The sequence below is a fragment of the Bidens hawaiensis genome, unplaced genomic scaffold, assembly GCF_021521415.1.
Source record: "Bidens hawaiensis isolate Kalapana, Puna unplaced genomic scaffold, B.hawaiensis_p1.1 tig00025597_1, whole genome shotgun sequence".
Lineage (NCBI taxonomy): Eukaryota > Viridiplantae > Streptophyta > Magnoliopsida > Asterales > Asteraceae > Bidens > Bidens hawaiensis.
This window is the reverse complement of record NW_027494096.1, coordinates 1-72,089: the sequence shown is the minus strand read 5'-3', so window position 1 is coordinate 72,089 and position 72,089 is coordinate 1. Positions and strand designations below refer to the sequence as shown.

At 38.0% G+C, this 72,089-nt stretch overlaps 2 protein-coding genes, 2 non-coding genes and 1 pseudogene across 5 annotated transcripts; 2 read left to right on the top strand and 3 right to left on the bottom strand.

The window, feature by feature from the left end:
- Positions 1 to 18,096: 18,096 nt before the first annotated feature.
- LOC143571864 (mitogen-activated protein kinase 9-like) lies at positions 18,097 to 26,446 on the bottom strand (annotated as a pseudogene). Its single transcript, XR_013142170.1, has 10 exons — positions 25,994 to 26,446; positions 24,427 to 24,829; positions 21,322 to 21,449; positions 21,185 to 21,244; positions 20,269 to 20,418; positions 20,024 to 20,179; positions 19,818 to 19,955; positions 19,657 to 19,730; positions 19,402 to 19,509; positions 18,097 to 19,161 (listed from the first exon to the last, which is right to left on the bottom strand). The product of XR_013142170.1 is annotated as a mitogen-activated protein kinase 9-like (transcript).
- Positions 26,447 to 36,018: 9,572 nt separating this feature from the next.
- TRNAL-CAA (transfer RNA leucine (anticodon CAA)) lies at positions 36,019 to 36,102 on the top strand. The gene has a single exon. It is a non-coding gene; the product is annotated as a tRNA-Leu (tRNA).
- An 865-nt stretch (positions 36,103 to 36,967) lies between these two features.
- TRNAL-CAA (transfer RNA leucine (anticodon CAA)) lies at positions 36,968 to 37,051 on the top strand. The gene has a single exon. It is a non-coding gene; the product is annotated as a tRNA-Leu (tRNA).
- Positions 37,052 to 37,746: 695 nt separating this feature from the next.
- On the bottom strand, positions 37,747 to 41,578 carry LOC143571863 (ATP-dependent RNA helicase HAS1-like). The gene is made up of 12 exons (XM_077057178.1): positions 41,120 to 41,578; positions 40,730 to 40,915; positions 40,126 to 40,311; positions 39,976 to 40,059; positions 39,847 to 39,888; positions 39,706 to 39,777; positions 39,330 to 39,629; positions 39,183 to 39,221; positions 38,994 to 39,098; positions 38,370 to 38,438; positions 38,171 to 38,296; positions 37,747 to 38,073 (listed from the first exon to the last, which is right to left on the bottom strand). Exons 1-12 carry the CDS (start codon positions 41,495 to 41,497, stop codon positions 37,900 to 37,902), a joined length of 1,761 nt encoding a protein of 586 aa, XP_076913293.1. The 5' UTR covers positions 41,498 to 41,578; the 3' UTR covers positions 37,747 to 37,899.
- A 1,348-nt stretch (positions 41,579 to 42,926) lies between these two features.
- LOC143571862 (endoglucanase 24-like) lies at positions 42,927 to 64,117 on the bottom strand. The gene is made up of 4 exons (XM_077057177.1): positions 63,607 to 64,117; positions 54,990 to 55,289; positions 54,751 to 54,912; positions 42,927 to 43,540 (listed from the first exon to the last, which is right to left on the bottom strand). Exons 1-4 carry the CDS (start codon positions 64,051 to 64,053, stop codon positions 42,932 to 42,934), a joined length of 1,518 nt encoding a protein of 505 aa, XP_076913292.1. The 5' UTR covers positions 64,054 to 64,117; the 3' UTR covers positions 42,927 to 42,931.
- Between the last annotated feature and the right edge of the window lie 7,972 nt (positions 64,118 to 72,089).

Below are 72,089 nucleotides of genomic sequence, written 5' to 3'. Positions count from 1 at the left end.
TTACCAGAAATATTGTTGAAAGTAGACACATTGGTATTTACACATTAAACTATAAATGTATTATTCAAACAAAGCCAATACTAATTACACAGACACATGGCAATTTCGATAATACATACATGTTGCAGATTTTATCTCTGGGTGGTGTCTATCCATCCAAGAAGGTAACATGGATTGATTGTGAGTAGAGGTTGCAGGTATTCGTGACAGAGACAGGGAAAATCTCAGGTGTGGTGGTGGCATTGGGCGTTGGCGTGAAGGGGAAGAAGCATGTGGACTACCAATATATGTTAGCATTTGCCTCTTATCCGCAACTGTGTCGCCAAACTTCTCAATTGTTCTAATTATATTATGTAAAACAAATTTGCTTGCAAATGGTTTGTTACAGATTAGAGAAGAATATTCGTAAGCAATATATAGAAATTATGATTAGCTTATATAGTTATGTAAGATGGTCAAAGCCACTACATATAGCATTTGGCATACGATGGTATGGTTTCCGCCTAAAATTAAATGAATGCACGTCAGTATACACAACCATGCATGCATAGGGTAGAAGGCTGCTAAAATCTGATAACTTATAAGTGCTAGAAATTTTTTTCACATTTGTTAGTTTTATTTACAATTCAAACAGGCAAGCTAAAAGCAAATAGAAGAAATCATCTATAATCTCAATGTTTAAATTTAGACTCAAAACATCAACCCCCCAAGTTGTCTAGTCCCGTGCGGTTCTTGAACTATTGATCGGCTTTTGAAGAGGCTTCAGCGCGGCTATGATGTCAGCAAATGTAGGCCGCAATTTTGGATCCCTGTACAAGTTAAAAAGCATGATTTTCAAACTCTTTTCATAAGTCCTGATTACCGGCAAACACTTATGTTTCTTTAATTTAAGTTTATATACAACTAATGTGTTACTTATGATTGATAATCGTCTAAACCCTCAAATAAGTTACACGAGACCGAGACGTGTCATCGTCTCGGGACACGTCTCGGTCTCGTGTAACTTTTTCCCAAAGCGGTCAAACTACTACGTCTGAAGAATGCTTAGACTTTGGGCCGCACCAGAACAAATTTGGTGAATTACCGTTAAAGTCTTATAGTTATGGTCATGCAAGATCACCTTCGTGGACCGAAGGCGTTAGTTCACCTGCTGCACGGAAAATGAAAGTCAAAGATGTTTCACAATACATGATTGATGCTGCAAAAGAAAACCCTCATTTAGCACAGAAACTTCATGACGTGTTACTTGAAAGCGGCGTTGTTGCTCCCCCGAATCTGTTTAATGTGGTTTATGATGAACACGAGGATAGGACTAAGGGTCAAGGTCAAAGTCAGTTTGACCGTCCTCCTCGGTTCTTTCCTAATTTACCCTCGTCACAATCAAAGGTTCCAGTGGCGGCTGCAGCAGCAGCCGCGGCGGTTGTGGTGTCGTCAATGGTGGTTGCCGCCGCTACATTGTTTGATAAATGAGCTCAAGCTCGTGTAAGGCTCGCGAGCCTATTATTTATAAAACTTTTGTTTAATATATAAAATAAATATTACATGATATCTATTTTTATATATAAGCTTATGATAAAAGTAACTAATTAATATATATATATATATATATAAATTATAGTTCTATATATATATATATATGGGTAAGGATCCTAAGAGAACCCTTTGCAAATTGAGAACTTTGAAAACCATTTTGGACCACTAAAAACACTTTTAAAAAAATATTTAAATAAATCATAAAACAAAAAATAACAAAAATTTTAAAAAAGTAAAAAAAACCAAAATTCTTATATTTCATTCCGGTTTCATTAAAAAAAATAAAAAAATAAAAAATAAAACCATCGTATTATACACATATGTATAATTTTATTTAATCTTTAGTTACGTAATATACACATATGTACAGTATCATTTATCTTAAACTATACATATGTGTATAAAAAAACATGTAAATGTACATATATGTATATATTATACATATGTGTATATAATTTAGCTAAACCTAGTTTTTTTTATGAAACCGGGATGATAAAATAAGAATTTTGGTTTTTTTACTTTTTTCATAGTTTTGTCTCTTTTTTTATGATTTTTTTTATTTTTGGGTTTTTTGTGGTCCAAAATGGTTCTCATAGTTCTCAATTTCAAAAAAGTTCTCTCATGACCCTGATCCTATATATATAAATAACTACAAATGTATACACATAAATTAATAAATATTAAACGAGCTAAGCCTGAGCCAACTCGAGCATGAAAAAGTACTCACAAGATGACCTTGATCTCGGGCTTTCGCAAATTAAACGAGCCATACTCAAGATTAGACGAGCTCAGGCTTGGCTCGTTTACCCCTAGGCAAAAAGGGTGGTTTGGGTAAGAGGTCTAACATGCCAACTCTTTTGCTTAAAATTTTGAAACGTCTACAAAAATATTATGCTAGATGTGATAAAAGTACTATTTCAACAATAAAATAATTTTATAAATAGACTGGTTTACGACGAAAATAGATGCAGAACCCATTGTGAAAACAGAAACCAAAAGCCGAATTTCCAGCCTTTGGTTTGGTTTGAGCCCAAAACCGACCCATGTACACCCCTAGCTCTATAACATATCAACCTTTGATAAAAACATAATCTTTTCATCCCTTTGGTTGTTTCTGTTAGGGGTGTGCATGAAGCCGATATAAGCGAACCGAAAAACAGAATTCAACCAAACAGATGGTCTGGTTCTATGTTTTTTTCAAAAACCAAATTTCCGGTTCGGTTTCTGTTTTGCATGTAACAAAGGCTAAAAAGAGTTTTTACATATCAGCTTCCGGTTCGGTTTCTGTTTTGCATGAAGCACCGCCTCAAGAGTCACGAACCTGAGGCGTTTCCCCAATCGCCTCGAGTGCCTCAAGACTCAGGAAAGGGCATGTTGTTCACTCATTTAGCAACACAACATACTAAGTGTTTTAATATATTATTATGTAGGTCTTATTAGTACAAACCTACGGACTTAGTTTAGGTTTCTAGGATTTCTTATGATCTCTATATATTGTAAGACAACCTTTACTAATCAATCAATGCAGTATTTTAGCATCTTACAGTAAGCATTAATACTCATAAGTAAACACGGAATCATACAAATTTGCATAATGTTAACAACTATAAGCATTAATACTCAAAAGTACTCACAAGATGACCTTGATCTTGGGTCTAGGTGTAAAAATGATGGCACACACCATGATATATCTCTTTCTTGCTTTTTCATTTCTCCCCCTAATGCTGGGAACATTGTCTCGTTAAAATGGCAATCAGCAAAACGTGATGTAAATACATCACCTGTTAAAGGTTCAAGGTATCTTATGATGGAAGACGTTTCATATCCAACATATATTCCCAAATTTCTTTGGGGACCCATTTTTGTGCGTTGTGGCGGTGCAATAGGAACATACACAGCACACCCAAAAATTCTAAGATGAGAGATATTTGGCTCATTTCCAGAAACAAGTTGTGTGGGAGAGTATTTATGATATGCACTTGGTCTCACACGGATTAATGATCCAGCATGCATAATTGCATGACCCCATATAGAAACAGGGAGATTTGTCCTCATTATTAATGGTCTAGCTATTAGCTGTAGGCATTTGATCAACGACTCGGCTAAGCCATTTTGTGTGTGTACATGAGCAACAGGGTGTTCTACAACAATCCCCACAGACATGCAATAATCATCAAAAGCATGTGATGTAAATTCTCCCGCATTATCAAGCCTTACTCTTTTAATGGTATAATCCGGAAAATGTGCATGTAATTTGATAATTTGAGCAAGAAATTTTGCAAAAGCAACATTACGAGTCGATAATAAAGAGATATTAGACCATTTGCTGGATGCGTCTATTAAGACCATGAAGTATCTAAATGGTCCACATGGTGGATGAATTGGTCCACGTATGTCACCTTGAATTCTTTCAAGAAACATTGGTGTTTCTTTATCGACTTTTAATGGCGAAGGCCTTGTAATTAATTTGCCAAGAGAACAAGATGTACATTGAGACATTTTATCTATTTTGTGGATCTTTTGACCTTTCAGTGGATGACCATGTGTATTTTCAATTATGCTTTTCATCATTGTGGATCCTGGATGACCTAATCTGTCATGCCATAAGTTTATGATGCCAGAGTCGCAACAATTTTCTTTGACTGTCATATGTGCTTGAGGCACATTTATATATGTATAATGCAAACCAGAATGGAGCATTGGCAATTTTTCCAATATTTGATCTTTGCTTATGATATGCAAATATTTTTCATTACTAACAGTCCTTGACTGAGTATCATATCCATTATGATATATGTTTTTGAAACCTAACAAATTTCTTGTTGATTTTGGGGAGAATAAAGCATTTTCTATTTTGAGCTTTGTACCATTTGGTAATGCTAAATTAGCTTTTCCCACTCCTTCTATCAAGTTTGTAGGACCTGATATTGTATTGATGATCCCTTTTGTTGGTTTCAGTTTATAAAAATATTTTTTAGATCTAAGTATAGTATGTGTGGCTCCACTATCCGCTATACATATATCTTCTTCATTTGTTTGATCTTGTGCTCCATGATTTTCGTTTTAAATCTTGAAAAATATTAAGAAAAATAATAAGTGTATAATAAAGACATATGATATTTTAATAAGAACTTTATTTAATTTGAAACACAAGCAGTACATGAAAGAGGAACTACAAAATTAAAGATAATAAGAACACACTTAATAATTGCATCTAATTATAGTCATCAAGCAACTTTGTTTTAGAGTTCCACCTCAAAGTCTTCAAGGCTCAGCTCAGCATTGATATTATTAAAGTTATCAATATGGTTCACTTCTTTCTCTTTTCCTTTTAGGGAGGCTTGGTACAGTTCACACAGATGTGGAGCTGTGCGACAAGCCTTTGCCCAGTGGTTTGTACTTCCACACCTAAAACATGAAGTTCCATTGTTTTCGGACCTACCAGCTTCATTCCATTTATTTTGGCGGTTGGAATTGGTATTGTGTGGGACATGATAATTATTGGCTCTCTTGTTACGACCACGGCCACGACCACGACCGTAAGAATTAGTGTTCCATTTGAATGAATGCTTACGATCATTAAAATGTCTTTTGTCAAAATGACCACGGCCACGTCCACGGCCTCGTCCTCGACTTTGTTTCCATTTATGACTAGAATTTTTATGAGAATTTTTGTGAGCAACATGTGCTTCTGGTATTGCTAATGAACCCGTGGGACGAGATTGATGATTTTTCATCAATAATTCATTATTATTCTCTGCTACAAGGAGTAATGCATTTAAATCAGAGTATCTCCTAAAATTCTGCAAACGATAATGTGTTTGCAAGTTTATATTTGATGCATGAAACGTGGAGAAAGTTTTCTCTAACTTTTCTTCCTCTGTTATGAGATACCCACAAAATTCTAGCTTTGAGCAAATTCGGTATAAAGCAGAGGTGTAATCAATTACCCTCTTAAAATCTTGGAACCTAAGACTGTTCCATTCATCTCTAGAAGTAGGAAGTAAACTTCCCTTAGATGGCCAAATCTGCTTTTCAATTCTTCCCATATCATATATGGGTTATCACAATTAAAATACTCATGCTGTAGTAATTCATCAATATGTTTATGGATGAAAACATCAGCTCTTGCTTTATCCTGGTCAGAGCAATCATTGTCTTCTTGGATTGTATCTAACACATCCATTGATTTCAAATGTCTTTTGACATTTGCTGTCCAAGACATATAGTTTTCTCCAGAAATGTTGAGTGCAGGGAATTCGAGTTTTGAGATATTTGACATTTTGTTACTAAACACAAATAAGATAAATATTAGGATTACGTACTTATTAAAATTGAAAGAAAATACAAAGGTAGAGCTATAAATAGATAAAGGAAAAAGAAAAGATTAAACTCTCTAGGTGGGAGATTACAAATTAAGAACAATAAGATTATCAGCATTATGGTAGTTAACATTAAAACTGGATGAATCATCTTGAAAGCTTTATCTTGGATAATCTTAAGAAGAAGAATGTTTGTTGTAAATGAAATGGAGTTGATAATTGGTTATTTATAGTGAAAATTTATAACCGTTTTACAACGGTTATATTACCGTTTTATAACGGTAACATTACCGTTTGTATGTGTGTGTGTGTATATATATATAATATTAATTATTTTTAAGTAAGATAATAAATAAGATATTAAATAAAGTTTATTTTATAAAATATATAATTAGTATGAACAATAATAAGAATAGAATTGTTAGTGTAAATAAATCTAACTTCTAAATGAGATATTATTGTGCATATATAAATAAAAGTTAGAATAGTTATCAAATTTTAATAACAATGTTTATACACATTATTGATATTACTTAGTATATGTATATGCATAGATATATTTCCAATGTACGTAATTAAATAAGTGTTAATGATGCTTATGTAGATACCTTTGTGTCTATTACCTTTCTTGATTAGGATATAAGCGGCTCGTGCTAATAACTGTAAGAGATAATAATCACTATAGGATCCTTGCATCATTCTCATTCATCATCAAATATATATTTACAACACTGAGTCTATATATGGAAGAAATATAAATTATAACTAATACAATATATGATCAAATGTCTTCTAAACATAGCGTATTCTATTACACCCTCGCAGTAGAAGCAGGAGGTGACCGAATGTTGAGACTGGACCGAAAGTCTTCAAAGAGAGCCCGAGGTAAACCTTTCGTGAAGATGTCCGCGATTTGGTAGCGTGTAGGCATATGAAGAATCCGAACGCAGTCCCGTTGGACCTGCTCGCGAACAAAGTGAATGTCGAGTTCAATATGCCTAGTGCATTGATGTTGAACCGGGTTACCAGAAAGATAGATCACGCTAACATTGTCGCAATAGACAAGAGTAGCACGTGATAGGGGGCGGCGAAGCTCAAGAAGGAGATTACGTAACCAACATGTTTCAGCAACTACGTTGGCCACCCCGCGATACTCGGCCTCAGCACTGGAGCGGGAGACGGTGGGTTGGCGCTTAGAAGACCATGAGAGAAGATTATTACCGAGATAGACACAGTAGCCGGAAGTAGAACGCCGGGTGTCCGGACACCCTGCCCAATCGGCATCCGTATAAGCAACAAGGGAGAGATCCATGTTTTTACTTAAGGTAAGTCCATGGTCGGCGGTGCCTTGAATGTATCTAACAATTTGCTTCAAGGCATCCCAATGATCGGTCCGAGGGTCATGCATGTGCATGCAAATTTGTTGTACCGCGTACGCGATATCGGGTCGAGTGATGGTTAAGTACTGAAGTGCCCCTGCAAGACTTTTATAGAGGGTCAGATCTTCAAATGGTTCCCCAGCTTGAGATCCAAGTTTCGGTTTCGTATCAACCGGTGTATCAACCGGCTTGCAAGCTTGCATACCGGCTCTTTTAATGATATCCAAAGCATACGCTTGTTGAGATAGGAACATGGTGTCCTTTGAGCGAGAGACATGAATACCCAAGAAATAATTAACTGGACCAAGATCTTTCATAGCAAACTCTTTGGCAAGATCGGTCATGAGATACTCCCGAAGGCCATCCGTGGATGTTACAAGAAGAATGTCATCCACATAGAGGAGAAGGTAGGCGGTGTGGTGGTTTTTATGAAGTGTGAACAACGAGTTATCACACTTGCTTTGCGTAAATCCCAAACTGAGAACATAATCTGTGAAGCGTTGATACCAAGCCCGTGGCGCCTGCTTCAATCCATATAAAGACTTCTTTAACCGACAAACGTGATTGGGATAATATTTGTTGCGAAACCCCAAAGGTTGATACATGTAGACTGTCTCATTAAGGTGTCCATGTAAAAATGCATTAGTAACATCCAGCTGATGAACTGGCCAAGATTGCGAAAGAGCCAAAGTTAAGACAGTACGGATCGTTGTCGGTTTAACTACCGGGCTAAAAGTATCCCCACAATCCACACCAACCTGTTGTAACCGACCATCACAAACTAGACGGGCTTTGTAACGTTCCAAGGAACCGTCTGATTTATATTTGTGTTTAAATAACCACATACTACGTATAACATTCATTGTGGGGTGTCTCGGAACTAGTTCCCAAGTCTCATTTTTAATAAGGGCATCAAACTCATTAGTCATGGCATTTGACCATTCCGGTGTGGATAGAGCATGGATTGGGTTTTTTGGAATTGGAACGGGAGAGGTTGCATGGAGGTTAAATAATCTTTTGGGTTTTGATATATCGTCCATTGCACGAGTACGCATAGTACGAGTGGGTTGTGTGGGTGGTGGTATATTTTGTGAGTTGGCAGGTGGGGAGGGGAGGGGGGAGATGTGTATTAGAAGTATTGGGAACGGGAGTTAACTGAGGGAATGTGGGGTTAGATGGAGGTGGGGAGGAGGTAGTGGGTGTGGAAGCTATTGAAGGTGGGGAATGAATATGATGTTGAGAAATGGATTGGGTCAAAGTATGTGGGTTGTGGGGTTGGGGAGGTATATCCGTAAGCTGGGTTTTATTAGGGGAGTGGGAGTGGGCCATTTGTTGGTCAAATGAGGTGGAAGATGTGGGTTGGATTTCGACAGTGGGTTGGGAAGGTGGATTTAAAGGTGTGGGTTGGTCCATTATATTTGGCCAGTAAAGGGGATGAATGTGGTCATTTAAGAAGTCATATTTTGGATGCGATGAAGAAGAACTGGCAAAAGGAAAAATGGTTTCGTCAAAGACGACATGACGGGATATGATAATTTGATTGGTGTGAATATTTAGACATTTATAGCCTCGATGGTTGGACGGGAATCCAAGGAAGACACACGGAGTTGATCGGTTAGCTAATTTGTGGATTGTAGTGGAGGGAAAGAGGAGATAACATAGACATCCGAACACACGAAGGTGGTCGTATGCGGGGACGCGGTTATAAAGGAGACGGGTTGGGGTTTGATATTTGTGTAGTTTACTAGGTAGAATATTAAGGATATAGGTGGCCATGTCAAGGGCATGGTGCCATAGGTTGGGAGGGAGGGAGGCATGAGCGAGAAGGGTGCGAATGAGATTATTTATTGAGCGAATTTTTCGTTCCGCCTTGCCATTTTGGGACGACGTGTGTGGGCAAGAGAGACGGAATACCATTCCATTTTGAGCACAAAATTGTTTAAAATTGTGATTAATGTATTCGGTTCCATTATCACATTGTAGGGTTTTAATTTTGCGTTCAAACTGAGTTTCAATTCGTTTATAAAACATAATAAACGTGTTGAATACTTGGGATTTATGAGCAATCGGGTAGGTCCACAAAAAATTGGTATGATCATCCAAAAACAGTATATAATATCTATGCTCGGCCATGCTAATAACGGGTGAAGTCCATAAATCACTATGAACAATGTCAAAGGGGAAATAAGTACAAGAAGTAGAACCATAAAACGGTAAACGTATACTTTTACCAAAAGCACATGATTGACAAATGTTTTTATTGTTTTTGACATAAGAAATGGAACTAGAGTTTTTCAGTTTATTCAAGAAATCATGTCCTGGATGACCAAGGCGGCGATGCCAAAGGTCTTGTGAAACTACAGCAAAAGCGGATGGATTGGTGAGACTGGAAAGCATGGACAGAAGAAGATGATATAGATCACCGTTGCTGTTGCACCGGAGGATAGGAACCCTGGTCTTGTAATCTTTCACAAGAAAACCAAAAGTATCAAATTCAATGGAGATCCAATTATCAATCGTAAGGCGACGAACTGAAATTAGATTTTGTATTAATTTAGGTGCGTATAGAACATTGTTGAGTTTAAGAGGAGGGAAAGGTTTCGGTAGGGTTTGATTGCCGTATCCGGCAACCGGAATGGTCATGCCATTACCGACAATAATATTTTGAGAAATGCCATTATTAAAAAATGATTGAAATTTACCCGGATTGTTCGTCATATGCTGCGTTGCTCCGGTATCTATGGCCCAACTTTGGTCCGGAGGGTTGAGAGACATAGTGTATGAAGCTTGCTCGATGTTTGTCGGTGCATATGTTGTGTATTGAGCTTGAGTGGGCTGATTTGTATATGTGTATGCTTGTGGCCATTGTGAGCTGTAAGGAGGACGTGGTGCCTATTGTTGACCAAAGTTTGTGGCATGTGAGGTGTAGTTGGATTCCATTGGTTTTAATAGTAAGGGAGATGTGATTGGAGGAGAGGAAGATGGAAGAAAATGAGGCGACAGTAAGATGGTGGTTGCCGACCAGAAGGATTGTATGGTGGGCTAGGGTTATTCTCGTGATACCATGTAAGAGATAATAATCACTATAGGATCCTTGCCTCATTCTCATTCATCATCAAATATATATTTACAATACTGAGTCTATCTATGGAAGAAATATAAATTATAACTAATACAATATATGATCAAATGTCTTCTAAACATAGCGTATTCTATTAATAACGTGTTGTAATTTTGATAACAATGACAGATTAGTAATGATATTAAAAGAAGCTTGGAGATGATGATAATAGATATTGTTTTTTGAGATAATATTACTCGTACATACATGCAATATATATATATATTACATCAAATTCACTATTTGAGGAGACAATCCTCACTTATTGGTTTGAAAATCATCATCCATCACATGGATGTGTTTTCCCACACTTTTCTAACATTTATGTGGAGTGTTCATGTAGTCAAGACTTTTGACAAATAAGGGTGGCATACAACTTGCAATATCGACGGTGGTTTCACAACATGTAGAAATTTTTTTGCTTGTCTCCACCACATTTATTCTCAACATTTTATTTTAAGATATTTTCCGGTTCCATATAACAAATATAACATGTCAAATTTCCAAATTTTGAAATTCATTTTATTTTAATCTTAATGAAAATTTAATCATGTCATGCTTTTCATTTTTGATAACAATATTTATAAATTCTAAATTTCAAATTTCATAATCAAATCTGCATTCAGTTCTAATAATCAATGAATAACAATTAATTATCAAGTAGACACTAATATAATCTGATAAAATTTTAATATGAGTTTTCTAAACAAACTTCTTTTTTACTTACAAGCTTCTATTATAGTTTCCAAATATCATAAGTTCAAAGTTATGTTCGTTAAAATATTTATAATCAAAATGAAGAAATAATAATAACTTTTTATAAGTGATTGAAAAAAAAATGTTTTAATAATTAACATAAAAAAAATTAACTGTCACGTCTAAGTTCATTTTCATAAAAGATATATTTTAACGACTGCATATGTTATAAAAATCACGTTATATTTTATTGAACTCATGTAATACTCGAAATATTAACTATTTTAGTAATATGACCACTTAAATAGGTCAACTTATTACCATGCCTTTTAAAATGCCATTTTTATAAAAATTTATCGACGTATTTAGAATTTTAATCGGTTTTAATAATTATAATTTGCTTTTAATCCAACTTGGTAACTAAAGTTTTTCTATTGGTTATAATTTCTTTTTTTTAATAATGGCTCCTAATATACACTACTATAAAACATGCTATTTTCCGACAGCGTTTTTCGTGAGAAAATTGTCTGAAACAGCCTATAGCGACAAATTTCAGGCAAAACAGTGTTGTCGAAAAAACCCCGTAGGAAAAATCTCTACAGACAGTGTTCCGACAAAACTTCCAACAAATTAGACACAAAAATAAATCGTCGCTACTTTCAGACAAAGTTCCTACAAAAACTATTTTTTGTTTTTCTTTGTGTTAGCTACAATTTTCTCACAAAATTGTTTTCACTATTATTTTATATTTGTTTATAATAATAATAATAACATTGTTAATTCTTTCATTAATCGAAATACAACTAATTAAATTTTATATCTCCGACAACTTTCCTACAACAAAGTTTAGTTCTACCGACGATTTTTCGACAAAAACAAATTTTATGTTTTACCCTTTACGTACAATATTCCGACGAACACTATAATACATTATTATTTTTTTTGAATGTACAAAAATACAGAATATGAAAAAACCCATTTTGACTACCAAAAAAATACATACAAAGCCCATTAAACCTTTCGATTACAAACACGTGTTTGGTTACAAAAGGACCACAATATTTAGCGCATGCCTATCACAAAAAAAAACATATAACACATGCGATGCGGTTCACAAAATAATTCTAGACAACACATGTTCTAGATAATACATGTTTTAATAGATAACATACTAAGATTACTTATCGGCCAACTTTTTCATGATTTCTTCAAATTGTTTTTGTAATTGTTGTTCCCTTTCCTCTCGTTCAACTCGCTCTCTTTCACGATCTTGTTCCATTTGTTCCAAACGGTTTTCCAAGTCTTGTCGGGCGCCGCGTTCTTTTTATAGTTCAGCTCGAACTTCTTGAACCTATACAATTGTTGAAGCATATATTATCAATTACATAATACATGCAAACAAACAAGTGTGCATATGCTCAAAAAAGGTTTAACCAAGACGATATGTGCTTAAAGTAGATACAAGTCAACACGAGTTGTGATCAAAACGAGTCCGTATAAAATATAGCAAAAGCAAATATATGAAATTCTAACAAAAACTTGCTAGTGTCTAAAAAACCTATTAAATCAACTAACAACCTAATATAATAACATATTAAATTACCCGGCCGACCCGATATCGCCCATATCGAAAACATCAAATAGTTCGAAACCTACTTAACATACCCGATCAACACTCCAAATAACACATATATACATGCACACATATGCATACAAACATGTTAACATGATTTCCAAAACCAGTCCTAACTCCACAACAATACCTAACAAACCATTCAATGCAACACTAAAACAATGATTTCCAAAACTGGTTCTCCAAACCTGGTATCAACTAAGCCACATTTTAACAACTAAGCCTACAAATATGATCAAAATAGTATACTATAATTCCTAAACAATAATAACAATACCTCCAGTGACTGTTGCCCACCACTGAATGATCTATGCCCGTAAGCTGCAGATGATGGTGTCCCGGTAACCACGAAATGTGGATCAGAGGATCCTATCCCGAACATCCGGCGACCAGTACTGTTGGGATGCACGCTCTCCCACACAGCAAGATCATCACGATCTTTCAGATTCTGATTCCGGTCCTTCCCATACAACCTCTCAAGTTCCTTAGTGAATGATGCCTACATTTATCAAAACAAAGTGATTGTTACTGTACTTAATTTGAAACATTATATAAATAAATGATAAGGATAACTTGCAAATGACTCTTTTGATCGATCCGTAACAAACTCCAACTTTTCCAAGTCACTGGCATTAACTTCCCCATCTCGTAATCTTTTTTTGCTTTCCTTGGTGGCGTGAGTGTCAATGAAGACTATGTCAAAGCCCACTGGTCCACCATTTCATTTATCCTACATAAAAATGATGTAATGTGATTAATAATATTTTAGATATACAAACAGTTACTAAACTTCATAATATGATCAGCTTACCAACTGGATACGGTGTTCATCAAAACCCATAGACCCGCCTGAAGAAACACTAACCGGACCCCGGGCAGATTACTGGTAACCTGGGGGTTAGATAGATGTTTCCCACGAGGGGTTAGACCCTTGGAAGATGGTTCTTCTGATAACCTGCAAAACAGACACCGTGAGCTCGTCACTGAGAAGGGGGGGGGGGGTTCCTCCTTGTGACCACCCTCCGGCGTGAGAATCAGACTAGATTGCTCTTTAAATATAAAAGTATATTAAGAGATTGCTAGAGCAGATATCAGGTATATATGATAAGATAAGATGTTGTAAGATGATCATACCATTGGGGTATTTATAGCCGAAGGTAGGTTTCCAAGGGGTTTAGCCGGCCCAACACGCTACCAACTGTAACCTATGCACGTGCCCTGCCTGTGAGTGGTGGATAGGTAGCGGCTGACACAGAGCAGGCGTGTCGTGCACTCTTCCTCTTCTGCCAACTACAGGCTAGGCACGTGGTATGGCAGGAGTTGGTGGGTAGGCGGCGGCTATTGGTCACAGTGCTGTGGCGTGCTGCCTGCCATGCTGCTGTCAGTGAGCTGTCGCATTCTTGGTCAGATCTTTTGTCTGTACCTCGTCAGGTATCACACAAAAGATCCTCCATCATACGGACTGGCTCATTTAGGCGGGAGTTTTCCCCCTCCCGCCTTTGCTCATTCCTTCAGGTGACACTGGGGAGAGTTAAGTGCCTTGTGCGTGTAGCCATGCTGCGCGGGTGGCCTTCCCTAATGGCTTGTATCCGAGGCTGCGGGGACAGGCGGAGTCCTTCACCATTGGGAGGCATTTCCTGCGGGACCAGCTTGCGTACTGCGCGTAAGGACGTTACGTCTCTGAGCATGGTTGGTCCTGCGGATCCAGTTGGTCTCTGCGCAGACGTCCCTGTTTAAGGTGAGTCTTGCGGGTCCAACTGGGCTCTGCTGGGACCTACCTCTTCACCGCCTGTATGACGGGATAAATCATTGGAGCGATTGTTTCTCCCTGCTGCGGACCTTTTTAACCATTGCGAGGTATTCCAGTACTGTTATTAATAAAAAGATGTTAGGCCCGGTTCGATTCCGATCTAGTTTTAGCGATTAAGAACCATTGCACACCAATAAAAATATGTAAAGAGAAATCAAATTTTAGAAAAGAACAATAATGTATTTTTTCGAACCTTGCATAAACTTCTCCATCGTTCAGGAGGCACTGCATCAGGCGGAAAATTCTGTGTTATCTCAAAATTTTCTTTATCATCTGCAATATGGTGTCCTGCCTCCCTGGCTTTCTTTTTCGATTCTACTCTAAAACCCTTCATAATATCTCTAAAACGATCTTTGAGGACGTTAATAAATCCTTCATAAATGTCTTGGTCATCTTTTGGATCCCATTTCCACTTAGTCTGTAAAAATAAAGATAAACACACAAATTAAAACAAATAGGGGTGGGCGAAAAAAACAAAAAACTTGTTAACACGTTTGTTTATTGAACTAAATATGAAGCAAAACAGTACGCACACACATATATACACACATATATTGAAGTATTTTTGAAGCAAAAGTAGTTTTATAGGTTTCAAATTAAAACATCAGTAGGTTTTTTACTAAATATATTTGTGGGAAATTTGTCGGGCATGTTATATATTCCGATGATTTTCCGACAATTTTAGAAGAAAAATAAATTTTAATTAATAAGTTGTAATATAAATTATTTGATTTTCATATTAATCAAATTATAAAACCAAAATTTTTATATTTGTGGGAAACTTGTGGGTAGATTGTTGAAAGTTACTTAAAGTTAGTCACAAAATAGCTACAAATAAATTTTCGTCAATACTTCGTTGGAAATTTGAAGGAAAATTTATGGTTTTTTTTGTTCTTGTTTTTGTCGGAAACTTGTGGTTAGCTTGTGGAAAATTTCATTTGCCGGTAAGTTGTCGGAAACTTTTGTGGGAAATATAGATGTTTTCTAGTAGTGATACTCCTATGATCCACATAGATGATCGACCACGAATTTCCTGCCGTTGTGTGTTCAAAATTTGCTCATTATTCCTTGCTTTCGTATAAATTCAAGTCACTGCCACACTTAAATTCAACGTTTAAAAAGAACAGAAAACTAAATATCATATATCGTGGTCGCAACGCAAACAATATAAATAAAAGTATATGAGAGGATAAATGAGGAGTTGAATGTTTAATTTATATAATTACACACAATTCATAAGTCAAAATTCTTTAGAGAACTCAAATTACATAATTTTTTTGTAGTGGAAATACAAATGATAGATCTAAAGAACTCCTTTCGCGATCATATAAATAAATCCTAACAGCTAATAAAAACTAATGATTTACACCATGACTTTTTCTAACAACTCTTACACAAAATAAGTAGACTAAGACATTCACTTATAAAGGGTTTATACATAATATCCCATTTCAATGAAGAGTGAATTCATGTCCTATCGGTAAAGAAGTGTTAGGCAAACGACCTACACATGTGTTTGACAACTCATTAGTTCCAAATGCTCGTTATGAAATAGCGGATTTGCTGGAAATCATGGGAACACACGCAACGTAACGTATTGGTAGAATATTGTTTTAATATGTATTTGCATTACTAATAGTATCTTGTATTTGAAGCTAGTTACACCTTGGGTACTATTTTCGGCTTTGCATCTGCTCTAAAATGAAGTCCTTAGCTAATATGAGTTTACCTATGTGACTTCTAAGCTAATGTTACTATCTAATTATAAAATATGGATAACTTTTAAATTTGTCTTTTTTAAAGAGAGAGAATCTCATTGTCCCTCCTTTTTAAAAGATTCTATTAATATCTTTTATAAACTCGCCGTGATTATTATATTATTAAATTTTACTCATATTTGGTTTTTCTTTTATAACTTTTAAAATGTAAAGTTTTATGAAATTCTGAATATACCATTGAGACGTGCTTATTTTTATCTACGCGCCGACATAAATTTTGTTCAAAACCTAGCCGGGTCAAATTTATCTCGAAATATTTAATAAAATTTGACCTGGCTCGATTTGAAGTAAATTTTATGTCAATACATAGATAAACATAAGCACGTGTCAAAAGTATATTCGGAATTTATAAAACTTTATATTCGGAATTTATAAAACTTTATACATTAAAAGTTATAAAATAAAACCCAATTATGAGTTTGATTATGATAATATAATATATAAAAAACAAACAAAAAACCAAATAGGCCGTGAAAGACGAGTTTGTGGCCTAACTTGTCGTGAAAGACGAGTTTGAGGCCAAAATAGTTGTCAAAGACGAGTTTGAGGCAAAACATGTCGTCAAAGACGAGTTTGAGGCAAAACATGTCTTAATTTCAAAAATGATTTTGTGACGAGTTTCCGTAGGACATTAATAAAATCTTCAAAAAAAGGGACAAAATAGGATTATTTCTCTTTAAGAGAAATATTTTAGGAATTTCCCTTAGAAATAATTATTCTAACCATTAGGGGGCAAAGCTCTTTAGAGCTAGGGTGTCCCCGGCCTCCCTATTTTTGCGCGGTAGTGTTAAGTGACTTTTTTTCAACCAAAAATTTGTATACATGGTGCAAATACCCGTTTTTTTCGAAATTTTAAGCCCACCCCCCTCGTTTAAGATTTTTTTAAATACATTTTGAGTCCGCCGTCAGGCCGAACGAAGCCGTCCAAGCTTCGTTACTGCTAACCATTATCTAGAACTACTTGAAGTACGTGCTTTAAATAGGAAGAGTTTATGGCAACGACATTCAACGTGCAAGACATAAATAACAATTAACAAGTATAATTTTCCTTGTCATCAAAGAGGAACACATGGAATGATGGAAATAAGTCACGAGGTAACAAATGTATTTAAGTATTTAACAAAAATTAAGCCAATTATAATTTACACATTCCTAATCTTTTAATTCTTGAAACATATGTGATAATATTATGTGTGAAAATGACATGCTTGACTTTAGAAACATGGAGCTTGCTTGTTGATTGGTTAAAACTTTAAAAACATATTAATACAAACTTGAGAAAATGACGTTGGCATAAATTGAAATATTGACGCTTAATGATAAACTCATAAAAGTCTTAATTAAACTGAGACACACGCACTATATGTATATTAACTCCCATGATTTGACAATACTAAAATTCTCCCATGATATTGAAATTAGAGAATATAGAAAACTATAAGGTTAAATTTTAGGTGTTAAAAAATTATTTTGTATTGATTTGCATTTTTTGTAACTTTAGGGTACCTTTAGTGTTTTTATATTAGAACTTGAAATGTTGGTTGCATAAATATATTAAGCAACATGTATAAAACTATAAATTAATAGGTTATAAATGTTAATAGAAATTGTGTTAGAAAGAATTGTCTTAAACCAAGCGGTGTACAAATACAAAAAACCCTTTTCAATTCCGTATTTGATGTTGAGTGTTGACGTCTCTTAAAAAAGATAGGTTTTGTCTTTTGTCTAATTGTACTTGTAACTATCTCACTGGTTCATAAATGGGCCCACGGCGCAACAAAATGAAGTGTTGCAACACATGGATTTGTTGCGTCAACACAAAGGAAACTGGCGTAGAAGATCAGTTTCGCTACGCCACTTGTTAAAATCATTTGAGCTGGGAACACTTGTTTAGCTTGGCTGAAAATTTGTAAAGGCCATTATTGTTTTGGTTAAATAAATGATAAAAATCGTTATTCTTGTGATTTTCCCCAGTAACAATGTACAAATCAATATGCAAATAATCAAATATCCCATATAATAACAAAATCATGACGGTCAGAAGAACTAGAGGTATTAACTAATAAGCCATGCAAACCGTAATCAAGTAACATTACAAAACATAAGGGCGTAATCAAGTAACATTATAAAACATAGGGGCTTTCAGCGACGACACGGTGAAATAAGAACAGTGGGAAAACATAGTATGAGTAAAGAATTTACCGAGGGATCACCAACAGTGTTTTTACCCACAGATAAGCAACGATAATTTATTGATGGATCACCAACAACGTAATCAGTTCAAAATAAACGCACAAGTCCAAATAGTGTAGAAAATTGCTTGTATAGTACCCAACCACATTGAACCCCTATAGGGCACGCACCGTATAAATTAACTAACATATCCACACCAACAACTACCGGTTTCAAAACACATAAAGAAACTAACTTCAAAACAAGCCTATAACTACCTTTTCCACATTATCTTCTTCACTCTTTAGGCTTTTAGGACTTCAATCTTTTGTGCTAACTCATCAACCTCTTCTTCCTGCAACAATTAACACTTCAATTTACAACTGCAAAAAATCCCTTCTACTATACTTTTACTGCCATGACCCATGCATAACTAAATGGGTCGAACCAAGTGGATAAAGATAAATAGTAAATAATAAATGAAGATAAAAATTACCTGGGAATTTGTTGTTCCTTGGTTACCTATACATTTGGAGGCACTAATACTGGAACTCTTTAATAAGGTGCGAGCACTCGGGGGGTCCATCTTGGTCAACTTCACTTTCTGACTGGCCCTTTGGGCTATCGTGTGTTGTAGCATCCGAATCCACGGTCTTCTTTTCAGCATCATTTTCTTGAGCTGCAGATGCTTCGGCCTTCGGTGCAGGAACTCTTTCCCTATAGAGACAAAACATTATAGTTATGTATACACACATATATAACTTTCTTGTATGTGCATTGTGCAATATGTCCAAAACAAAATGGCCATCGACTTTTAAGTTTTGAAAACAATTCAATCCAATGAGAACATGCCATGTCTCATTGTACCTTTGCGTTAGATTTTCTTTAATTAAAGAAAGTCAAATTTATTTACAAGAAAGTCAATGAGCATTTTGGTAATTTTATTAGTCAACTTACCTTGGGAGTGAGACATGCAGCCTTTGCAGGGGTGGGGTGCTACTTTTTCCGCTTCTACCAAAATTCTCCTCCAAATGTGCAAATTGTCGCTTAAACCGGTCAACACCACTATTAAACATTATAAAAGAAAACACATCACTAAGTGAGAATATTAAACAAAAAATGTTACACATTAGCAAAAATAAAAGATCATATTTTGAAACTTGGTTACTATTCAATGAAATTGCCCCCAGTAAATACAGAAGTTATTATCACCTTGGGTACAAAAAGCTAGTTTGTTCTCCACCACTTAAGTATTCCTGAAGCATCTGAGGATGATACTCTAGAATCTGATATATAAATAAGACCATTGTTAACAAGTAACAAGTATAAAGTATTGTATACGAGCCTAATCATGTTAACAGTAGCATACATACCTCTCGATATATCAACTCTCTAACATCATCTTTTGCTAGTTTTTTCCTTTCAAATTCAAACTCAAGTTTTGATATTGCGTGAGTTGAAGGTTCTTGCTCTACATTAGCCAACCCTTGAAAGTAAGGATCCGCTAGTGCCTGCAAAAAACATATCATTAACACCAAACACCAATCGGGAATCAACCTTGAAAGAAAAATCAAGATACCTCTTCAGCGGAGAGGCGATCTTTCGGGTCAAACGATAGCAGGCGTTCGAGTAGGCGAAGTGCCAATGGATCAGCATTAGGAAATTTGTGTGTAAAAGGAACAGGTGGTTTCTTACGCATATTATTAAGATATCTTCTAGCTTTTTCATTGCGAATCTGCATTAACACCATTTGTATTATTAGATTAATGATTTGATTTTAAGCTTGTTTTGACCAATAAGAAGTTAAAGGGGTAGTCAACCAACCCGTGAAATAGATTCAGTGGAAGGAGTGCCAAGCAAATCAGTCATGAGATCCAGTTGATGCACCACATTCCTTCCGGGAAATAGCGGTCTTCCTAAAAGCATTTCAGCAAATATGCATCCAATGCTCCATATATCAACGCCAGGTGTATACTGCAATAATAAAGTTTTTTGTTTTCTTAATAAAGATGGCAAAATGGGTGGATCAAAATGGTAGGGGTGTGAATTTCTGAACCGAACAAGAATTCGCGGAGTTGGGTTTGGTTGGTGTAAACGAGTCGTGTTCGTGGGTTGGCCTGTTGAACCCATGACCCAAACTTAACACGGAATTCGTGAGTTTGGGTTTAGTGTAAACAGATTCAGGTCAGTTTCAGGTCGAACCAGTGAACACGTTTAGCTAAACAGGTCATGTTCGTGTCCATCCAACGGGTTCGTGGGTTATTAACCCATTTGACCTATGTGTTCTATCTTTTAACTTTTCAAAATGTGTTTTATATAATAACTTAAACCACTTGGACAACTTTTATGCCAAAATTTAAAACTTTAAAAACAAATTGCCATAGCTTAAATATAATTACTTTAAAAAAAGGGATATTGGATTTTAATAACCCAAACTTTGTCCCATTGGCGGCGCTAAGCCAAATTTAAAAATCCAATATTCTTAACAAAATAAAAATATGTAAAATTAGAATTTTAAAGTATTAATATGTAAAAAGAATAATAATAATAAAAAAACACCCTTTTTACAAGTATAATAAATCTTTTTCACTAAACTGATTTAAAAGGTAGTATTATGCATTAAAAACACACTTCAGCAAACAACTTTTAATCCTTTTGACCTATTTCCTTTTCAACTAAACTTTTTCTATATCACCCATTTGACCTGTTAGAAATAAAAACATAATTTATTATATCATACCTTAGAGAAAAAGGAGCCACAGAGTTCAGGGGCCCGATACCACCTAGTAGCAACATAATCCTGCATCAATCTCAGGTCATTTAAAACGAGCATAAACCATAGGGTTTTAATTTCACGAGACAAGAAATTAAACATACCGTCCAAAATATTGTTGACGGAGCATCATTGAATGACACCCGCGCAAGCCCAAAATCACAAATCTTCAATTTACAGTCGGCATTAGCAAGAATGTTTTTGGGTTTTAAATCTCGGTGAAACACATTTGCTGCAAAATTCAATAATTTAAGTAATAATTGTTAGGATTAAACGCACACACGAAACCAAACACACACACGAAAGCAATAAACGAACACGAGAATTTAACGTGGTTCGGTCTAAACTGACCTACGTCCACGGGTGGCAACTAGGTATATCTTTATTGAGTGACCAATATTACAAGTACATAATGTTGTTTATATAGAGACTGAACTAGGGTTAGTAAATTATTATGCAAGAAATCTAAACCGGGCCGGGCTTGGGCCCGACCGCCCACACCCGTCTCCTCTTTTGACTTCATATAATAAACCGGGCCAACAAGGCCTACGAACCCAACAATCTCCCACTCGGAGGCCTTGAGTACTCTCGTCTGCACTCCTGATTGTACTTCTGTAATCTGAACATTAAACTTCTTCTAGTTGCCACCGCCTTCTCATCAATTAACCTGAAGGCCCGTTGAAGCTCCCCGGAGCTCCAACACGTCAGTCATGGCTGAAACTGCCCCTGACCCGTTCTCTGTCCCTACCGGCTCCCACTGTAACGAACTACCGGATCCTGAGATAACCTGAGAACAAACACTCTCCATATTCAGCAAGTAATTCATTGGAGAGACTTTTACAGCTGGAATACTGGTTTTCTTAATCCACTGTCGACCTGGAACAGTAACTGAAACACGACCTGTGCTCCCACTGTCACGATGTCCCCCAACTGATTTAACCTTCCTAGCTCGTTCATCCTGAATCTTCACTTTGGCTCTGGGTTTGTTACTTGCAAAACGAACCTTCTTCTGCCCACGAGATTCTGTGAACCGGATTTTGTCTTTCACCAAAACTGGATCCACTCCTTTCGATGACATGCCGACCATATACAATGAACCCATTTTCGTGCCACGAGCAACCACAAGATTCCCTTTGACTACTTTCCACTGCCCATTCCCGAACTTAACATCGTGCCCCTGGTCATCTAACTGCCCAACTGAAATCAAACGTTTCTTCAAACTTGGAATAACCCTCACGTCTTTCAAAGTCCAAGAAGTACCGGCTGAAGTTATCAAATCAACGTCTCCCATACCCGTAACCTCTAAAATATCATCATTCGCTAGTCGAACCTTTCCAAAATCCCCAAATTTAAGATTCTTCATCGTTTCACTACAGTGAGTGGCATGAAACGATGCACCAGAATCCATCACCCAAGCATCAACGCTACTCTCAACACTACAAACCAAAGCCTCATCACTACTGACCCCGTCATCTGTGTCGTCTTCTGTAACGTTCACCTCTTTCTTACCATTCGGACACTAATTCCTGAAGTGTCCTTTCTCTTTACAACCCCAACATTCAATATCCTTACGAGTCTTAGACTGACTCCTCTTCCTGCTCCCACTGCCTCGCTGTTTTCCCCTACCTCTACCTTCTGTGACTAGCATATTGCCTGATGATTCACCTGAACTTCTGCGTCTTGAATCTTCTCCCAGAATCAGATCTTGAATCCCATCGAAAGTAATATTTGTAGACGAACTACAAACTGCAGTCACTGTTTGCGACCAACTGTCGGGCAAAGAGGATAATAACAAGAGGCCTTGAACTTCATCATCAAACTTAATGTCAACTGACACTAAGCGGGACAAGATCGAATTAAGATTATTGATATGAGTTGTAACTGACCCACCCTCTTTCATTCTTGTTGTCACTAGCTCTCTGATAAGATAGACCTTATTCGCTGCCGAAGGCTTCTCATACATGTTGGATAGTGCGTCCATCATACCACGGGCTGTGGTTTCTTTCATGACGTTAAACGCCACATCTTCCGACAACGATAATGTAATACAAGCCCTAGCTTTCTTGTCTAACTTCTTCCAATCTGCTTCTGACAACTTTTCTGGTTTTTCATCCTCAAGCACTACATCCAAGTCTTTCTGACAAAGTAGTGCCTCAATCTGCATCTTCCACCAACCAAACTTCTGTCCGTCAAACTTCTGTATCGAAAACTTTCCGTCTTCTGCCATGGCAATGACTAAAACGAAAAACTGGATAAAACAGAGACAGACACAGCAACACGAGCCTGAACTTAACGATTGTTCTACTAAACTCTGTTAAAAAATCAACCTATTTATACGCAGCGGAATATCGAACTGAAAATCAGAAACCGAAACTTTAAACTGAAACGATAAACCTGACAAACGCGGTTGGCACTGGTTCTCCGTTTCTTTAACGCTTCTTCTGACTTGACAACGATTCTTCAATGAAAAATAGAATCCTGATTCAACTTGTTCTTGGTTCGGTTAGGCTGATCAGCGATAACAGGTAATCAGGCCGGCTTCACTGCTCGGCTACCACACTTATACTTCGACCACAAACCCGTAACGGCAGCTGGTTACTCAGTTCTGTCGGCTAGACTGCCCGACACGACTTTTAGCGGTTGATGCTTCTTGAATGACGATCGAACAAATCGGTAATAGGGTGGCGGCGCTACTGCCGGCAAACCCTAATCGAACTGATGACCAACAAGACGAACCCGGTGACCGCTGGGTTAATTTGGCGGCTGCCAAAAAACGAAACCCTAGATCAACCCTATCTTCTGCAATCGTTAAAGAAAGTGTTCTTCGTGTGTAACAAACCTAAGCTCTAGATACCACTTGTTAGGATTAAACGCACACACGAAACCGAACACACACACGAAAGCAATAAACGAACACGAGGATTTAACGTGGTTCGGTCTAAACTGACCTGCGTCCACGGGTGGCAACTAGGTATATCTTTATTGAGTGACCAATATTACAAGTACATAATGTTGTTTATATAGAGACTGAACTAGGGTTAGTAAATTATTATGCAAGAAATCTAAACCGGGCCGGGCTTGGGCCCGACCGCCCACACCCGTCTCCTCTTTTGACTTCATATAATAAACCGGGCCAACAAAGCCTACGAACCCAACAATAATATTAATAACTATTAGAAACGTGCACACAATCATATGAAGAAAAAGACCTGTGTGAATATATTTTAGGCCTCGAAGAAGCTGGTACAAGAAAAACCGATGATGCTGAGGTGTCAAATCATCATTGGCTTTGATAACTTGGTGAAGATCACATTCCATTAGTTCAAAAACAACATATATATCCTTAAACTCTCTTCTAGAAGGCGGAAGCATAATATGTTTGATTTGCACAACATCAGGATGTTTGAGCAAGCGAAGAAGTTTGATTTCTCTAAGGATCCGTGTGGCATCAGATACATGTTCAAAAACATCATTAATCTTCTTGATTGCAACCTTTTCGCCTGTATGAGTATCAATCGCAGACCCCACAACACCATAACTTCCTTTGCCTATAACTTCTTGAACTTGGTACCTGCTTGCCTCACCATACTCTGTGAAGAACTCTGCTTCAAGCTGAGTAAACACAACAACAACAACGTACACACATTTTATTATGCATTCGTCTCATAGATTAATGATACTGTAAAAATATGAAGGAGTAAAAATTTCATTACTGAATAGGTTACCCTACAATACATTGACAATTTGGCATTACAAGGAAACCTTAATAAACCTAATGGGCCCGCAGGGGGGAATACTAGAAGCCCTGATCTGATATACATTCCAATAGATACCTTTGAGGTTGAAATTGATTCTATTGTGTTAATCGTATTCAAGTGTGTTTATTTGTCTTCATCAATCAAACAGTGTGAGACAATAGGTTATAATTCCAAAATACGGCTTGATGAGCCGAGCCAGAGCAAGCTCGGGCTCGGTACAAAAACAAATTATTAAAAATATTTAAACAAAACATAACTGAAAATACAGTATTCAAATACTCAGGCTTGGTATACAAAACAAATTTATTAAAAATATTTAAACAAAATATAACTAAAAATACAGTATTCAAACACTCGATTTGTATGATTGTATCTTCAATGGACAAAAGATAAAGCTATCTAAACCCATTTAAATCAACAAAATAACATAATCTCATTTGAATCAACAAAATATTTGAAGTCATTGAACAAAAATATTATAAACTGCTTGTTTAATAAAATACAGTAAAGGTAAAATAATTCGAGCTAATTACCGAGCCACCCTTGGCTCGGACTCAGCTCATTTACCAACCGAGCCAGCTTGGCTTGGTTTCAAACTGAGCCAATTCGAGTGAGCTCTATTCAAGCTTTTTCCGAGCCATGGGCTTTTTGGACAGCCCTAATCCAATGCAAGCTAATTGAATGGATTTAGAATGATCAATAGTGGGATTTAACTATATATGTATGTATAGTTTTAGTGTTGTGACAGGTGGGACACCACGCGACATGTTCCCCAACAAAATCGCCAACTATAGATTTCATAATATATGGGGCCAAATGATGTACTCATCTTTCAGATCAACAACCAGTACCAAGTCATCCACTTAATTAAAAACTAACTTTATATAACTTTTGAGATCCAGATTAAAAATCAGTAAAAAAAAAGTCAACAATAGTCTTCAATCAATCAATCAATAAACATGTGTTAAAAAGTGTTAAATAAGAGAGATCTGAAATAAGTAACTAACTAATTAACTACCTTTCTGTTAGGATCGACTGGAACAGAAGCTGCTGAGGTGAATCCGATGCGTTTGGGGACTCTGATAAGCTTAAGTGCAGACACATCAAAGTCTTCACCACCACCAATGTTGACCACCTGCTGCTGCTGTGTGGCGGCGTCTGATGATGACGATGTTAGGGTTTTGGATTCGGATTGAATCAGATTGCTAGGGTTATTATTATCATCGGTAGTAGTAGTCGATGATGATCGGCGATTGTGAGGGTTGAACCAGCGAAGAACGCCGTCAACGAATGTTCCGCTCTTCATAATAATAGTAATAATAATAATAATATTGTGGTTTGAGAATCAATCAAGTATATGTATATGTATATGTATATGTATGTATAGGATGATGATGTGAGTAGTACAGTTGTATTCCGTCGGGAAGTAGAGGAGGAAGATGGGAAAAGAAAGAGAGTTTAGTTGTCACCGCGTTACCGGAGAGCGACATCCATGGAGGCGAGGGTCCCACTCACTAGTAGTCATCATCGTGCTTATTTTAATATCATCATTCGTTGTCTCACTTCGCTTATCGTGCTTTTTTATTATTATTATTATTAATTTGTTTTTATTTTTTTATGTTTTTGTTGATTTTTGTGTATTCTCTCAAAAGACGGAAGATAGTGTAGGATGAAATGTATAAGTTGGTTGTTTTGTTAAGTTGGTTTTACCGGCTCCTCGTTGTCGTGCTGTTTGGCGGGCGTGGGGGTCGGGTTTTATCCGGTGAATCCCTCAACTGGTGGACCGCTAGGGGCTCCGTCCGTCCGGACTAATGGCTGGCTCGGGCTACCTTTAGCGAATGGGGACCGCATACGGGGTACCCGGCGTTACTAGTTGGTCGTTCAAAAAAAGAAGTGTAGGATGAAATGTATGTATATATGTGGTTTATATTCATAACATAAGAGGGAATAAGATATTGTAAAGTATATAATGACAATCTTATACCTCAAAAATATCTGAATATCTTTAAAGACGATGTTGGATTGTTGTTGAATCATTGATCTTACTTTTTCATTAGTTGAGATTGGTGTGTTATATAAGTTATAACTAATAGAAAGTAAAAGATTGCTGAAAGGGCAAGAAAATGACATACACAAATTGTCACTTTTGTAGTTAAACTAGTTTTATCTAAAAAAACACTAAGATAATTTTTATGTGCTTCATTATTTTATAAAAAATATCTTTTTTAGTACATGCGCAAAACCATTAGCTTATTGATATTGGAATACCCAATAGATTCTTCTAATTTATCATTTATGGGTCAAGTGAAACCATAGAAAGAAGCCCTGTAAAATAAAGATTTTTTTTTCAACAATATTCTTATTGTTAATATAACATGTAAGAACTGTTATTTCAAAGAGTATTACACTATTGATTATGAAATATTTAATGCTTGTTGAACCTTTAGAACTGTGTGAAAGTATGACACTTAAATTCGGAGTCAAAAAGTATAAAATGTTATTAGTTGAAAAAAATGTTAGTTGAAGATGATCCCATTAAATTGAATACAAACACATTTTATAGAGTTCAATGTATTGTGTCTAACATCTGAATTGATGCGATATGTCCACCTTATTTACAATATACAATGGTGCAACTATAAAATGGTGTGTCTAAGTTTACAGGTTAGACGCACATATAAACTATTTTATTAAAATGGTACGTCAAACTTTGTAACAATGATGCTTCTAACGGATATATCAACCATCACCCTAAAGAAATCAATCATAAAGGGTTTAGAGTTACAACGTTTGAAGAAGAGTGGTAGCCAAACGACCTGGAAAAGTTAATATACAACCGAATTCCTCTAAAGGCACCCATCAAGCAATTCAAGCTCAGGAATGTACTCGTCTTTAAATCATGTTTGTGTCAAGATGTAGTAATAGTAGTAGTAGTAGGGGCCTTAAAGAACATTTCTTCGAATTCACATTAGAATAGATTTGTAAGTAGAAGACGTAAGACAATTACACACTTAGGAAGTATTGTGTTCTATCTTGCTCCTTAAAATGCCAACTTTCAGCTAACCTTTTTGCCAATTCGAGCTAACGAACAATAACAAAATATTTGTTTTTTCTGTTAGAAGAGTGAATAAAACCTGCCAAAAGAAAAAAACTAGAATAGTATGACCAAGGATGGTGTGTAATCAAGTTTTGTTGTAACAACTTTTTTTTTCACATTTTGTTTTTTTTTTCTTTTTTCCTTACCCTAACACCTCTAGAACAACATTTCAACTCTAATAACAAAGACACATGAAGGTAAGAACACATGAAGGAAGCAATTCTGTATCAAAAGTTCGTATGTTTTAATAAAAACGATTACAAATGTCTACATTATCTATATAATGTTTATACTTTTAGGGACACTAGAAGGGTGAAAAAGAATTACATTACAATCATTTTTCTATACTTTTTAATTTTTTAAATCAAAAATTGAATTGAATCATTTATGTTATTCTCTCTCTTCTCGTGAAAGTATGTCTTCGTTAAAACTTTAAAACACCACCAACCCTAAACATACACACACACACATATATATATATATATATATATATATATATATATATATAAAAAGTTAAGATATCCGCAAAATATATGTAATCTAGTACCAACCTAACCTAACAAAGTTGTCTTAGTAGTACAAAAAGCAACATCTTTTAAGTGAAAGACCATACAATAATGGCTTTACGAAACTTTCAACCAAAACCAACAAGTTACACTATTTGGGGTTTAAAGTTTTTTGACAATCCAATGATAATTTCAAATTACACTATTCTATTTTTCATAATTGTTTCCTAAAAAATTTGAAAATGTTTCTCTAATTGATTTAATATGATTTCTAGGGGGCTCTTAGCTTGTTTTGATTCTCTTTAACCTGAGCATTTAAATAAGACCCGATTGTGAATTCAAGTTTAAAAACCGGATTCTTTCGAGAATTCATATGCAATACCCTTAAATCATATATCCTTTTAGATGCCCGGCTACAATTTATCCTTAATCACAACCCCTTCTAAATTAAACGGCACATGGGTTGTTTGTAACTAACGATACTACGCTTCGAATAATAAAATTACAACAAAAAAATTTGTAATTGATAGCTTCCGAAGTCAGTATCAATAACAAAAACTAAAAGTTAAAAAGTAGTAAAAAGACACAACGGTTGTGTAAGACAGAAGTCACATCAACTTTTTATAAAAGACTGAAAAAGTAAAAAAAGACAACAGGCGTACCTTCGTTCAATCTCAACATCTAATATGAACCGTAGATTAAAATTCCATTCTCATTCTTATCATTCTTTACCCTATTTTACCATATACGGTAACTTTTGTTTTGGTCTTCATTTCATTTTTACATTTTCACTTGATGGCCGGAAACCACCACTCAACGGTCGCCGGCAACCTAAAATCAACCCAAAACGACGTCACTCCAGCAACCCACAATCAACATTCAGGTACAATACGCCGCCGCCGTAACAACCGTAAAATCGAAACCCTAATCAATGTAGTAAATTTCATTCCTTTTTAATTCTCAATCATTTCTTTCTACACTCTCCGTACAATTCCCAACGGCCACCAACGTTCACATCCCGTACAAGTTTTACGCCGGCAGTTTCTCCGGCAGAATCACCTCGAAAGCTGCCGAGGCCGGATCTGAGCGTCTATTGGTTTCTGTTGCCGAACTCTTGAAACAGGCAGTCTTGCTGGGTCTGTTTATCATATTTATTGTTGTTGGTGGAAACGAAGCCTACTGCCGTATGCTGTAACGTTTTTTCAACATCTGAGGTGGTGGAAACGAACGCTAGCTTATGTACGGCGACCACCACCGTTTTCAACATCTGAGGCGACGGAATTTGAGCTGTTAACGGCGACCACCACCGTTTTCCGTTTTTGCGTAGGGAAGAGAGTCATCTACGACAAATAGACTCGTTAAAGGTTGAGGTAGCATTCATTGTTTTTTTCAGGGGACCACCATTCCAGGACACATTTCCGGCGACCTAGATACGGCCGCCGCCCATCTCCGGTCACTCTTCCCGTACACGGGAATAAAGATAAGCTTTTTTTGTCTCTGTTCCTGTTATTATTATTGTTGGTATTATTATTATTATTGTTATAATCTGTTTAACATACACTTTGTTAAGTGTATGTCACTTTGTTTATAATTAACTTTAATTATTATAATCTATTTAACATACACTTTTGCATTAGGCAGTTTATGTCTCTTTGTGTGTGCGCAATTATTACCTATTTGTTAAGTGTACATTAGGCGAATTTTTATAAGACTTTTTCATCAACGTCTGTTCGTGGTGTGTTTGCGTTGGTGTTTTGTGTTTTGTATTGCTTTAAATAGTTAAAGTTAATTGTAAACATAGACGACTGTAGTCATGTCAGTCCGCTGAGATCGTGTCCAAGGACGAGGGGTGCGGGAAAGGGAAAAGGTAGGGGGTATAGTTTGCGAGTGGCATCATGGAATGTAGGAACTCTAAGTGGTAAATTGTTAGAGGTGATAGATGCTCTTAAGAGAGGTAAGGTCCATATAGCATGCCTCCAAGAGACTAGGGGGGAGGGGCAGAGAGGGGTAGAACGAAATGGGTACAAGCTATTGCATTCGGGGGCGGATGGAGCTAAAAATGGAGTAGGTTTTCTACTAGCTATAGAATTGCATAAGAATGTGATTGAGGTGAAAAGATACAACGATAGGGTGATGGTATTAAGGTTAGTGTTAGAAGTCGAAGTAGTGGCTGTGGTTTACGCTTATGCACCACACGTGGGACTAGGAGACCAAGAAAAGAGGGAGTTTTGGGATTGCCTAAATGGAGTAGTGAGGGACGTATCTAGGGAGGAGACCATTTTCGTAGCAGGTGATTTCAATGGTCATATCGGTAAGGATAGTGATGACTTTCAGATGGTTCATGGAGGTTTTGGTTTTGGGGATAGGATCGAACCTGGTAGGGATCTTTTAGATTTTGCAGTGGCCCATGACCTAGGTATTCTTAACTCTTTCTTTAGGAAGAGAGATTCAAACCTAATCACTTTTACTAGTGGGGGAAGGAATACACAAATCGACTTTATCTTGATGAGGCGAAACGATCGAAGACGGTGGAGAGACTGCAAGGTGATTCCGGGGGAGACCGCATCAGCCCAGCACCATTTACTGGTGGCAGATGTAGTACTGAGAGAGAAACTGACTATGATGGAGAGAAAAGGGCGGTCTAGGATAAGATGGGGAAATTTGAAGGGCACACACATTACGTTGTTCAAGGACAAGGTCATCTCGACGACAACAATTCATCCTGTTGGGGACGCAAACCAGATGTGGGAGGATATGGCAGCTTCCATCACTCAAGTGGCAAAGGAGACGCTAGGGGTAACGACAGGCAGGACAACTGGAAACAAGGAATCTTGGTGGTGGAACGAGGATGTGCAGAGCAAGATCAAGGATAAGCAACAGAGTCTTAGGGATCTTTTAAGGTGCACAAACGAGGGGTAGCGTTGGAGGTTGAGGGAGAAATACAAAAACTCTAGGAGAGATGCGAAGAAGGCGGTGACAGAGGCAAAAAACACAGCGTATAGACGGATGTATGCACATCTGGAAACAAAGGAGGGGGAGCATCATATGTTCAAGATTGCTAAATCCAGGGAACGTAGAAGACAGGACCTAGGAGTTGTGAAATATATAAAGGGAGAGGATGGGCATGTCCTAATCAAGGAACACGACATTAAACAAAGATGGCAAAATTATTTTAACAGTCTTTTTAATGGCAGACAGACCGACCAACAAGAAACAGACAACCCAGTTGCGCAGAGACAACAAAGGAATAACTCCTACTGTAGAGGTATCACACAGGGAGAGGTGAGGATAGCACTGAGGAAGATGGGAAGGGCTAAGGGGGTTGGTCTAGACAACATACCGATTGAGGCTTGGAAGTGTTTAGGGGATGAAGGAGTTCAGTGGCTCACTACTCTATTCAACCTTATTTTCAAGAATGGAAAAATGCCAGACCAGTGGAGAAGTAGTGTAGTAGTTCCCCTATACAAGAACAAGGGAGACGCACAGTGCTATGGAAATTACAGAGGAATTAAGTTGTTAGGTCATACTATGAAATTATGGGAGAGAGTAATTGAGACCCGAATTAGGAGACAAACGCAGGTTATGATTAACCAATTTGGTTTCATGCCAGGACGGTCAACCACGGAAGCGATACACATATTGAGAAGATTAATGGAGAAGTATAGAGAGAAAAAGAGGGACCTACATATGGTATTCATCGACCTTGAAAAAGCTTATGACAGTGTGCCACGCAGACTAATTTGGGATAGTTTAGAAGGTAGAGGATTACCTGGAAAGTATATAGACTTAATTAAAGATATGTATGACAGGACTAAAGCTAGTGTTCGTGCGCCGGTAGGAGATACTGATTTTTTCCCGGTGGAGATGGGACTCCACCAAGGATCGGCGTTAAGCCCGTTTCTTTTCACGGTAGTCATGGATGAGCTGTCCAAGTCGATTCAGGAGCCTGTCCCATGGTGCATGCTCTTTGCGGATGATATTGTGTTAGTGGCTGAGACTAAACAAAGCTTGAACGAAAGGCTAGAGGAGTGGCGTGTAGCTTTAGAGGATAAAGGTTTAAGAATTAGTCGCTCTAAGACAGAGTACCTTTGTTGTGACTTCAGTGGTGTTGGTGATAGCGAGGACACCCAGATCACTATCGAGGACCAGGTGGTTCCGCAGATAACGAAGTTTAAATATCTAGGATCGTTTGTCCAAAGCAATGGAGAGATAAACAGTGACATAACCCACCGCATACAAGCTGGATGGTGTAGGTGGAAAGCAGCCACTGGGGTTTTGTGCGACAAGCGGTTCCCATCTAAATTAAAGGGGAAATTCTATAGACTCGCAGTTAGACCTTCAATGTTGTATGGAACAGACTGTTGGGCCATCAAGAAGACACAGGAGCGCAGGATGGAGGTGGCAGAGATGAGGATGCTGAGGTGGATGTGCGGACACACTAGATTAGATACGATTAGAAATGAGGTCTTTAGGGAAAGATTAGGAATAGTTAGCATATCAGAGAAAATAAAGGAAGGGAGATTGAGATGGTTTGGGCATGTGAAGAGGAGACCGACAACAGCGCCAGTTAGAGTAGTGGAAGCCTTCATTGTGGAAGGAAAGAGGAGTAGAGGCAGACCTAAATTGACTTGGGATGAGAGAATTAGACATGACTTGATAGAGTTGCACCTCTCTGAGGACATGGTTCAAGATAGAGATTCGTGGAGACGTAGGATTAAGGTTAGCGACTTCTAGGGGAAGGCACCTAGTTAGCTTAGCTTTCTATGTAGGGTCTAGTTGGCTAGTCTTGATCCTTGTTGTTTATGAATATATTTTTGTTTTGATGCTGCTTTTTGTTTCTTATGCCCTTTTCTTAGTAGGTTACAGATTCCTTGCTTTTTTGGTAGTTTGTTATCTATGTATTGCTAAGTGTCTTTTGCTTGTAGGATGTATGTTTACTATGATTACCTGTATGTAGCTTTATGAGCCGGGGGTCTCTCTGGAAGCAGCCTCTCTATTCTCTCGGATAGAGGAAAGACTTGCCTACATCCCACCCTCCCCTGACCCTACCGATAGCGTGCTATGCGGTGGGATATACAGGGCTTGATTGATTGATTGATATTAATCTTTCATGAACAACAAGAAAATGTTCCAAAGCGATTAGGGTTATACAGTTTCAGTAAAATCAAGCTTGATCAGAAAATTAGATCCGATCTTATAGCTCAGGTGATAGCGGATTATGACCCGAAGAAACGATGCAGTTTCGTAAATGGTAAACGGGTTCGTGTGAGTCGGGCCGATTTAGCCCGGGCTTTGGCATTGCTTGTTGGAAAACAGGGTGTTAATAATATTAATGGGAATGTGTTTTCGGGTGAGGAAATAGAGTTTGTGGATGATTTTGTGTTTAATTGGATGCTTATACACGAAGAGTCGTGGGTTATGCCCGAAAAGATAGTCCGGAGAAGCTGGATTCGACTAGTTTGATTTGGTGTAAAATTGAGAGGGAGTTGTGTTTGGGAGTGAAACTTGTTGATTGTTATTATGCGTCGCATTTGCAGCGTTTGATACGGTCACAATGTGAGCAGCTTTTCGAGGTGGACGGAGATGATGAAGAACGTGTAGTGAAAGTTTCCGGTGATGCGGAGTTGACTTTAGGGCATGTAACTATGGATGAACATAAGGGTTTAAACGACAGTTTGGGTGAACGGTTGTTGCAGCGTTGTCAACTTGGTGATTTGAATAATAATGAAGTGAAGGTTGAAGACGTTGTTGATGAACGAGCTGTAAAAGTGGAGGATGATGAGGTTAAAGAAGATGGAGAACATATAGAGAAAGTATCGATTGTTGAAGAAGACATTGCGGAGTTGACTTTAGGGCATGTAACTATGGATGATCAGGTGGATTTATACAACCTTTGGGTGAACAGTTGTTGCAGCGTTGTCATACTATTGATTTGAATAATAACGTAGAAGCGAAGGTTGTAGATGTTGTAGATGAACAGATTGTACAAGTGGAGGATGATGAGGTTAAAGAAGATGAAGATGAAGATGATGGAGAACGTGTAGAGAAAGTGTTTGTTGTTCAAGAAGACGCTGCGGAGTTGACTTTAGGGGATGCAACTATGGACGAGAAGGTGGATATAAACAACAATTTGGGTGAACAGTTGTTGCAGCGTTGTCAAACTAATGATTTGAATATTAATGAAGAAGTGAAGGTTGAAGACGTGGCTGATGAACAGATTGTAGAAGTGGAGGCTGATGAGATTAAAGAAGATGGAGAACATATAAAGGAAGTCTCTATTGTACAAGAAGACGGATTTCAGTTGAGTTTAGGCCATGAAACTGTGGATTTGACGAATAATTCGGGTGGACAGTTGTTGCAGCTCTGTCAAAATTGTGATTTGAATGATAATAATAATAATAATAATGAAGAAGAAGTTAAAGTTACCTTCGCATATGTAGGTTATGTGGAAAAAGTAAACTACCATAATTTGCACATGTGTAAATTTTATATTAAATGAACTCCGTTTATATTTATGTGGCATTTCAATCAATTTTGTACATTTTAAAATTTAAAAAAAATTGAATCGAATCATTTATATTTTTAGTTCAGTTCTCGCAAAAATATGCCCCCCCCCCAACACACACAACACATATATAAGTTAAGATATCTGCGATATATATGATCTAGTACCAACCTAGCCTAACAAAGTTGTCTAATAGTACAAAACCAAACTTCAACCAAAACCAACAAGTTTCTACTTCAAGGATTTATATACTTATATTTACTTTTATACTTCACGGATTTTATGCGTTGTATATTACTTCTTTGCAATATCTAGTTGATTTAAGTCCCACACTTCCAATCAAACCAAGCGGATTTATAAGCTTGGTTACATTTTTTCAACTGAAATTTACATATTTGTTTAATCAAATCTTGATAATAGTTCTAATATCGGTCCCAAATTTGTCATTTTTTAAATCATAAGCAAAAATGTGTTTGATTGATAATGTGATTACAAAACTGCATATGCAATTTACGTTATATAAGTTCATCCAAAAACATGATAAGTTTGAACCCCCCTACATCACACCTTTCACCCAACCAAGTTTCCAAACAATTTTTCAATGTTATTATTACACCCTTGTATGATTCTCAACCAATGTACACATGCAATACACCTTTCAGCATTCATATAGTGAGGTATATAATGATACAAACACCATTTAGTTGATAGGTATCATCATTCAATGATATCAACAACTTAACTGTGTTAGAATTTTTACCTTTGGTGATGTAGTTATGCCAATCAACTGTTCATATAGCCTATACATGGTTCTAAACATCTGAATTACGTCTTCCAATATGTCGGTATCATGGTTTTTGATTTATCATTTTATTTATTTTATCATATTTGAATATTAGAGGTTTATAATCTATGGAATATTCAGTCAACATGAAGTCAGGATGGCCGAGTGGTCTAAGGCGCCAGACTCAAGTTCTGGTCTTCGAGAGAGGGCGTGGGTTCAAATCCCACTTCTGACATTCTCTTGTTTTTTTTTTTATTTTTTTAACATCTTATGTGCCAGACACACATTTTTTCAGCTGTTGTCACAGTTTCATGCATATAGTTTTTTTCTTCAGTTGTAAAATGTCATGTTGTTCTGATATGGCACTTTTAAAAACATTATATAATTACATCGAAAACATGTAAAATGCCTGGTGTGCGCAATCAGAGATCCTTTACAAAAGTGCACAGACGTCCCATGGTAGATAAGTGGGTCACCCGTAACTGCAGTCTCAGGGCCATGGATCAATCATCCAACCAATGGTTGTATATTTCTCAACAACAGGTCAATCTTGATATGCGTAGTCAAGGTTAGTTATCAACAAAGGCAAAATGAATAAATATAAATATCGAGCAACACCGCAAGATCAACAAACACAAAAATTAAATGATGAAACATCACCTAACAATGTATTACAAAATACCAAAGAAAGAAAGAACGAAAGAAGAGAGATTACAACATAAAATGGTGATAAAATAAAGTCTTGCAATTTAAAGCTATATGAAAACTCAACCAACAATATTATGCTATTTCCCAATTATCCTTGGTAAACAAAATGAACCATATAAACAGCCATAACAAGTGTCCCATAAAATATAACTAACAAATGAAATGACAATGACAATACATTTGTAACATAATAGGATCTTGTTATCTTACAACTTGGGTTTTGTCATCACCGCCCGATGGTTTCTACCTTATGTATTGCTTTCATTAAATCCATTTCGGTTTCGTGGTTTTTTGAGTGAATTTTGATGCACTGATGTCTGTGTTCAGGTTTAGTTTTGGTAATGATGCTGCAACCTTTAGTTATTTATTACTAATACATGTTAATCAATCTAGTCAGGATGGCCGAGTGGTCTAAGGCGCCAGACTCAAGTTCTGGTCTTCAAAAGAGGGTGTGGGTTCAAATCCCACTTCTGACATTTCTTTTTTATTTTTTTTTTATTTTTTATTTTTTCTTTTTTATTTTTACATTTTATATCCCAGACACATATTCTTTCTGCTGGTGTCACTTTTGATCCTTAAGTTCAAACTTATAAAACAAAAGGTAATAATTTAGGTGTTAAAAAACCAAACTGGAGATGCAGTCTCTTTTTAAATGGTGAGTTTCAACTTTCAAGTGGCCATTCCCAACAAATATTTAAATATCATAATATGGTTGGTTTCTGTTAGTCGTTGCTCATGGGTTCTTCAGATTGAGTTTCAATAAATGCGCAATTGACCCACTATGTTATTTAATTCAAATGTAGGCCACGTCATAAAAAAAACTAACATTGTTAACTTTTTTCAGTTATGTGATCGTTGGAGATTATTTATAAACATTATCTGATTTGGAAGTAATTCAATCCAATAGATCAAGGCCGGGATTATTAAAATCCAATTTTTCACAATAAAATGATCACTTGATATTTTGATAATAAAAATGTGGTCATATCTTCAACACTGCTATATTGAAAAAGTTGTAAAATCTGTTTTTTTTGGTTGAATTTTAAAAGAAAAAATATGAACTTGTTTGTCGCAAATTATTATAACATTATTTTCATTATGATTAAACATACTCAAAAAATTATCCAGATAGAAGAAGCATAATACTGTAAATAATGACCCCTTTAGCATGAAAAGCCTAAATCAAAATTCTTGGATTCCATAGATGAAACAAGTCTCAAACAGCCTTAACAAGTGTGCCATATAACATTACTAACAAATGAAATAGAAAAAAAAACATTTGTAACAAAATTAGATCAAAACTGGGCATTTCGACATGCGGATGCTAATATCTTGCAACTTGAGTGTTGTCATCACCACCACCGCGGTTTCTTCCATACGGAGTTCTTTCACTAAACCCATTTCGGCTTCGTGGCTTTTGCCTGAACTTTGATGCACTACTGTCTATGTTCAAGTTCAGTTTAGGAGGATCAGCAAAGCAAAATGATGCTGCAACCGCCTGTCACAAATAACCAATGCAATTTAAACAACTAAAGTCACACATACATCCCATTTTAATTACTTAGCAACCAAAAAGAAAACAATTGCTATGTTACCTGTGTATCGAGGCGGTGAACATTAAAGATGTCCTTCATGGAGTGTGAGTTATAAGCTAACAGGTACGATCTGTATGCGTCTTTAGCCGATTTGTTTAAGTAATAATTGGTGCTAACTAGTTTTTCCTGCATTACAAAAATATTAAACAAATGACCTGTTATAAGGACTATAAATGTGACAAAGCAAGCAAATACATACCAGGTGAGACTGCACGTTAGCTATCTTCTTTTCATCAAATTCATACTCCTTAACTGGTACTTTTGCAGCCTAACAACCAACACCCAAAATAAACAGTACCCGTTAAAATAAAAATTAAAAGTTAAGTACACTAATGGTCCATGTGGTTTGGCTTAAGTCACATCTTTGGGGAAAGTTTTAAAAGTTGCAAGTTGGTGTTTGTTGTTCAGCTTTGCAACGTAATTGGGGTCTAAGACTAACTTCCGTTAAATTGTCTGTTAAATTCATGTAAAATGACAAACATACCCTTTTTAGGACTATTTGTGTAAATAAGTAAGAACCAACACTTTTTTTAAACATATAGCTATTTTCACCAATGATCCCTGAATATATCTATTGACATCAATGGTCCCTGTGTTAATGCAGTCAAAGGGTATTTTTGTCATTTTACATGAATTTAACAGGAAAGTTAACTACAGTTGGTCTTAGACCCCAAACTTGTTACAAAACCGAAACCACCAAACCCAAACTTGCAACTTTTAGGACTTGGTACCCATATATATGCCATTAGCTAAACAACAGAGATTATTATTGTTAAATAACTCTAATATTAGAACTAAACAAAATTATTGATACTCAACGTACCTTGAGATATCGAAGAAACTGCAACTCTTCCGGGATAAGAAATAGTAAAGCATTTCCTTTTGCGCCTTCTCCGCGAGCAGTACGACCCACTCGATGAATATATTCCTGTAGATAAATGCATGTGTATAATATACATATAAAACAAAAATATAAAAACAAAATACAACAAATAATTTAAGGTAAACACACCTTTGGTTCATCTGGAGGATCATACTGCACAATCCAGTCCTATATTGCAAAAAACCACAGTTAAGAAGTATTCAATCTACAAAACACGATTCCGAACTTGCGACCATGTTAACCCCATTTACTTAATTGAAGAATAAAAAAACATACCACAGCAGGAATATCAAGACCACGAGCTGCAACATCGGTACACAATAATATTCCTTTCTCTGCTTTGCAAAAGTCAAAAAACGTGGAAGTTCGTTTCTGCTGCTTTTGTTTCCCGTGAATATCAAAACAATCGACTTGAATATACTTAAGAAGCTCGGAATGAAATTTAACCGAATTACATGAAGAAAAGAAAACCATCACTTTCTTTGACAAATTCCTTTTTAGAAAGGAATATAAAAGTAAGAATCTTTTTGCACTTGGCACCACACAATAACCTTGTTGCAAACCTTCATTCGTCACCTAAAATATTCATCATATTATTTAACAAAAGTTCATAAAGTTACAATGAAACATGACAAAAAAACAGTTTGTTTACCCTCGATCTCCCGGTATCTACATCAATGTATACTGGAGTAGTTTGAAATGATAAGCGTGCAAGATCCTCAACCTGAAACAGAGAATAAGTAAGCACGGAGACATAATAAAGATGACAAATGTTTTGACTTCAAAATTGTACCTTCTTAGTCTGAGTGGCGGAAAACAAAGCAGTTTGCCTTGTCTGCATGTTTAAGAAAAACATAGTTTAATATAAACTAAATATTACAAAAGAATTCATGATGTGATATAAACATGCTACAAAGCATACCTTTGGTAGGATTTTAATTATCTGCTTCATTTCTTCTTCAAAGTTAGCTTCCAAAATTCTATCAGCTTCATCAATCACAAAGCACTGCAAAATCTGAATATGAGTATCTAAAAAAGAAAGGTAATAAATGGTTTTTAACTGCAATTGTACCTTAAGGTTTTTATATATAAAGCCTTTTGTGTTTTGAAGATGATCAAGAAGTCGACCAGGAGTCGCTACCAACAAATTTACACCCTTCACAATCCGCTCCGCTTCTCCTTTTCGAGCTGCACCGCCAATAACGAGCCCGAGAGTTTGCGAGTGATACTTTAGAAGGTCTTTGGCAACTGCATGAGTCTGTACCATATAATATTATAATAATATTCCATTATAATTAATCTCATACTATATGACACTTTTCTTTAGGCCTGTAAGCGAACCAAATGAACACGAACGGGGCATATTTGTGCTCGTTTGTTTAACTTTAACCAAACAAACTATCGAACATGAACGGTTAAATGAACGTGGTTTTCTTGTTTGTGTTTGTTTGTTAAAAAAAATAAGCGTGTTTGTTTACATGCCTACTTTTCTTTCCACATTTGACACTACGTTTGTCTTCGTAAAACTATGATTGTTATACGGTTGCTAAATATATGTTTCATTATATATTGCTTTGTTTTCTTTTAGATGATTTTTGTATCTATACAACATTAGACAAGACATGACTGACCACTAACAAAATGCCAACAACTGCATATGCAAAAACATATCATGCCTGTATCGCAAGCTCCCTTGTAGGACAGATAACAACAACACCAGTCCCGTTTCTCGGCGCAAACCGAGCATGATACAACAGTTCAACCGCTGGCACAAGAAACGCTAAGGTTTTACCAGAACCCGTCCTTGCAGCTCCAAGAACATCTCTCCCTTCCAAAAGTGGCGGAATTGATCTCGCTTGTATCTGCAATCACAACACACAAATCAAACAACATTTCCAACTTAAAAGCTAAATCATCAAAAACAAAAGTGGGTTCATTAAGCAACACCAGAAAAACGTAAAACCGACTCAAACGAACTCCAATTCCACTCATTCCAGAAACCGTAAACCCTAAAGTATGCAACTTGATTGAAATATGAAACAAATGAGAGTAAAAAAAATACTAACTTGAGTCATATACTGAAAGCCCATATCGATGATAGCTTTCAATGTCGGTTCGGATAACGGTAAAGCTGTAAAAGAATCATTACTCATAATACCAAATTCACCACCACTCTTCTTCACTTTCTTCTCTGTATTCATTTCTTCTTCTTCATCAGTTTGTGGTGTATCTTCTTCTGCAATGGTCGTCTGTGGTTCTTTGTCGCCATTAACGTGTGCCAATTCCTCGGATTCTTGTTGTTCTACAACAGTCTTTTTGTTCTTGCTTCGCTTACGTTTCTTCTTAGCTTGAACGTTTTCAATTTGGGGATTAGGGTTTTTGTCGACAACTGCCATAGCTGCTATTGGTTGCCACCACTGTCTCTGTTTAAGGCCTTCGAGCATACGATTGATTGAAGCAATCAGATATAAATTGTGAAAGCTGAAGAAGATTAGGGTTCTAAAGGGACGGAGAAATTAGGGTTTAACTAATAAACCATAAGCGAAAATTTAACTGGGGTTTAATGCGCTACTAATATTATTTATTTGAGTTTATTAACCATGAAATTTCACTGATATGTTTATTACTGTTTAGAAAAGGCCAGTGGCGCTACTTATTGTCCGTTTACACGTCCTCTCTATAAATGTTAATTGTATACACTACCTTTTTATCGAAATACATAGAGATATTGAATATTATTTTGTTATTGTAATTATATACAAAAAAAAATTAAAACTAAGGACTTAATTGGTACTGGCGTGATGGGATGAATAATTAAAATAATTTAATGAGTGAATAGAATGGACATTGATCGAAATTGATCATTACCATTGCATTACCTAGTTCGGTTGCCATACAAAATGAATGGAATTTAAATGTGGTGGTGGCGGCGGTTGCATGTGGTGGTGCCCAGTAGTAGTGTTGGTGATTGTGGCGGCCGATGGTGGTGGTTGAGGAAATGGAATGAAAAGAAAAACATACCGGAGATAGAGAAATGATTTTGGGGTGTTAGAAGAGAATGAGATTATTTATGTAATAAGTGATTTCATTTCATTAATTAACTAACTACATTATTATTATTATTATTATTATTATCAATAGTCTATTTCATTTCATATATGATTCTTGTATATCAAACAATACCTATCATTGTTGGTTTTGGTATATATTCTTTTCAAAATTAACTTTGTTGACGTGAAAGAAAATAATAAGTAAATAATTGCATGAAGGTATATACGTGTCGAATGAGCTTCATATCCAACATGGGAAATTGGTCACGACTTTGGCTAAGATGGTTTATCAAAGCAAAGATTTTACCATACTCTAGCTTTTCACTAAGAAAAGATTTTACCATAAGAGTTAATATTGGTTTCTATTTGATAATTTATTTCCTTACTTTTTCAAAATATTTAGTTACGAAAAGTTTTGCTTTCGAGAGAGTCATTCGGAAAGCAAATTTGAATCGGGGCCGAAAGGGGAGGCACGGTGTTCCGCTCTCCCGATTCTCTTTGCCCCGAATTATTCTTCTTCTCTTTACATTTTATGCTCTACAACGCTTTGAAATATAAATATTTGAAGTTCTATGTGGAAACTTATGAACACAAGAGATCTTGTACATGGAAGCTTATAGAATGAAATATTAACAACTTGGATGAAAAAGAAAAAAAGAAAACACTATTTGTTAAATACAATAGATAATCAAACTATCAATCTCTTCTCTCTTGGCTTAGCACAAGAGGAGAGACTTCCTTCAATATTTCCCAAACGTTTACGATTCATTCTTAATATTTCACAACGCCAAAAACTGTGCATATATGATGTAATAACAACACAACTAGCTAACTTGGGTTAGGATTGGCCGCAAAGTATGCTAGCACGCCAACAAACGGTGCATTAACATAGGTAGTTGGCTCGGATTTTTTATAATCAACCCGATCATCATCATACTGGTCATCCTCCCCTGGTCCACCAACTATGGCACCAACCAAAAGATTCGGGTTAGGGCTAGACGAGTTAAAATAAAACGACCCCTCTTTACACCCAATGGGTTGAGGATGGTCCCACACGGACGGTAATGATGACCCTCGATGATGTATCCGTTGTGGGTACCTATTGCTATACCCCACCATATACGACATCCCATTGGGGTTTTCGCCTAGGATGTAGTCCACTTGGTGTTTGGCCACTTGGCGTAGTTGAGTGGGTCCCACACTTATGCTACCACAATTTACTGAAGACCCTGGTGACCGGTCTAAGTATTTTGCATAAACAAGTAAGAGGAATGTGATTGTGGTTGAATGTTGTAAATTGGTTCCACCAGGCCGGTAAATTAGGCCCCCTAGGGTGTATTGGATGTGAGTTGGAAAATCGGGTAGTAGCGTGCATATGAAGCTTTTTGCGGATGCTTTGTAAGACTCCAACGCGTACACATTCCCTTCAAAAACTTCCTGCATGCATTCACAAGCAAAGCAGTCGGGTTAACTATGTGCATTTTTACCAACCAATACATCCCAAATTATATACACAGACTTACAATCAAATACAAATAGAAATATCGGTGCAAATTGTAAGCCATAAAGAAAAATCCACCGCATTTTTGTAAAAAGAGTAACTACCCAAGAGTATTTTTTTTTTTTGTAAAATTACTCCAGAGTTTTAAAGTGTCACACCCTCAAAATCCACTAACGGAGTTTTACCGTCAGAGGGTGTGAACTGGCAGGATCGGAATCATTAGTTATAACCAAACCAAAGAAAAACGTTTAAATGAAAGTAAGTGCGGAAGCGTAAAACCTTAATTCAAAAGTTGCGTCACGCAGGACGACTTAAAACTAAATGTAACTGTTAAAATTAAGTTTGCAGAATAAAAGTGTTTTCATTAATGCATGCTCCTAAACCGCGCGCCCGCCTCGGCTACCTGAGAATAACATACTAAAAGTGTCAACACAAGGTTGGTGAGTTCACAAGTAAAATAAGATAAATCGTTTAGCGTTTTGCGTAACCTCGTTACGACGTTTAAATGTTGCGTAACCCCGTTACGACGTTTGAGTGTGTAACCACGTTACAGCGTTTAAGTGTTGCGTAACCCCGTTACGACGTTTGAGTGTGTAACCACGTTACAGCGTTTAAGTGTTTTGCATTACCAGATAGTGTTATGTCAAATTATATATCGATAGGTAGCTAATCTATACAACAAGTATCGCTAAGTGGTTCGCGACCGAAGCTGACTGTTTATCAAGTGCCCGTCACCAGGTCCTCCAGACCATGGTAAGTGTTAGCCAAAATTTACACCCACTCAACCTCCAGTTGAGCTTAGCGTCGGGTGGGGTTTGTCAAACCCAGTAGTACTACCCAAAAGTGACTCGCTATTCCAAATATTAACCGGTCCGATGTGTGGGACTTCAAATGTTACGTATGCCGCTTAGCCTTTACAAGTGATATATAATTTATAACAAAATCTTTCATATGCGTTTATCTCAGAAAATATGTTTATCGGAGTATGTTATCTCCCCCAAGTGAAAAACGTTTGAAAACAGTTTAAGAGTGGGGTAAGTGAACTCACTGTTTGCGAAGAATATCCGATCTAGATCACCGAGTGATGCGCGTCGTAGAAAACTCTCTAGCGTTCTAAAATAACAAAGAGATTTTCTAAGTATCGGAATGTTTAACGAGTCTCTAGACTCGGCACATAATACCTATGCACGTAACATGTTTCGTGTTTCGTTTGTGAATCGTGTGTGACTTAAACAAGTAAAATTGTGATACGATACGTGGGTGAGCAATTACTTTCGTATCATGTATTAATAACATACTTTACTAGCAATTATTCCCGTAAGGGCATTTTGGTCAACAAACAAAGACTAACTAACCATTATTCCCTATAAGGGCAATTTGGTCAATTCATGGCAATCAACTAGCAACTATTCCCCGCAAGGGTATTTTGGTCAAAATACAACAATTATATAAAAACTATCATATTTCATGCATTCCTATACAACTCAGCAGCTAGTTTCGTTATGACAGAATTTCTACTTGAAAGATTGCACTAGTTTACCGATTATAACGTCTCAATTAATTTACCAAAAATTACCACAGGAGCATACATATCTTAGGTTTCCAGAACATCTTTTATCTTATTTTTATTCCATATAGATTGTTCATAATGATCAAAACATTACAGCTAACTTATATCAGTCAGATTCATGCACATCAGAATGTTATTTGCAATTCCCGTTAAACGAAAAATCCAATAAATGCAAGATCACTTGGGTTTCGTTCCTAACTCAGTGAGTCAACCTCCAGAAGTGGAACCAACCCAATTGGTCTCGTAGTTCATGAGATATAACATTTACAACATAACCTAACAGCAGGTCTAACAGCTCAGCTTTGCATCACGTTTTTGTAAAATCATAAAAGTATACTTCCACTTATCCAAAAATTACGAATTTATACTTCATAGAAACTAGACTCAACCTAGTTTACTGCAGTACCCACAATCTCAATCAATTTTCACGTTTACACTTCGTTACAGTCAGTTAAACATCGTATATACGTTCTGTCCAGAATCTGTTCACATCAAAACTCATCATAATAACAATCTATGAACTATCATGCATCCATATAACCCTCTAGACACTATAACTACTATCCATGCATATCAATCACACCATACATACAAGATTAGGGTTTGTGTTTTAATTCAAATCAAGAACAACAATCAATCATGTATCAATATCAATCTAGTTATCAATCATCATCAATTAAATCAAGAATCACATGAATATCATAATACCAAGAAATCAGCCATAAAGGTTTACAATTAACCCAATAAAACTAACAATTAAACATAGAGGATACATAGAATAGTTGTGTATACCTTCCTAGCACCTTAATCTTCAATCAAACTTGAAAGATCTTGATTGTGTGTGTGTGTATATTAATCGATCTCAAGGAAATAAAGGGAGGGGATGGCTGCCGATTTTTGTAGGGGAATAGGTAGGAGGTTAGGGTTTAGGTTTACCATGTATTTATAAAGGAATATGTTACACTTTGGCCCCTCAACTCCTAAGTATTACTTTTTCTAGAACATTCTATCATAACTTGCACATTAAGTTAACATTAAGTATTACTTTTTCTAGAACATTCTATCATAACTTGCACATTAAATTAACATGACAATAATATTATCACATAACACATAATCCTAACACATAATTATCACATAATTAGTGTTTTAGTGTTTTTCGTTTATTCATCAATCGTTTGCGTTTCGGTGCAAATCCCGAAAGACTACTACACATGTAGTAAGTGTTAAGCGTCATTCAAACCCTAGTTTAAATGTAATGAGGTTTGCGTTTAGATTCAATAATCTAAAGTTTGAATTGACGGAGTTGCGTTAACGGAGTTAACCTGAAATTGACGATTGTCACATCATTCTCATGTTAAAGAATTTTCGTCCCGAAAATTTGAGTCAGGTCGTGATGAGTGTCTGAAAAAGTAAGAAAAATTTTCAGTTTGTCATATCATCCCCTAGTAGAAAGAAATTTCGTCCCGAAATTTAATTCATACCTCCGGTGATTTCTGACGGTTTGCCGGGTTTCGCGGTTTTCTATGTTTGGTCAGCCCTTCAAAAAGGTGAGGATACTTTTTCATCATTTGATTCTCGCGTTCCCACGTGAACTCCGGTCCACGTCTCGAGTTCCAATGAACTTTAACAATTGGAATTTTGCTGTGCTTGAGCGTTTTGGTTTCCCAATCCAAAACCTCAACTGGTTCTTCAACGAAGCGTAACTGTTCATCAACTTGTAGTTCCTCCAAAGGGACTACTTGAGTTTCATCGGATAGGCATGTGAAAAACATTGTGTACACTACTGAGTTCTGCTGGTAAGTCCAGTCGGTACGCCACTGGACCAACGCGTTCCGTTATCCGATAAGGACCAACATATCGTGGGTTGAGTTTGTTTCGCTTACCAAAGCGAACCACACCTTTCCAGGGTGAGACTTTGAGTAACACTCGATCGTTTACTTGAAATTCGAGAGGTTTTCGGCGCTTGTCGGCGTAACTCTTTTGGCGATCTCGTGCTGCTGCCATGCGATTTCGGATTTGAACAATCTTTTCCGAGGTTTCGAATACCAGTTCCGGACCAGTGATTTGGCTATCACCCACCTCTGCCCAGCAGAGTGGTGATCGACACTTCCGTCCGTACAGCGCTTCAAACGGCGCTACCTTAATACTTGCGTGGTAGCTGTTATTATACGAAAACTCTACCAAGGGTAAGTGGGGTTTCCAACTTTTTCCGAAATCTAAGACGCATGCACGCAACATATCCTCCAGGGTCTGAATAGTCCGTTCACTTTGCCCATCCGTCTGAGGATGGTATGCGGTACTCATATCAAGACGTGTGCCCAGTGCGCTTTGCAGCGACTTCCAAAAGTGTGAGGTAAAACGAGAATCTCGATCGGAAATGATCGAGGCAGGCACTCCGTGTCTCGACACTACTTCCTTCATGTAGACACGAGACAGTCTTTCCATTTTGTCTGTTTCCTTAATCGCTAGGAAGTGCGCCGATTTAGTCAACCGGTCAACGATCACCCAGATGGTATCGCATCCCGTCGGTGTCTTAGGCAAACCCGTAATAAAGTCCATTGAGATGTGTTCCCATTTCCACATTGGGAGTTCCGGTTGTTGCAGTAGACCAGATGGTTTCTGGTATTCTATCTTGACTCTGGCACAAGTCAAGCATTTGCTCACGTAGGTGGCAATGTCGGCTTTCATGTTCGGCCACCAGTAAAGTTCCTTTAAATCATGATACATTTTATCTGAGCCAGGGTGGATAGAATATCGGGACTTGTGAGCTTCGTCCATCACTAGAGTTCTCAACTCTCCGTATCGTGGAACCCAAATCAGGTTCTCAAAATATCGGACCCCGTCCGATCTGGTTTCAAGTTGCTTGCTCATGCCCCGCATGAGTTCCGATGGAAGATTATCATCTTTCAAAGCTTCCAGTTGCGCATCGCGAATCTGATCGGGTAAGCTGGCATGAATCGTGGGTTGCAATGCTCTCACTCGTCTGGGTTTATCTGTTTCTTTCCTGCTGAGGGCGTCGGCCACCACATTGGCCTTGCCAGGGTGGTACTTGATGGCACAATCATAATCTTTAAGCAGCTCGACCCAACGACGCTGTCGCATGTTCAGCTCCTTCTGATCGTAGATATGTTGGAGACTCTTGTGGTCGGTGTAAATGGTAAACTTGGTACCGTACAAGTAATGCCTCCATATCTTAAGAGCAAACACTACAGCTCCGAGTTCCAAATCGTGGGTCGTGTAGTTCTTCTCGTGAACCCGTAGTTGTCTAGAGGCGTAGGCTATAACCTTCTCGAGTTGCATCAGCACACAACCGAGACCTTGTATAGATGCGTCACAGTGTACCTCAAAATTTTCTGTTCCCTCGGGGAGGGCTAAAATAGGGGCGCTACAAAGCTTGGTTTTCAACAGTTGAAAAGCGGATTCCTGCGCGTCACCCCAGTTGTACTTAGTGCCCTTGTGAGTCAAAGCGGTGAGGGGTTGAGCAATCTTTGAAAATCCCTCGATGAAACGCCGATAGTAGCCGGCCAGTCCTAGGAATTGTCGCACCTCAGTCGGAGTCTTAGGTGCTTCCCAGTTTTTGATGGCCTCTACCTTACCGGGATCGACATGGATACCATTCTCGTTGATCACATGTCCTAAAAAGTGAACCTCGCGAAGCCAAAATTCACATTTCGAGAGTTTAGCATACAGTTGTTCCTTCTTCAGTAGTTCCAGAATTATCCTTAAGTGCTCTTCGTGGTCAGTCTCGTTCTTGGAGTAGACGAGAATATCATCAATGAAAACAATCACAAACTTGTCGAGGTACGCCTTGCATACTCGATTCATGAGATCCATAAATACGGCTAGTGCGTTGGTTAGGCCAAAAGGCATAACCGAAAACTCGTAGTGACCATACCGTGTTCTGAAAGCCGTTTTTGAAATATCTTCTTCGCGCACTCTCAGCTGGTGATAACCGGATCGTAGATCGATCTTCGAGTAGTAACTCGATCCCTGAAGCTGGTCAAACAAATCATCAATTCGGGGTAAAGGATAACGGTTCTTGACCGTCATCTTGTTCAACTCCCGGTAGTCGATGCACATTCGGAAAGTCCCGTCTTTCTTTCGTACAAACAAGACAGGGGCTCCCCATGGCGATGAGCTAGGTCGGATAAAACCCTTATCCAACAAATCTTGCAACTGAGTGGACAACTCCTGAAGTTCCGCCGGTGCGAGCCGATACGGGGCTCGTGCTATGGGTGCTGCACCGGGTGTCAACTCGATTTGGAATTCGACTTGACGAATAGGAGGGAGTCCGGGCAAATCCTCCGGGAAAACTTCCGGGAAGTCTCGCACAACCGGTATGTCTTCAATTCGTTTCTCCTCCGCGGGTTCTCAACAATCTGTGCCAAAATTGCCGGATGACCCTTTCGTAGATACTTCTGTGCCTTCAAAAGGGTAATGACGCTGGTGGTCATGCCGCTTCTCTCGCCTCGGACCGAAATGATCTCGCCGGAAGGGGTAGAAATGTGAACTATCTTGTCGTGACATATAATCTCCGCTCGGTTCTCGGATAACCAGTCCATGCCGACAACGACATCGAAACTACTAAGCGTAAAAGGAATAAGGTCGATATCAACAATATGACCTGACAGTTTTAACTTACATCCCGCAAGTACATGAGTCGTTACTATAGCCTTACCGTCAGCTAATTCAACATGAATCTTAGCATCTAACGGAGTTGGAGTTAAGTCTAAGAGTTGACTAAAGGCTTTCGACACAAAACTCCTATCAGCTCCAGTGTCAAACAAAACAGAAGCAAAACAATCGTTTACAGGGAACTTACCAGACACCACATGCGGATCATTGCGGGCTTGACCCGATCCAATCACAAACGCTCTTCCTTTGCCATTTCCTCCACCATTACTGCCACTTCCATTACCCCCATTATTGTCATTCTGTTTCAGCTTGGGGCAATCCTTCCGGAAATGACCTTCCTGTCCACATTCAAAACCTCCCTTAGTCGTCATCGGTGGCTTAGGAGCACCCTTCGCCGCAAGGTCAACTCTACATTCCTTCGCTTGGTGACCTATCTTTCCGCATCTTTGACACTTGACACGGTCACACTGACCAACATGATGATAGTTGCACCTATTGCACTTTGGATATCTCCCAGCATATCCGCTCGAACCCTGCCCGCTACCGTTGTTATTGTTGTTGTGACTTTGATTGTTAAAGCTCCGAGTGAATTCGGGCTTACGGTAGTGTTGTTGCGGTGGGAGGTTCGAGGATGAGGATCTGGTGTTGTCAAACTTTCTCTTCCCGCTGTTCGGGTTGCTGTTGTTGTTACTGTTGCTGACGTGGTCATTACTCGGGTTGTCACGGGCTTTAACAGTCGAACCCCTCGGTGGTAACGCACCCTGGGTCACAGCCTGATCCGTCAGTTTGTGAGCCAAACGGATCGCTTGTTGGATCGTGGCTGGTCTGGAAGACGTCACCATACCCTGAATCTGTGGTGCTAACCCATCAATGTACATCTCTATTCTCTTGCTCGGCGGATCCACCATCCGCGGACACATCACTGCCAACTCGTGCGAACGAGTAGTGTAGCTTTCAATCTCTGAACCCACCATTTTCAACGACCAAAACTCCGACTCTAACTTCGAAATTTCTTCCCTCGGACAGTACTCCTCTCGCATCATGTTTTTGAACTCCTCCCAGTTCATCGCGTTAGCCAGTTCCAATCCAAGAATCTGGACGTTCGAATTCCACCAAGTGAGGGCGGAATCCTCAAGTGTCCCAGCAGCGAATTTGACCCTACTGGCAGGGGGACAATTACACATCTCAAAGGCCGACTCGGCCTTCTCAGCCCAATGCAGGAAGCCTATAGCTCCCTCAGTGCCCTTAAACGTACTGGGCTTGCAGTCTAAGTAGTTCTTGGAGGTACATGCTCCATTCGGACCTCCTGTTTGATTTTGAACGTGTGCAGCTAAAGCGGCAGCAACATGGTCATTCAGCAGGGTTTGGAGTTCAGCTGCAGTCATGCTGATGTTACCTCGTCCTCGTCCAGCGTTTCTTCCGGCCATTTTCTCTAGTGTAGCGCATGTAACCCACATCACGCTCCAAACAAGAAACGACAGCTGCGAGAACTCGCTCTACAGGTTCGGTTATAGGTGGTAGAGTGTTAGGGTAAGCAGGGTGGTTCGGGTGAGGCAATGGGGGAACTTGTTCACGGTAGACCATACGTCTGATCATGTTGGGGTACCATTCCCAGCTAACGTTGTTGTCATACAAGCCTCCGGATAGGCGGTACCTCTTTGGTGCAGAAGCTTCGAGTTCCGGGACTACATGGGGTGGCGAGGCAGTAGGTAACTGCGGTTCCTTCCCGTGAGCATGCGTCATCGAATCGGATGATGATGAGGGTGGCGTCGACATTCCTACAGGTAAGCCGGGTATATGCGCGCGTATGAGTGAAGGAGATAAAGAAATAAGATTTCAAGACTACACAAACCTATGCAGTGCGTATCATTATAACTAATGGGTCGTCGCGGTTATAGTCTAGTATGCATGCAGTTTCTAGTTCGCTATAACCAATGGCTCTGATACCAATCTGTCACACCCTCAAAATCCACTAACGGAGTTTTACCGTCAGAGGGTGTGAACTGGCAGGATCGGAATCATTAGTTATAACCAAACCAAAGAAAAACGTTTAAATGAAAGTAAGTGCGGAAGCGTAAAACCTTAATTCAAAAGTTGCGTCACGCAGGACGACTTAAAACTAAATGTAACTGTTAAAATTAAGTTTGCAGAATAAAAGTGTTTTCATTAATGCATGCTCCTAAACCGCGCGCCCGCCTCGGCTACCTGAGAATAACATACTAAAAGTGTCAACACAAGGTTGGTGAGTTCACAAGTAAAATAAGATAAATCGTTTAGCGTTTTGCGTAACCTCGTTACGACGTTTAAATGTTGCGTAACCCCGTTACGACGTTTGAGTGTGTAACCACGTTACAGCGTTTAAGTGTTGCGTAACCCCGTTACGACGTTTGAGTGTGTAACCACGTTACAGCGTTTAAGTGTTTTGCATTACCAGATAGTGTTATGTCAAATTATATATCGATAGGTAGCTAATCTATACAACAAGTATCGCTAAGTGGTTCGCGACCGAAGCTGACTGTTTATCAAGTGCCCGTCACCAGGTCCTCCAGACCATGGTAAGTGTTAGCCAAAATTTACACCCACTCAACCTCCAGTTGAGCTTAGCGTCGGGTGGGGTTTGTCAAACCCAGTAGTACTACCCAAAAGTGACTCGCTATTCCAAATATTAACCGGTCCGATGTGTGGGACTTCAAATGTTACGTATGCCGCTTAGCCTTTACAAGTGATATATAATTTATAACAAAATCTTTCATATGCGTTTATCTCAGAAAATATGTTTATCGGAGTATGTTATCTCCCCCAAGTGAAAAACGTTTGAAAACAGTTTAAGAGTGGGGTAAGTGAACTCACTGTTTGCGAAGAATATCCGATCTAGATCACCGAGTGATGCGCGTCGTAGAAAACTCTCTAGCGTTCTAAAATAACAAAGAGATTTTCTAAGTATCGGAATGTTTAACGAGTCTCTAGACTCGGCACATAATACCTATGCACGTAACATGTTTCGTGTTTCGTTTGTGAATCGTGTGTGACTTAAACAAGTAAAATTGTGATACGATACGTGGGTGAGCAATTACTTTCGTATCATGTATTAATAACATACTTTACTAGCAATTATTCCCGTAAGGGCATTTTGGTCAACAAACAAAGACTAACTAACCATTATTCCCTATAAGGGCAATTTGGTCAATTCATGGCAATCAACTAGCAACTATTCCCCGCAAGGGTATTTTGGTCAAAATACAACAATTATATAAAAACTATCATATTTCATGCATTCCTATACAACTCAGCAGCTAGTTTCGTTATGACAGAATTTCTACTTGAAAGATTGCACTAGTTTACCGATTATAACGTCTCAATTAATTTACCAAAAATTACCACAGGAGCATACATATCTTAGGTTTCCAGAACATCTTTTATCTTATTTTTATTCCATATAGATTGTTCATAATGATCAAAACATTACAGCTAACTTATATCAGTCAGATTCATGCACATCAGAATGTTATTTGCAATTCCCGTTAAACGAAAAATCCAATAAATGCAAGATCACTTGGGTTTCGTTCCTAACTCAGTGAGTCAACCTCCAGAAGTGGAACCAACCCAATTGGTCTCGTAGTTCATGAGATATAACATTTACAACATAACCTAACAGCAGGTCTAACAGCTCAGCTTTGCATCACGTTTTTGTAAAATCATAAAAGTATACTTCCACTTATCCAAAAATTACGAATTTATACTTCATAGAAACTAGACTCAACCTAGTTTACTGCAGTACCCACAATCTCAATCAATTTTCACGTTTACACTTCGTTACAGTCAGTTAAACATCGTATATACGTTCTGTCCAGAATCTGTTCACATCAAAACTCATCATAATAACAATCTATGAACTATCATGCATCCATATAACCCTCTAGACACTATAACTACTATCCATGCATATCAATCACACCATACATACAAGATTAGGGTTTGTGTTTTAATTCAAATCAAGAACAACAATCAATCATGTATCAATATCAATCTAGTTATCAATCATCATCAATTAAATCAAGAATCACATGAATATCATAATACCAAGAAATCAGCCATAAAGGTTTACAATTAACCCAATAAAACTAACAATTAAACATAGAGGATACATAGAATAGTTGTGTATACCTTCCTAGCACCTTAATCTTCAATCAAACTTGAAAGATCTTGATTGTGTGTGTGTGTATATTAATCGATCTCAAGGAAATAAAGGGAGGGGATGGCTGCCGATTTTTGTAGGGGAATAGGTAGGAGGTTAGGGTTTAGGTTTACCATGTATTTATAAAGGAATATGTTACACTTTGGCCCCTCAACTCCTAAGTATTACTTTTTCTAGAACATTCTATCATAACTTGCACATTAAGTTAACATTAAGTATTACTTTTTCTAGAACATTCTATCATAACTTGCACATTAAATTAACATGACAATAATATTATCACATAACACATAATCCTAACACATAATTATCACATAATTAGTGTTTTAGTGTTTTTCGTTTATTCATCAATCGTTTGCGTTTCGGTGCAAATCCCGAAAGACTACTACACATGTAGTAAGTGTTAAGCGTCATTCAAACCCTAGTTTAAATGTAATGAGGTTTGCGTTTAGATTCAATAATCTAAAGTTTGAATTGACGGAGTTGCGTTAACGGAGTTAACCTGAAATTGACGATTGTCACATAAAGTAGCGAAAAAACTATTACGTTGCTTCAGTTTTGTTGTAGTGTAATAATTACTATACCGCAACAAAATTACACTAGAGTAATAAATATTTTGCTATTATAAAAGTGTAGCGTAATAAATAAATAACTCTAATGCTAAGTTTTTACTTATTTCTTTAAATTTTACCAGACACATAAAAATGAAGTGAGTGACATAAAGGATTAAAGGGTTGTTGTACCTTGGAGACAATAACATTTAGGCCAGCATGTTTGTTATCCCATCCAAACTCATTAATATTCTCATCAGCTCCAAGTGTTTTAGCATTGTTTTGTATGTAATCAAGGTAGTTTGAGCCTTCTGAAGCTTTTCTTAACCATGCTGCTCCCCACAACAATTCATCCTACAAAACAATATTTTTTTAATTAAAAAACTTATGATACCTTTTATAACATTTCAATGAATATGAATAATGCTTGCCTGGTATCCATCAAAATCACAGTAAAAAGGGCAAACACCATTCCTGATATTGCCATTATCACTGTAAGCTCCTCTGTAAGTATCAGCAAACTCAAACACTCGAGTGGCCGTTGTTAGAAGGGTGTTGGAGTAGGTAGGGTCAGATGAGCGGAAGGCTATGGATGAAGCTGCTAGAGCTGCTGCGGTCTCACCCGCCACATCAGAGGCAGGGTTTGGTGCATCCACAATGTACACTGTCCGATCAGTGTCCATGTCCTCTGGCCTTTCCCAACAGTTATGGTCTTTTACTGGGTCACCAAACTACAATATTACATGTATAAAACTGTAACTTGTCACATATACTCATATATTAGGTAAGCAACAATGGATTACACGACTCTTTTAATTTTAATAAACCGGTTAACCTGATCGCACGACCTGTTTAATAAGTAGATTGACCTGCTAATTCGTTTAAATTTCTTTAGAAAAGTTGATATTTGGACTTCTGAGATGAAAAGTGGTAAAATCTAATGTTAAATATTTTGATTTTTATATTTCCTAAGTATTAACAAAAAAAAAAGCAAAATTTGTTTTCTCTTTTAAACCCTTTAATCAATTCTATACTTCGAATAATTTTATTTTGTTAGTTTTAAACTACCCATTCTCCAATCCTTTTCATTCACATTTTATTAAATGGGAATAGGAAATTGTTATTGAGACCATCTCCATCCCTAAGAGCATTCCAATCCATTCTCCATTACTTCATCCCCATCGTTATAGTTACACTAAAAACACTATTTTTTCTATCTCATTTTCAATTAAATAATACCTTTTTATACTTTTATCAATACATTTTCTTTCTCCTTCACTCACAACCACGTTCAAAAAACATTAAAAATTATAGAGGTGAACAATATGTTTCTCCATATTTAACCATGAACAGTAATATCTTTTCTCTCATTCTCTCACAACCACTTTTAACCATCTCTAAAAAATAGAGAACCATCTCACGTAATAATAAGCAATTAAGTTTTCTTCTCTGCTCAGTTTGGATTTTGGACTCACCCACCGTTCAATTCATTATTGTATCAACAAAACTAATTAATTTAGTTAATTTCCTTCTATCATGATTAATTTCCTTATTTTGTAGTAATTTAATTCCTTCTATCAACAAAACTACTTTCATCATGCATATACGATAAAAACTTATTTAAAGTAATTTACAAGTTCACATTAGTTCACTATATATAACGTTTTGGCATTTGTGGTTTAAATTTATATTCGGTTTGACGTTCTCAAATATGTTTTAATACGGTTTAATGGTTACACCGTCACACACGCGTTTTGAAATAAACTTAAGATGACTGCAGATAGATATAAGACATACGGTCAATCCGAGTTTGTAAAACTAATTACCCAGAAAAGGAACCGACTTAGTTTTGTCTGTTTGAGTAAAGAAATTGGAGGCCCAAGTATTCGGTAGGCCTCCCGGGTTCACGCTAAGTGGGGCCCAAATAATTTAACACGTACACTACATCCTGACCTTAGGGACTCACATGTTGTTCTCCAAAAAGGACCAAAAACATTGAATTCTCACTCTCCCACCATCGACCAAACCAAACTGTAGGGGTATGGTACTAAACCCGGCTTACGACCTTAATTTATTATGTTTGGCTTATTTTATTATATGGACTAATACAATATTATTGGGCTGAGGGGGTTTTGTGGAGGTAACCCTAACTGGGCTAGGCCCATGATGGTGGCCATGAGGCTCTCTATATAAGGAGGTCTCCACCTTCTTATTAAAGGGGGATGCTCAGTAAGAGCTGCCATCATATCATTTTTGTGTCTGTAAACAAGAGATCCTCGAGATTTCTTAGCAGTCACCTCCACACCCCCAAAAACCATTGCAGATCTTAAGCTACCGGAGAAGAAGATTGAGTCGCAGCTCGTTCATCTCGAAGACCGGGGAACATCGTCATGGATCAGGTCAGATTCATCTCATGTTTCTACATTGGCGCCATCCGTGGGACGGCAACGAGCTACCCTTCGATTTTCGTCTCGGTTCTCGGATCTGTTCATCCATTATTCAGATCTATTCATCCATTTTCTCCCAAGAAAAATCCAGATCTGGAAGTTTACAGAAAGATGCTTCAAGACTTGTTCTATTAAAGCTCAAAAAGATCCATTGATCTAAAAAATGCTTCCAGATCTGTGGTTCTGAAGTGACGCAGATCTGCGTTCACACGCAATGGGTGTCGGATCCAAATCTGATTTTTCAGTGTTCAATGCTGGAATAAGTTCTAGATCTATGGCCACAAAGCAAAATTTGGGAGCAAAAAGGATTGCACAGAAGAATAACAGGCTGTGTACATCGGTGCTCCTCCATCACCACTAGAGCAACTAAAGTTAACAGTCTCGGAGAAACTCCGCCACCGCGGAAACCACCATGTGGGTTTTGCGCAAAAGACTGCCACCATGTGGGTTTTGCGCAGAAGACCGCCACCATGCATGCTCCCCAGCGGGTCACCATTCCGCCGACATGCGTGAGCGCCCGCGGAAGCCACCGCGGAAACCACCATGTGTGTTTTGCGCAAAAGACTGCCACCGTGCATGTTCGCCAGCGGGTCACCATTCCGCCGCCATGCACGCGCGCCCGCGGATCCTCACTCCGCAGCCATGCATGCGCGCCCGCGGAAACCACCATGTGAGTTCGAAAGACGACTCCATGCTTTTGGCTTTACGTAGAAGACTCCAACGCCATGCATGTGTGCGCAACCCTCTACCATGCTTGTGCGCAACTCGCCGCCATGCATGCGCACGCAACTCTCCGCCATGCACGCGCGCCCGCGAGTCACCACTCCGCCGCCGTGCATGCGCACTGCCAAGGATCAAGCTTCGCCATCATGCATGCACGCTCGCGAGTCACGACTCCGCCGCCATGCATGTGCGAGCCTGATTTTGATTTTGCATACATGTTTCACACTTCCCTTTATTAATTTGAGCAATATGACAACATTGTATTGACATCAAACTAAAAATAAAACGAAGTAAAACATACATGCGCGAGCTTCAAGCTCAGACGCGTTGACGAGTTTTAACTCTAAAACGTCAGGGCCTTAGCCCGATAATATGAGCCTTAGCTCAAATTACTCATAGCATCCATCCTACGTATTGCGCAGCTGGACCATAAAATACCTAAGCACAACTAAGGCAAAGCACATGCCAAAGCATAGTTGTTAAGGTTTCAGGTCGGGGCCGCGCATGGGATTATAATGGATATAGGCAGAGTAACACATACTGACACGTAAATGCTAAAAAACTCATTCATAATTCCCTATAATAAATGCGCGATAACGTCGCGCAAAAGAGGAATAATGAAATGCCAAGGCACGTGTCAGCATATTCAAAATATCGCAAAATAACTTGAAATATGACAACTGTTAAGGAGTAAGTAAAATAATTTCCTTACAACCTTGTTCAAATTTCAATGTGTAAGCATACCTTATAGCACACGCGCGCGCCATCACGCATGCGCCACCGCGGTTCGTTACACCGCCATCACGCATGCGCCATCGCGGTTCAATACACCGACATCACGCATGCGCCACCGCGATTCAATACTTCGCCACCACGCATGCGCCACCGCGGTTCAGTACATCGCCATGAAGCAGCAGCGCGTCGCCGCGGATCACGATGCGCCGTCACGGGTCAATACTCCGCCACCATACATGCGCACAGTCGCGGATTAACATTCCGTCAACATTCACACGTACCACGACAAGTGAACCTCGCCACCGCGTAATGTCATTGCGCCACCACGCGTACACGCCACCGCGGGTAACCATCTGGCCGCCATGATGCATGCCACCATGCATGAGTTTCACCGCTATGAAGCAGCAACGCGCCATCACGTATGCGCGCTGGCGCCGAGCACACGAAAGGTCTGAACGTCTCTGATGCATGTCAACACCAACCAACCACATGCATTGACGATTTCATTTTAACCAAAGGGATGGAATTTCGCGCAACGCGCGTACAAGAAGAGAAAAAGAAAAAAAAAACAAGCCCTATTAAAAAAGCAAACTATTAAGTCTAATATCTATCTTACCTCGCTCGCGCGAGACAAGACACACATTAGACTGGGGGGGCTTGAAGGGGTATGCACCCGCCTTAACATCGAACGGGGCGGGTCATCCTACAAGATATAGATAAGAGGCTTGAAATCAAGATGTCATGAAGACACAAAGCCAAAACCTATGCGCGTGGTGCATATCACATGCTCACGCATCGCATCTGTGCGTGGCACGTCACATGTTCACGCGTCACATATGCTCAGGCATCACATGCTCACGCGTATCACATCTGCGTGTGGCACACATATCACATCTGCGCGTGGCGCATATCACATATGCTCACGCATATCACATATGCTCACGCATCACATGCTTGAAATCAGGATGTCAAGACAAAGCCAAAACCTATGCGCGTGGTGCATATCACATATGCTCGCGCATAACACATCTGTGCGTGGCGCATATCATATATGCTCACGAATCACATATGCTCACGCATATCATATATGCTCACGCATCACATATGCTCACGCATCACATATGCCCACGCATATCACATCTGCGCGTCAGAATAAAGAGGACCTCGCGCATCCCCAGGATAAGCGCATATCACATATGCACACAACCAACCACGTCCCTATCCAAATCAGGATAAGGACAACCATGATTGTGCTCATCAGACAACCTTCCAGAAGGTATCTTTTAAGGAATAAAGAATATGCTGATGTTGACAGCTGCCAATGAAGGGTGGACAACTCAGCAAAGCCCATGTGCCACCACGTGATGGCACATGGGTCAGGTGAAATACCTTGGTCAGAGAATAATCAATAAAAAAGCACCAGGTGTCCCAAGTACACGTGGCGCGAAGCGATAGGAGGAGGCCAAAAAGGCCCTAATTGGGTCTGAGCCCAATCATTGGAAACCCTAATACTATAAATACCACACCACCTCCACAGGTGGAGCCAGGCAAGAAAATATATTCTAAGTCCTTTACTCATTTACACAGCACACCGCCATCATACTTGCGGATCACCACTACGCAATCACGTCACAAAAGAACATTGCGCCACATGCGTGGGCGTCGTCGCGGAACAACACCGCGTCATAATGGATGGGCGCCTCCAAAGATTGGTTTCTTACATCCGCATCACTGTTCAAGTGGGAGGATGACTCCATACCTTGGTTCTATGCAAAGGCTCCACTGCCATGCACGCGCGCCCGCGAGTCATTACTCCGCCGCCATGCATGCACCCACGGATCACTCCGACGCCATGCAAGTGCGCTGCGGACGAACTCTCCCGGCCATGCATGTGCCGCATCGGAGGAACACCCCGACGCCATGCATGCGCAGTGCTGAGGGTCAAGACTAACGCCATGCATGCGCGCTCAACTCGCCGCCATGCATGCGCGCTCAACTCGCCGCCATGCATGCGCGCTCAACCCTTCGCCATGCATGCGCGCTCAACTCCCGCCATGCATGCGCGCTCAACCCTTCGCCATGCATGCGCGCTCAACTCCCGCCATGCATGCGCGCTCAACCTTTCGCCATGCATGCGCGCTCAACCCCGCCATGCATGCGCGCTCAACCCCCGCCATGCATGCGCGCTCAACCTCCGCCATGAATGCGCGCTCAACCCTTCACCATACATGCACCGAAAGCTCTCGCATAACGTATGTTAGCCTAATAATATCCCAAACGGCCACGCGCCAAACATAAAGGTCGGGAGCCTAATAATATCCCAAACGGCCACGCGCCAAACATAAAGGTCGGGAGCCTAATAATATCTCAAACGGCCACGCGCCAAACATAAAGGTCGGGAGCCTAATAATATCCCAAACGGCCACGCGCCAAACATAAAGGTCGGGAGCCTAATAATATCCCAAACGGCCACGCGCCAAACATAAAGGTCGGGAGCCTAATAATATCTCAAACGGCCACGCGCCAAACATAAAGGTCGGGAGCCCAATAATATCCCACATGGCCACGCGCCAAACATAAAGGTCGGGAGCCTAATAATATCCCACATGGCCACGCGCCAAACATAAAGGTCGGGAGCCTAATAATATCCCAAACGGCCACGCGCCAACGTAGGTTGGGCACACCTCATAATTTGCCCGAGGATGGGAACCTTGTAATACATCCACTTTTAGTTGATATGTTTTTGCAGGTTCGGCTACGAGTCGCACAAGCACATATGACATTATTATTATTATCTGGCCGTTTGTGCCTCCATTATTATTTTGAAGACAAGCCAGGATAGTCATCCTGCGTAGAAGAGGCCCTTGTTGGCCAGTCATTATCATCATATTATAGCTCATAAGCCGCAACTCGCGCATGCTTCGTTATTTTATAGCTCGTAAGTCGCCTCGCGCGCAAGCTTCATTATTTTTATAGCTCGTAAGCTGCCTCGCGCGCAAGTTGCATTACATTATTATCGAGATGCGCACTCTATCTTTTATCAGGCCCCGCGCCACTACTGTTATGATGCGTGCTATATCTTATTCATGCCAATGCACCATTATTATCATAAGGATCACAACATGTCACCATCATGGAGGAAACCTCTCAAAACTCAAAGACAATAAAGACAAGGCCGAAGAAAGAGGAAAACCGCCTCATATCCTAACACACCTTATGAAGTCCAGCGCTCCACCTAAACGCTTGCACGCCTAGGAGCAACACTGGACTTGGGGAGCTTGTAGGGGTATGGTACTAAACCCGGCTTACGACCTTAATTTATTATGTTTGGCTTATTTTATTATATGGACTAATACAATATTATTGGGCTGAGGGGGTTTTGTGGAGGTAACCCTAACTGGGCTAGGCCCATTAGGATACCATGAGGCTCTCTATATAAGGAGGTCTCCACCTTCTTATTAAAGGGGGATGCTCAGTAAGAGCTGCCATCATATCATTTTTGTGTCTGTAAACAAGAGATCCTCGAGATTTCTTAGCAGTCACCTCCACACCCCCAAAAACCATTGCAGATCTTAAGCTACCGGAGAAGAAGATCGAGTCGCAGCTCGTTCATCTCGAAGACCGGGGAACATCGTCATGGATCAGGTCAGATTCATCTCATGTTTCTACACAAACCTACTGTTCTTCTTCACAGGAATTTTGTTTAGATGCCAACAACTATGCATTCGTAATAACACCAACCAACAAATTAATAATTATTTCTATTCAGAAAGTATATACTTATCCTTTTAGTTTCCCGGAAGGATCAAGCTATTCTTTTTTCCATTAATTCCATTTTTTAATATATTAAATACGATATGATACAATACAATATACATTATACTAAAACATAAAAAAGGATTACACTATCTGCCTCTAAATGTGACATTTGTTAAAATTAGACATTTAAAAATTCAACTACTATACAAAGAAGTCTTTATGGGTTAGAAAAAGACACATTTTAAGCGCCCTTGAACAAAGACCATGAATAACTTATTTATTATTTTTTATAACATAAATAAAAAAGAAAGTTCATAATTCATAATTCTATACCGGTGGACCACTACCCTTTCACGGTTTTAAAACCTTTATGTCCCACTCACCGCTACTCAAAGCGAAACTAAAGTAGAATCCCTACAAGTACTAAATTAGCTACTACCAGTACCACCTGCTTTGTACAGAAAAACTAAAACAATAATAATACAATCAAAGACTATACCGACTACTGAATTCGACCTAAAAAGTTATTGGATTAATAACATCATAAGGACTATACTTCAACCTTTTATTTTACTATCATCATCATCATCATCATTAGTACAAAACATACCAAGGGGGCCGGAGAATAATCACGCGATCTTATTTACATAATCACACTAAAAAACCGAGCATTTATACATTATCACATCACATGACCTATATACACAATTGTTAGAACTAGTTATCTAGGACCAACAACGATAATACAATCTTCTTCATATAATCATGCATTCATGCAACCTTTAGATGTAACAAAACAAGCTTCTTTTCTAAATAACTAATTAAATAAAAGTTTTATAAGTTTAGAAAATAATGCAACTAGATAATAATAATAATAATAATAATAATAATAATAATAATAATAATAGATATGTTTGTTTGATTCGGCACCTGATAAATATTATTTTGTTTTTAATTTACATGTCCAAAGTTTTGTGCACTTAGCAAACAGATCTTCATGGGTCGATAGTGGATAGCCCATGCTCATCACCATATACACGATTGTAACCATGCTCTACGCCATATCACCTAACTCACTACTTTCACTTACCAAACTTATATTTATATTTTTATTACCATGTTTCTTAAAATATATATCCACTTTTCGTACTCAAATTTATTAAATTTTATATGCATCGTCTCATCTATCTTTTTCACTAGTAAACTTAACATCATTTATTCTCAAAGGAAGTTCAACTACCACTACTACTACACCACGTGTTTAATTACCAAATTACCCTTACCATAAACTTACCACAACACAACTAATTTTTTTATTGTTAACAGCAAACTAACATACTCCTAAAACGTACTAATAATAGACGGAACAAGTAACATTACACACCTGTACGAATATACGATTCGGCTGGGCCACCGTCTTGAGCAAATAATCGGTGGACCACCGAATCGCGACCAACGCATTCCTCAGCTCCTCGGGCGGCATCAACTCTCCGAACTCAATAACACTCCACGCCAGCATCGTAGTCGTGAAGGCCATCGGGAAACCGAACTTCACATCATCTCCAGCATCATAATAACCGCCAGTGAGATCAACATTGACGGAAGAACCATCTCCAAGTCCTGAATTCCACCGCCATTTCATCCTCTGATCGTTCGGGAGAAAACCGGAGCGCTGGCCTTCGTAAAACAAGATGGATTTGGTAAGCGCTTCGCCGTAGATTAAGTAACTGGAATCAGCGAGGAAGAAGTGAAGAATTACAAGTAATAAATTGAGGGAGAAAGAGGAAGCAAGAGGCTTCATGGTGATCTCTTTTTTGGCGCATAAGTTCATAACGTATGAAAGGGGTAATATGTTGGTGGAGTGGTTTTTATATTCCCACTAAGTTTAATTAATTTGGTGATTCGTAACTTATGACCGTTTGGTAGTCTCGCACTGATTCTATTAAGAGGCTAGGCTACATATTAGGGGTAAAATGTGTTTGATTTATGAAAAAAAAATAAAATTAATGGTTTATGGAGTCTTCTAATTAAAAAGTTTAAGATTCATGATAAATGATTCATATGCTATTTTTTAACCGGTCAGACATTTTAATAATTTAGCACGAGATTGAGAAACTTCCCTACTCTTTTGTTTCTTTGTAATTGTAATCTAAAGTATTTGAATATAAAGTTATGTTTGTAATGTAATAGGTAATATATTTTATGTATGGTTTTTCTATTGTACTATCAAGTATCAATAATAGACAATAATCATACATGTTTATATTTATCTAAATAATAAGTTCACGAGTCAATTTAAGCTCGTTGTTGAAGTAGACATCAAGATCGCTTAATAAATGAGCTTCGAACTCAGCATACATTTCTTTTAAGAAGGGTTGGTTCAAGTTTTTAACATGCCGATCATGTACTCCTGAGATCAAGTTAGACTTGTTTAAATCCCTAATGTAAAACGACTTTATATCCAAATAAAATCATTACTGATATTTAATATACATTTTTCCTGTTATATATACTGTGTATTTATGTTCATAATAGGCGACATTGTTTAAATTTATGTTTTTAATTTCAACTTTTCATTTTGTTTTAAGTTAACACGATAAAAAAGTAACGTACTTTTTAGTTTTAAACAGAAGAATTATCGGATCTAACTTTTGAATTATGAATTCATAGAACTTCATTTTTAAAAGAAAATAAACGAAACCACTCGTTAGCTCTTAAATCGGGTAAAATTTAATAACATGACATTATAAAATTAAAAAATGTCTACTTTCAGTTATTTTCTTGATCATGTAAATGTACGAAGATTTCATTTAAAGTGGATGATTTTACTAGTACCTTACATTAATCACTAGATTTTACAATTATGTTTATTCATATCAATCTTAACAATATTAAGACTCTAAAAATGTGTTGTTTTCTTATGATATTAACCTTTGATGTTTCTTTCCCATTAAAACGCATACAAAAAACTAACTACTATGTTTTTACTTTTTAGTTGTTGAACTTAAACTTCCTAGAAGATCATCCATTATGATTTCTCATACTCATGTACGTTCAATTCTAGAGTTTTTCCTTATCAATAGGATCAAACATTAATCAGAGTATTTTTGAGGTAAAAAAATTCTATATAAAATCAACATCTATGTTCACAGTGGATAGGGGTGTTCTTCGGGTTCGTTTTTCGGGTCGGGTTCTTCGGGTTTCAAGTTTTAAATCTTGACCTGAAACCCAACCCGAATCTCTCACGGGTTTTTCGGGTTCGGGTAATTCGGGTTCGGGTTTTTTCGGGTTGGGTTAATCGGGTTTCGAGTATCCTAGAAAACAAAACAAAAAACAAAAAAATTTTAAAAACTATAATGCTAAAGTTAATATAACATATTATTCTTTGCTCGTAACCAATAATCAAATAATAAATCAACATAACTTGATAAAACAATCCAAAAGAAGAGTAAAACTAACTTGAACCATTATCGCTTTCAATCGGGCGTGATTTGGTTGTTCGACTATGGTTGCTATTAGTAATAAACGGAAAACATAAATTATAAATAAACAATCGATCTATAATAGTTATAATGACAACAATCGATTATGACTAGATTTTGATAACTTTAGTGGCATAGACTAAACCTATTATACATAAATATATATTTAATTTCAAAACTAAAAGTTTATTCGGGTTATTCGGGTTGACCCGAAACTTATAAATTGAACCCGAGAACCAACCCAAATTACTTCAGTTCGGGTTCGGGTTAGTCTTTTCTCGGGTTCGGGTTTTTCGGGTCGGGTTAGTTCGGGTTCGGGTACATGTTTTCTCAGGTTGGGTTTCGGGTTTCGGGTAAAAGTGACAGCTATGGAAATTGCTAGGTAGTCTTAGGGTGGCGAGGTGGACAGGTGGTCCTTCCAAAATTAAAAAAAACTAGCTTAAGACCCGACAAATCATGTCACATAAGTTTTACCTTAAACTACCATTGACTAGCCTAAGGGTGGCGCATGGAAAGTCGCAATTTTAATGGGAATATAGTTGTTGAATGGCTATACGTGTTTGTTGTGTGCACGGCCGCAGGGTACTATTACCCGGAAAGGATTTGGGGGGAGTGACGGTTGTGTTGTCGTCGGACTATCCGCACACATTTACATGCTCTCAGCCCACCACCCTTACAGAAAATATATGCTTAGCGACTTATTTCAACTTTTGAATGTGTAAAACAAATATAATTTAGATATCTCGTAAAATATTTGCCTCATCAAAGTAAAACATTATTTGTTTAAACTCACTACATACATATTTTCCGTACATTTTGCCTTTATTATGATAGTTTATATCACCCCTTAAGAAACACTCAATAGCATATACAATCTAATATATATATGGTTGTGGCTTTTCAATCTTAGATGCATCATCACAAATACCTAACAGCTTATTTTTTTTTTTAGAATTTAAGTATTGAAAATTTTCTCCCATAGATTCGCTAGCTACGATCTCTTTGTAAGATATCGTAGTGTTCATTATCATAGTTTTGTAGATGCCGATCATGAATACCATACAACAATAACATCCGGCTTAAAATACCAACCAATATCAGCTATTTTATCCATAAGAAATTTATAACTATATTTTTTTACTATTCAAGTGAAGACATCTAAAGAGTTTCTTCATTCTAAAACTTTTTTCATTAAAGGATGCACCAAAAAGTTATTGATTTTTATATAAAACTTTTCTGGTGAGATACATTTAACACAACTCTATAAAATATATTAACGAACGATCCGATAATCATCAAAATTTTTGGTTTTGTTCTTTCTAGAACCGTGTTGCTAGTTGCTACCATGAATGTTGTCTATAACTTTTGAAAAATGTTGTTTTGTAATAGTTAAGGGGTATGTTAACATTATATCTTATTTTGTATGGACTAAACTTTTAAGTTTTTGATACAAACTTTAATGTATGCCTTCTCACGGGAGTTTGTGGGGAGTAAGTGCCGACAAACTTTTAAATGAGACACATAAAAGTCACATGCACCACAATACCAATGGGTCCGTGGCCTTTTACCGCTGCAAGTACCCAAGTCACTTGTTTTCCAATCCGGTCTAATAATACTAGTGTCTAAAAATTCACATTAATAAAAAAATATATATAAAATATGATCGGATAATCGGTTTGTACTTTATTCGTTACAAATCAGATAAAGGATAGATACGTCACGACCTTTTAAAAAGGTGACCATGAAGAACCATACGAAAAATGGGGCATCGTAAAGACTTCATTAACGGATCACAAATAGCGAATACTAATCATGATTAAGATGAAAGGATCTCCAAGATGACTTTTACAATAATATATGATACAAAGATATATACAAGAGATGGAGATAATTTAGGAGTGATTAACTCCATAATAACATAAATGAATAACAATATTGACTATAATAATATTGACCAAAACAATATTTTGAATTTTGAATATGTTGATTTATTTCCATCTATTACCCCCCGTCAAGCGAAAACGGTAGCGGACCAACTCTAAGCATTTTTCGGAGGCGTTCAAAGAGAGGTCGTGGAAGACTCTTTGTAAAAATGTCAGCTACCTGAAGCGTGGTAGGAACAAACTTTGTGTAGAGGCGACCGGCAGAGACCAATTCCCGAACAAAATGATAGTCTATGTCTATGTGTTTTGCTCGCTTGTGTGACACCGGGTTTTGGCTTAAAAATAGAGCACTCTTGTTGTCACATAAAAGTGTAGGACGATCTGGTGGGAGAGCATGTAACTCACGTAGGAGATGGGTGATCCAGATAATTTCAGCGGCCGTGTTTGCCATCGCTCTATACTCAGACTCACAACTTGATCTTGACACTGTTGGTTGTTTCTTGGCACTCCATGAAACCAAATTTCCCCCAAAATAAATAGAATAGCCATACGTTGAACGTCTAGTTTCAATACAACGAGCCCAATCTGCATCAGAGTAACCCACTAAAGCTGTTTTGATGGGTTTTTCAAATGTGAGACCAAAGGATAATGTGCCTTTGACATATCTGAGAATGCGTTTTACAAGTTGGAAGTGTAAGGATAAATGCCTTGGTTTGAAGACACCTGCTTTTGACCTTGTGGTCATGGGGTGTAAGGAGGGAACTTGATGTACTAGTGGGGTTTGAATGGAGAATTTGGGGATGTTGGTGTCGTTGCATGAGATTTGGGAGATAAGGGAGGTGTAGGTGCATGGGTAGGAGTGAAAATAGATGAAGGTGGGTGGGAAGTTTGATCAAGTGGAGTTTGAACAGATTGTTGTTGGGATGGGGTAGATTGGGTTTGGTCTTGGACTGATTGGTTAGTGGTGATTATATTATTTTCATGTGGGCAAATTTGACATGAATGAGGTGAAGGTGTGGAGATGGAACTAGATGGTTGAGATGGGCTAGAATAGGCTGGTGAGTCTTCAAGGGTAGGGGATGGAATGGTAGTTTCAAAATTTGAAAGAAGAAGTTGAGTTTCATCAACTGAAGGGTTATTGCCATCAAATGGAAAAGTGTCTTCATCAAATTTTGTATGACGGGTTATGTATACACGTGACGTGGTGGGGTCTAGGCATCGGTAGCCCTTGTGTTTAGGGCTATAGCCAATAAAAATGCACGGGGCACTACATGGTAACAGTTTGTTTTTGACGTAGTCCCGAAGATATGGAAAGACCCGACAACCAAAAATTTTGAAATTTGAATACGATGGAGTTTGGTGGAAAATAATTTCAAATGGGGTTTTGTTGCTAAGAAGAGGTGTTGGTAAGCGATTTATAATATATGTGGCCGACACGAAAGCATCAATCCATAAGTTAGCTGGAGCATGTGCATTGAACATCATAGCTAACCCTGTTTCAGTTATATGACGGTGTTTACGTTCTGCACGCCCATTTTGTTGGGGCGTGTGTGGACATGACAACCGATGTTGAATACCAAGTTGTTGAAAAAGATTTTGAACACAGTTATTTGTGAATTCCATTCCACCGTCATTTTGAAAGACTTTCACGGTGCATGAAAATTGATTTTGAACGAAATTTTAAAAGATGGTAAGTATGTTGAAAAAATCGGACTTGGCTTTTAGTGGATAAAACCAAGTAAATCGTGAGAAATTATCAACGAAAACAACATAGTATAAATAACCATCAGTAGATAGTAGATAATATGGGTGCGGGACCCCAAAGATCACAATGGATTAAATCTAACACATGTGACGCACGTTTAGAATTTTCAACAAATGGTAAACGATGCGCTTAGAGAATTGATATGATGAACATAAACCAGGTTTAGGTAATAAAGACGTAACAAACACATGTCCACGTTTATTCAACATAGAAACAATATCAAAAGAGACATGTCCTAAGCGACTATGCCATTTATCAAATGATGCACGAATGTGAGATGCGGTAAGAGCTGCAACAAGAGACTTGTGACCTTGAGAGAGAACGTAGAACCCATTTTCACAAGTTCCTCTAGCGAGGACCGCTCCTGTTTTTCGGTCCCGAATATGAAAGAAAGTGTTAGAAAACAAAACATCAACCGGAGAATCATTAGTTAATCTACTGACAGAAAGTAGATTTTAGTGAGATTAGGAACGACAAGGACATTTTTTAGAGGTAAATGATTATTAATTGTTGACTTCCCGATTTGTGTTACGGGTAATGATTGACCGTTACCGAATGTGACAAAAGTGTTACCCGGGTCGACAAAAGAATCTTCAAGACCTGCTGGAGTGCGAAGCATGTGGGTGGTGGCACCCGAATCAGCAGTCCAATCTGGTGTATTTTGGGCGATGTTGCACTAAGCTTGAAAAGCTTGTGCAAGATGTGCATCGAGGGGAGCGGCCCGTTGGGCATAGGATGATAAGGTTGGGCAAGTACTTGTAGAATGACCTTCTTTCTCACAGAGTTGACAAGGTTGGGTACGTCTCGGGGCTGTAGAGCAACCACGCCTGAAGGAGGAGCCACGATAACGACCCCGATTTCCTGAGTTTCGGTATTGTTTCGTGTTGTGATTTTGTTTGTATGAGTGAGCCGAGAAAGCAGCTTGTGGAGGTTGGTTAGCATTTAGATTTTGTAGAAAGATTTCGTGATTTTCTGCATGGGCAAGCAGATCACGAAACGGTGGAGGTGGGCGCACGGCTCGCTGAGAAGTGGAGAAGTTTTCATAAGTGGAACCGAGTCCACAAAGAAACCAATGTTGTTTGTCATCATCGGTAACCGGGTGACCAATAGCCGCGAGCTGGTTACACAACGAGCGAAATTTCCTACCATAATCGGCGACGGTTGAAGTGCCCTTTTTCAACTGTTGAAGAGTGTCCCTAAGAGTGTGTTTTCGTTCCAGAGAATTGTTACTATAGGCTGTTTCGAGGGCCTGCCATACTTGGTGTGCGGTCGTGTGACCAATCGTTTCAGCCATTGCTTCTTCGGTTAGAGTGGATTGCAAGAGTATGAGGACCCTTTGGTCAGGTTCTTGCCATATCGGCAAAGCTGGGTTAGGAACAGTTTTACCATCAGAAGTGATGGTGGGCGGCGGAGCCATCGACATGTTGGAGTAGTTTCAGGTAGGAAAGAAGAGGATGAACTTGGTTCTTCCGGTATAAGTAATTTGAGGATGAAAGTTTGATGGTGACAAAGTGGAAGAAGGTATGGAGTGGAGTTGTTGCAAGGTCAGGAGTGAGGGAGGAATTGGCCATTTTGAGATTTGGATGTGGGAACGAAAAAAAAAAAACACAAACAAAGATGAGGTTAGGGAAGAGGGTGGCTAAGGCGAAAACTAGCTCGATACCATGAAAGGATCTCCAAGATGACTTTTACAATAATATATGATACAAAGATATATACAAGAGATGGAGATAATTTAGGAGTGATTAACTCCATAATAACATAAATGAATAACAATATTGACTATAACAATATTGACCGATACAATATTTTGAATTTTGAATATGTTGATTTATTTCCATCTATTAACAAATAGCGAATACTAATCATGATTAAGATGGAAGCATTAATGGTGATCAACAACCGTGTCATGTATCACCCAGAGATTACCGATGATGTTTTCTTTATGTTACTAGACGGGTGCCCGCGCGATGCAGCGGGTGTTTAAACCTGTTAATCACGTATAAATATAAGTGTTTATGGTTTGGTTAAAACCTTGAAATCGTTTAAATCGGCCATTGGTTGAATTTTCTTTTTTCTTTTTCTTTTTTACTTTCGGTTTGTTGGTCGGTTTCAAAAATTTCAAAATGTAGTGAACGGTTGGCTCACAGTTTTTATCGGCAACCGGCCATATGAAACCAAAAAAGACTGTAAATTAATCTAATTGCAATATGATTCTTTTTGTAATCTTTGTTGTTATTATTTCATGTCCTAGATCTTCCATTAATATTTAACATTTATGTGGCTAAAATTATTATTTTTTATTTATGATCATCTCAAGTATCATATTATGTTGGTTTTTAGTTAAAATTGATGGTACACTTAAATTATTAATTATTTTAAACTAAATTTATTATTAAAGTATAAACTGTGAAACCAAACTGGAACCAGGCCATTAGTAACGATTCGGTTTCAACTTTCAATGGTCGAGTTTGCTTTTGGACGACAAAAAAATCAGTATTAACGGTTAGACTCACAAATTTAACTTAAAAATCATCAAAACCGACACTGAACACCCCTATGTAACATATTAATTTATTTAAAATGAAAAATAATTACAACAATATCATATTCAAATTAAAGAGAATAAAATGTTCGTTTTTATGGTGCAATTTGTTTATAAAAATATTATCGTATGAAAAGGCTATAGTCGTTTAAAAATCATGGGTGAGAAGTTATTAACAAGTTAAATTAAAAA

Bases quoted from the DNA above. Each gene is read 5' to 3' on its own strand.
- LOC143571863 (XM_077057178.1), bottom strand. From the start codon at position 41,497: ATGCTCGAAGGCCTTAAACAGAGACAGTGGTGGCAACCAATAGCAGCT. The intron at 40,916-41,119 runs GTTAGTATTTTT...TTGTGATTGCAG, and splicing joins GCTTTCAGTATATGACTCAA to ATACAAGCGAGATCAATTCC. The intron at 39,889-39,975 runs GTATGCTTTGTA...TTAAACATGCAG, and splicing joins TAATTAAAATCCTACCAAAG to ACAAGGCAAACTGCTTTGTT.
- LOC143571862 (XM_077057177.1), bottom strand. From the start codon at position 64,053: ATGAACTTATGCGCCAAAAAAGAGATCACCATGAAGCCTCTTGCTTCC. The intron at 55,290-63,606 runs GTGTGTAATGTT...GTAATATTGTAG, and splicing joins CGAATCGTATATTCGTACAG to TTTGGTGACCCAGTAAAAGA. The intron at 43,541-54,750 runs GTACAACAACCC...GAATGCATGCAG, and splicing joins TAAATGTTATTGTCTCCAAG to GAAGTTTTTGAAGGGAATGT.